This window comes from Salvia miltiorrhiza, chromosome 5 (assembly GCF_028751815.1).
Source record: "Salvia miltiorrhiza cultivar Shanhuang (shh) chromosome 5, IMPLAD_Smil_shh, whole genome shotgun sequence".
NCBI classification, from domain to species: domain Eukaryota; kingdom Viridiplantae; phylum Streptophyta; class Magnoliopsida; order Lamiales; family Lamiaceae; genus Salvia; species Salvia miltiorrhiza.
This window is the reverse complement of record NC_080391.1, coordinates 25,771,970-25,844,058: the sequence shown is the minus strand read 5'-3', so window position 1 is coordinate 25,844,058 and position 72,089 is coordinate 25,771,970. Positions and strand designations below refer to the sequence as shown.

At 39.7% G+C, this 72,089-nt stretch overlaps 4 protein-coding genes and 1 non-coding gene across 6 annotated transcripts; 3 read left to right on the top strand and 2 right to left on the bottom strand.

Moving 5' to 3' along the window:
• The first annotated feature begins 5,339 nt into the window (after positions 1–5,339).
• Positions 5,340–6,857, top strand: LOC131025715 (uncharacterized). The gene is made up of 2 exons (XM_057955507.1): positions 5,340–5,399; positions 5,652–6,857. The coding sequence occupies exons 1-2, from the start codon at positions 5,340–5,342 to the stop codon at positions 6,855–6,857; spliced, it is 1,266 nt and encodes a 421-aa protein (XP_057811490.1).
• A 2,187-nt stretch (positions 6,858–9,044) lies between these two features.
• Positions 9,045–9,680, top strand: LOC131025714 (uncharacterized). Its single transcript, XM_057955506.1, has one exon. The coding sequence runs from the start codon at positions 9,045–9,047 to the stop codon at positions 9,678–9,680; it is 636 nt and encodes a 211-aa protein (XP_057811489.1).
• A 9,609-nt stretch (positions 9,681–19,289) lies between these two features.
• Positions 19,290–19,396, bottom strand: LOC130987290 (small nucleolar RNA R71). The gene has a single exon (XR_009089679.1). It is a non-coding gene; the product is annotated as a small nucleolar RNA R71 (small nucleolar RNA).
• A 6,306-nt stretch (positions 19,397–25,702) lies between these two features.
• LOC131024261 (probable WRKY transcription factor 48) lies at positions 25,703–27,326 on the bottom strand. Its single transcript, XM_057953783.1, has 3 exons — positions 26,832–27,326; positions 26,515–26,658; positions 25,703–26,343 (listed from the first exon to the last, which is right to left on the bottom strand). Exons 1-3 carry the CDS (start codon positions 27,185–27,187, stop codon positions 25,929–25,931), a joined length of 915 nt encoding a protein of 304 aa, XP_057809766.1. The 5' UTR covers positions 27,188–27,326; the 3' UTR covers positions 25,703–25,928.
• A 28,682-nt stretch (positions 27,327–56,008) lies between these two features.
• LOC131024260 (uncharacterized) lies at positions 56,009–58,291 on the top strand. Of its 2 annotated transcripts, XM_057953781.1 has the most exons (3): positions 56,011–57,018; positions 57,148–57,530; positions 57,618–58,291. In XM_057953781.1, the coding sequence occupies exons 2-3, from the start codon at positions 57,156–57,158 to the stop codon at positions 58,035–58,037; spliced, it is 795 nt and encodes a 264-aa protein (XP_057809764.1). In that variant the 5' UTR covers positions 56,011–57,018; positions 57,148–57,155; the 3' UTR covers positions 58,038–58,291. The 2 variants fall into 2 exon arrangements, with proteins under 2 accessions (XP_057809765.1, XP_057809764.1); XM_057953782.1 differs by having other exon boundaries at positions 56,009–57,530.
• The last annotated feature ends 13,798 nt before the right edge of the window (positions 58,292–72,089 follow it).

Genomic DNA, 72,089 nt, shown 5'->3' with positions numbered 1-72,089 from the left:
AGAAGCTCTTGGCACCTTGAAACTCTTGTTTTTACTTTTAGTATTCAATTAAGTTCGCCGTGTGTGGCATCCAAAACAATTTACATTTTCGTGCTTTTCCATATTCCGTTGTGTTTCTACTTTTGAACAAGTTCGAAGGCTTGAAGCCTAGGTACTATTTATCTATTTCAGCATTTCTTTTCGTTCTTTAATGTGTTTAATCCTTTTTGTATTTATGAATTGCGTTATGTGTGAGTAATTCCCTTGGTGAGGTTTTAGGGGTGGAAATAATTGTTGTTGACATGTAAACATTCGTGAGGCACTTGTTCTTTCGATTGAATCTCGTGGTTCCGGAAGGATCTGTTCGAAACCATGGACAGTAGGGGCCTAACGGGTGATCTTCGTTCGGTAAAACGCTATCCATGTTAAGCAAAGGCCAGGGTATACCAAGGTACAACAATCGGTATGCCCAAGACCGAGTAGCTGAGCAGCGTCAACAAAAGGCGTTGTAGATCCAGAAGGTGGGGAAAGGGTTGATGGGATACACTGCCCTTCCTCAGTCTTGGGCTTCTCTAGAGACTATCCATCAACTGTGATGAGGCATAAAGCCATGGTTATCAAACGAGGAAAGCAATCTCGGCGCCGTAGCATGTCTATGACTGGTCGGCTGACAAAGCCAGAAATAGTTGAGTCCAGGAGGCATGTGTCACTAAAAGCGTGGAGTTGGGGACCTCGGGAGAGAAGGTTGATGAAGGTCATACTTGGTGAGTAACGGGTATGACTACTATCTACGGAGAAGTGAAGCACTGCCTTGTGACCGGGGATTGTGTGATCTTCGGACCAAGTGACCACAATGAGAATCAACCATCCTATATGTGAAGTATAACCCATTGAAACGCCCCAATGTCTTTGGGCCACGCCTTGGGCTTGTATGGATCGTAGACGGATCATCAGTGTGCTTATGACCGAAACGAATGTTAACAACAGTTATGACCTAACCGAATAACCTCACCCCTTTGTTATTATTGATCTTGTTTATTTCTTGTGCAGAGTATACAGATTGAGAATTGTGACACCTCAGTTTGTCGTAGGAGAACAAAGTGGTTCCTCACTCCCTGTGGGATTCGACCCTACACTTACCGCTAAGGCTAAGTTCTTATTGCGAGAAGTAGGAGCGTGTATTGTCTGTACTGGGCATACACAGGTATTTTGTCCGCACCGCACGACGGGTGTGTGTCAATCACTCGCTCATACCCTATATTTCCTATCAGTTGTCCGATTAGTAGTGTAACGATGACTTTTCGTAAGCTCCATGCTAAGCTTTTGTGTTGCCTATTTAGTAAGATATTTGTCGCTACCTTAAGCAGCCGCATATCTCTCATTGAGCCAATACTCGCCCATCGGCCTAATTATCTATATCATCGAGCGTATAGGAAGGTTTCTGGTGTACAATAAATGTGCATTAAAAGTCTCAACCATATTGGATGTAAGAAAACTGTAACAGTTTACTTGATACTGTGATGGAGCCTACTTCTCGTGTCCAACACGCATCAACTTATTGTACGCCTCGAGCTTCAAGCGCAACATCAAAGACATAGCACGTGTAAACTCAGAGTGCTTGTAGGCATATGCATCCTTGCTGTATAGCTCAACAACAGCTGTCCCATAAACCTTTAATCTTGTTCAACAAATGGTAGTAGCAATTACCGTGTGTAGCAACTAATAACTTGCTCTTAATTTCTAATTGTTCTTCATTGTAACAGTGTGTTCAATTAGTTGGAGAAAAACCCATTTCTTATCCTTCCACACATTGTAAAAGATAGGTGTAGAAGTAAGGAAGAAGTTAACTAGTAAGCTTCAAGTACGAAGTCTGAAAGTTGACGAATTAAAGGATGCTACCGAAAAATAGTGTACGAAATTGCAACTGTGAAAATTACATTGAATGGTCACATCCGCCTAACCTGTATGATCATTTGATGTAAGTAACTGGCCAAGCTGAACTTGCAACTAAAAAAATAAGAAATCCAAAGTTAAGGGATTCTGCATTTTTCACTCTACACAAATCATTCAACACAGTTCACTCTGCCGAGGGAGAACTCAAAGTGAAAACATAGATTCAAGAGGCAAGTTCATGCAGAATATTCATCAAGTTATCTTCGTCATGAATTCAACAGATCAGCCAATGAAACAACCTTCTCATTCAAACCAACTTCAACTCTATTTTATTTCAGCTTTAAAAATCACATCAAGTTAAGTCTCATTTCATATTAATGCACAACGATCTCCTCCCTATAACATTACCAACTTTCGCATATAAAGCAACAATATTGATAATAACAAATTACTTAAGATGTTTAATATGTATAAATATATTTTATGTACATAATGTGTGATGCGTCTTCGACTTTTGGGCCATTTGGCCCTATTTTTTCCCTTTATTTGTGTCAGTTCAGGTCGTACCGGGGAAAAATAATATTGTGGAGGAAAGAAGGTCCAGTAAGTGGCAGAATGAAGAAATGTGGTCGGAATGGGCATTACCAGCCCAGATTGCATATGTAATGTTTACCAGCAAGGAGCTGAGGCATAGTACCCCTCAGTATCTTATCTGAGATGTGGGAATCCCGAAGTGTACCACCTAGTATGAGCAGAACCGAAGAAGCAATCCGTTCGACTACTACCGGGAGAAGCAGCCAGCCAAAGCCAGATATGGAAAGTAAATCAAGGAGATTCGATCAATGATCGCGAAAGGGAATGGACAGGCCTGGAAGGATCGAGAAACTGGAGAGTTGACTCAATTTGCAGCTGGAAGAAAGACTTCAATCAGATCTTCAATCAAATCATTAATCAAGCAAGGAGCTAAAAAAGGAAAGAAGATCAAGATAAAGATATGGAGGCTGGCGCAGCTAGGGTTAGCCCTCCACCCTTTTGCAGTATTTAAGAAGAAGGAGAACTAGCGGGAAATGACTTTTGCTCGACTTTTAGCACTACATCTATTTCCATTTTTATCATTGTGTTCCACAAACAATTTCATTTTGAGTTTGCCTTAGTTTATTAAACACTTTATCATTCAAGTATTTTTCCATCGCAAGGCCGACGGTCTCGGGCATTTTGATCTGGGTACTTTATTATTTACTATCTATTACTACTTTGCATTTTATTTTATATCATGATGTCATTTCAATTTGTGTTCGTGTATTTCATTATGTGCGAGTAGTCTCTTTGGCGAGATTTGAGTGAAGAAAATGACTGTTGTCGATATGTAAACCATTCATGAGGTATTTATGCTTTCAGTTGAGTCTAGTAGTTCCAGAGGGATTTGTGCCGAATCATGGACTATAGGGGCCTAACAGGTGATCTCCGTTCGGTAAAAAGGCTATCCATGTCAAGAAAAGGCCAGGCATACCAGGGAGTGATAACCGGTATGCCCACGACCGAGTAGCTGAGCAGCATCAAAAAAAGGAGTTGTAGATCCGAAAGATAAGGAAAGGATTGATGGGATACACTTTCTTTCCTTAGTCTTGGGATTCTCTAACAACTACCCACCAACTGTTACGAGGCATAAAGCCATGGTTATCGATCGAGGAAAGCGCCAACGCATCCGTAGGTATATCAAATGATTGGTTGGACGCAGTTTTGAAAATGAATAGCCCAAGAGATATACCTTTCGAAGGTTCGGAACCGGGGACCTCAGGAGAGAAGGTTGGTAAGGGTCATACTTAGTGGATAATGGGTATGACCACTACCTAAGGAGAAGTGAAGCACTGCCCTGTGACTGGAAAGCGTGTGACCTTCGGACCAAGTGACTACAAGGGGACTCAACCATCCCAAGTGTAAAGTGTAATCTCTTGAAACTCCCCAATATATTTGGGCCACGCCTTGAGATTATATGGAGCATGGACGGATCTTTAATATGCCTATGACCGAAACCTATATCAACAAAAGTCAGGACCTAACTCAAATCTTACCCCTTGTTATATTTGATCTTTGTCTAGTTTAATTGTGTAGGTAGAAACATGTTGCGAATTGTGACACCTCAATTTGTACGCTGAGAACAAAGTGGATCCTCACTCCTCGTGGGATTGGACCTTATATTTACTACTAAGACTAGCCAGTTAGTTGTGGGCATAGGAGTGTGTATTGCCCGTTTGGGGCATACATAGGTATTTTGATCGTACCATACGATGGGTGCGTGTCAAAATTGGTGCCATTACCAGAGAGTGACGCGCAACAATTTTGTTCTCTTCTCATTCCATTTTTCGCTACTGGTGTATGCATGGAACTCATCGAGCAGCAAGAGCATTGGTGTTCGATCCTGATATTAATAGAACTGAAAGACAAATGCGCACAGTAGCATGGATAGCGAGACGCGAAGCTATGGCAGAGCCAGAGTAGGTGCAGACCCTCAAACAGTTGGCATACCCAACTAATCTCAATCTGAGGCCCAACAGGATTACTCTACCAGTCAACCCGTTTGCACCTTGTCAGTATGACTTGAAACCCTCACTGATCCAGGTCTTACCGAAGTTCAATGGTTATACAGGAGATGATCCACACACTCATCTCCAAGATTTTAAAATGACGATCATACACCAATCGAGTGACGAGCAACATAAGTACATCAAAATGATACTTTTCCCTTTTTCCTTGGTGGACAGAGCAAGAAGAAGCTATACGACCTACCCGAAGGAAGTGTCACTACATGGGCACAGATGCAACAGGTTTTCTTGGAAGAATTCTTCTCAGCATCAAGAGTGGAGCGGATGAGATGGGATATCCGCAATATAAAGCAAGATGGGCTAGAATCCTTCTATGAATACTGGACGCGATTCAAATGGATGCTGAGCAATTGTCCTCATCACCAAATTTCTCTGAAGGATCAAGTGGAAAGCTTCGTAAAGAGCATGCGGAGGAATGATCGCAGTCTGGTCCTAGCAGTCTGTGATGGGCCATTGGTGAGCAAAACTCAGTTGGAAATTTTCCAACACTTGGGCACCATGGCAGAAGAATCACGTGAAGAAGGGCACGAAAGGAACTTGAAACTGCCAACAAAAAGCGAAGAGAAGGAAGAGATGTCCAAGCTGGAGAAAACCATGGAGAAGAACATGAAGGAACTCAAAGAACTTCTTACGGGATTGACTATACCGGAGCAGGATCGCCAATGTGGTCTATGCGATGTTACCGATCACCAATCTGCAAATTACCCTAATTTTGGGGAAGACATTGTTGATGTTAATGCTATGGGAGGACAATATGGAAATCAACGCAAGTATGATCCGTTCTCAAACACCTATAACCCTGGATGGAGGGATCATTCTAATTTCAGGTGGAAGCAAGATGGTCAACAACAGCAATAGAACAATATGGGTGTACCAGGACAATGTCAACAGTATAACCAGAACCAACAGCAACAACAGTACCAGGTAGGACCGCAACAGCAGCAAAACTACCAACCTCAACAACAACATATGTACCAACCACCGCACAGGCGAGCACCGTGGGAGGAAGCCAATGAGAATATGGCTAAGAAAAGTGAAATTTTTTGAAATGAGCTTCGTGCTGGGTTGAACCAGACTAATCAGTAGATCAGTCATTTGGCTAAAGCGGTGGCCAAACTAGAAGAGAAAATCGAAAAACTCCCACCACATGCAATTAATCCCAGAGAACATGCTCAGGTTATCCTTACTGAGTTCACTGGTGGAGAAGAAAATGAGGCTGAACTCCTTGCTGAAGTAGAAGCCTTGAAGGGAAAGATGAAAGAATATGGTAAAGGTCCAACTGCTGAACATATCAGTGGTATAGTGCAAAATGAAGCACCTTACCCAGGACGACTGAGACAGAGGGCCAAAGAAAAGGAGGCCAGTGAAATGATGAAGATGTTTCAGAAGGTGGAACTGAGCATACCGTTGCTCGATGCCGTTAGACAAATTTCAAAGTATTCCAAGTTCCTGAAGGACCTTTGTTCAAGAAAGGTAAAGATAGAAGAAGAAGTCCGATATGTGATGGGCGAAAGTGTATTGGCAGTGATCCAACGGAAGCTATCCCCAAAACGGAAGGATCCAGGGATGTTCACCATTCCGTGCAATACTGGAGAAACCAACATGGATAAAGTAATGATGGACTTGGGAGCCTCTATAAATGTGATGCAACTGGCCGTTTATGAAAGATTAGACATTGGAGAATTGAGAAATACCCGTGTGGTCATACAGTTAGCTGATTGGTCCAATGCTTACCCAGAAGGTGTGGTGGAAGATGTACTGATTAAGGTGGGGGATTTGATCTTTCCCGTTGATTTCTATGTATTGGATACCGGACCAGAGACTGGGGAGAATGCTATATTGCTTGGAAGGCCATTCATGATGATCGCGGGGACTAAGATTGACATGAAAATCGGAGTTCTCACATGTGAATTCGATGGAGTTCTAGAGGAGTTCAACATTTATGAAACCATGAAGAGAAAACAACAAGTAAAAACAGTGGATATGATAGATGCATTTGAACCACTTGTACAAGAACAAGGAATCGAATTTGAGTCAGGAGATACGCTAGAAAAAGTAATCCAGTATGGTCTAACCGATCGAGCTGCATCGCATATGGAGGATGAGGCCATGAAGGAAGCCATTATGGGGCTCTACTCTCTCAAAGAGAGTACCCTGGAAGTTAAATTTGAAGTAGACCAGAAAATTAAAGACATTATCCACGAAGTCTATTCAGTTGGAGGATCAGCAGAAGGTAAACCGAAGTTACTGGCTCAATATGGGCAGAACGAGAAGCTTTTACCTTCTATTATGAAAGTACCCATTTTTGAACTCAAGCAATTACCTAAGCACTTGCAATATGCTTACTTGGGCCCCGACGACACGTTACCAGTGCAAATCTAACTCTCGTTCGGGAAGAATATTTGGTAAGAGTCTTATGGGAGAACATGGAAGCCATCGGTTGGTCCTTGGCTGATATCAAAGGAATTAGTCCAATGGAATGCATGCACCACATCTATCTGGAGGAAGGAGCAAAACCTATTCGAGATTCACAAAGAAAGATGAACCCAGTTATAAATGAGGTGGTACTCAAGGAGCTCCTAAAACTTTTGGAGTTGGGAATCATCTACCTCATCTCCGATAGTCAATGGGTCAGTCCCATCCATGTCGTACCGAAGAAGTCTGGGATATAGGTTGTAGAGAATGACCAAGGAGAGCTTGTTCCAACTCGACTGCAGACTGGATGGAGGGTTTACATAGACTACAAGAGGCTGAACATGATCATACGCAAGGATCATTTCCCATTACCGTTCATCATCAAATGCTTGAGTGCCTAACTGGTAATGCCCATTACTGTTTCCTAGATGGGTATTCTGAATATATGCAAATTTTTGTGGCTCATGAAGATCAAGAGAAAACCACTTTCACGTGTGTGTTTGGAACATTTGCCTATCGAAGAATGTCATATGGTTTGTGCAACGCACTGGGAACCTTTCAACGGTGTATAATGAGCATCTTCTCCGACTTGCTTGAAAATTGTATTGAAGTTTTCATGGATGACTTCACCGTATACGGAGATTTATTCGACACTTGTCTCAATCATCTAGAGCTGGTGTTGAAGAGGTGTGTGGAAAAGAGTCTAGTTCTTAACTATGAGAAATGCCATTTTATGGTAAAATAAGGAATTATGGTGGGTCACGTGATCTCTGAGAGGGGAATCTAAGTGGATAAGGTGAAAATTGATTCCATCGCAAAGCTGCCCTACCCAACAACAGTAAAGCACATACGGGCGTTCCTCGGTCATGCTAGATTCTACCGGTGGTTTATCAAAGATTTCGCTAAGATTGCTCAACCCATGACCAGGCTGTTACAGCAAGATGTTCCATTTGAGTTCGACGATGATTGCAAGGAGGCATTCGCCATTTTATGGAACAAGCTTGTATCAGCCCCTATTATTCAACCACCGGTGTGGGATCTACCATTCGAGATTATGTGCGATGCCAACAATCATGCCGTTGGAGTAGTACTGGGGCAGAAGGAGGGGAAAGAAAGTTGCATAATCTATTACGCCTCCAAGACTTTGAACCCAACACAGTGCAGTTACACCACCACCGAGAAATAACTCTTGATAGTTCTTTTTGCCATAGAAAAATTCTGTTACTATCTTTTGGGAACGAAAGCAATTGTCATACGGACCATGTCGCCTTGAGATATTTGATGGCCAAAAAAGAGTCGAAACCTCGACTAATCAGATGGATTTTGTTGCTGCAAGAGTTCAACATTGAGATAAGAGATAAGAAGAGAGCTGCCAATTTAGTTGCAGATCATTTAAGCCTACTACAACTGGAAGAAGATGACGGTATACCCATTACCGACACCTTCCCTAATGAGAAGCTGTATTATGTATCCTCTCATACAAAGAAAGAGACTCTGTATACCCTTGCCACCCGAGAACCTTGGTACGCGGACATAGCCAACTACTTGATCACAAAAGAATTACCCCCAGGGAGGTCAAAGCTTGAACAACAAAGATTGATTTCACAAGCTCGGTCTTACTATTAGAAGGATCCGTACTTGTGGAAGATCGGGATAGATCAGGTCATACGGAGGTGCATTCCAGAGGATGAGCACGCCCAAATCCTAGACATGTGTCATGGAACAGCTTCCAGTGGACATTTTGGATAAAAACGCACAGCTCACAGAATTTTGGAAAGTGGATTTTACTGGCCGACAATATTTGCTGATACTAGAAAATGGGTACAGAGCTGCCCGAAGTGCCAGATGACTGGAGGTATTACCGCAAGAGATGAGATGCCACAAGTGCCAATCATGTCGGTGGAAATTTTTGACGTGTGGGGAATTGACTTCATAGGACCTTTCCCAAAGTAAAAAAACTACGAATACATCTTGGTGGCAATCAATTACGTATCAAAGTGGATTGAAGCCAAGACAACCACTAACAATGATGCCCATACCATTGCAAAATTTTTGAAGGAGCAAGTGATTGAAAGGTTCAGTTTACCTAAGATTTTGATCAGTGACCAAGGTTCACACTTCTGTAATGTCACCATAAGAGCCCTGATTAAGAAAATGGGGATAAAATACAAAGTAAACACCGCCTATCACGCACAAGAAAATGGGCACGTGGAGATATCCAACAGGGAGATAAAGAGCATTATGAAAAAAGTTGTACATCAAAACAGGAAGGATTGGAGTAATCATCTGGCAGACGCGTTATGGGCATACTGGACTGCTTTTAAAACTCATATTAGCATGTCTCCTTTTAGGTTGCTTTATGGAAAAAGATGTCATCTACCAGTAGAGATCGAACACAAGGCATACTGGGCAATCAAGCAAATAAATCTCAGTATGCGCCTGGCTGGAGAGGAACGGAAATTGCAGATGAGTGAGTTAGAAGAGCTCCGATCGGAGTCATACAACAATGCTGTCCTCTATAAGGAGAGAACCAAGAGAATCCATGATGCTAAGATCAGAAAAAAGAAATTTTGGGTAGGACAAAAAGTCCTACTGTTCAATTCACGTTTCAAAATGATGGTTGAAAACCTTCGTTCAAAATGGTCCGGACCATTCATGGTAAAGGAGATTTTTTCGAATGGAAGTGATACATTCATGGTGAATGGGCACCGTTCGAGGCCTTACCAAGAGTATGTTGAGTTTGAGAAAGGAAAGAAGGAGTGCCATCTCCTTGATCCTATTTATGAATGAAGAGAAGAGAGGAGTCGAGCTCAAGACAGGAAACAAGAGCGCTGACTGGGAGGCAACCCAGAGCTTTTTTTCGGTATGGTGTTTACCGAAGTTTCTTATATTTAAGTTTGTTTATTTTTGTTTGTTCTGGAGCACTAACTTGCAAGAAAGATGAACAGAGTAATATTTGAGGATGGAGGCCCAGTGGAGAATCCAAACCCACTTTGCGGTGAAAAGTGTGTAGGTGGAGGCCCGGGATTTTGAATTTGGCCCATTATGCGGTGCAAAGTGTGTAGGTGGAGGTTTGGGCATTTGAATTTTGGAGTAGGGCTTACCGAGGAGCTGACATAAGGCGTGTCAGCGTGGCAGACTGCGGCGATTAGACGGGAACCCTTCGATTTCTATAGAAATTTGAAATTCAAATTTCTGTAATGATTTTTTTCCTTTGAAATCAGATTTCCTCAAAGCCACGATCTCTCCCCCACTAAACCATAACCTACCAAAACTGCTACACACGATCTCCACCACCTCAAATCCTAAATTCTGTAACCGCCGATCACCACCACATAAAAATAACCTTGTTCCCTTGCTACCTTACCAAACCATAAATTTCCCGCAATCTTCAAACACCAAACTTTCTGAAAAAGCACGATGGCCAAAACCATGGAAGGAGCTGCTTCCGGAAGTGCCCAACCTCCGGCAAAGAAAAGAACCACCAAACCACCAACCCCAACAAAGCCACGCTTTCGGTGTCGTTGGCCATGAGGGCTTGGCTCTCATCATCTGAGCTGGTGGAGTTGAAGGCGGATGATTATGATGCATATTCGAAAGATCCTGCATTGTCAGCAACCATCGCTTTCTTCTTCGCATATTTGCGTTCTCTTCTGGCTTTCATCTCCTTGCGCTCAGACTGCGACACTTCAGGGCATTCAGATCGATAGTGCCCTTTCTTCTTGCATCCATAGCATTCCACATCTTTTAGATCAACAGCGGTCGACTTTCTTTCACCGCTTCTGTCAGTGGAATATCTGGACTTGCTTTCTCTTTCTTTTCCTTTGCAGTGCTGCTTGTGGAACTTCCTGTACTTGCGGAACTTAGATTCCATCTTGTTGAATCTTTCAGTCAATAGAGCATATTGACTGAAGAAGTCTTCTGGCTTGAGTTCCGCTGGTTCCTTTGACTGCTTCTTATTTTCTTTTGCTGATACTTTCAGCGCTGCTCCTTTTGAGGTTGATGGACCATCTTCGTTTGATCCTCCAGCCTTCTTTGTTTCAAGATTTCTCTGAATGTCGAACTCATTCGCCATGAGGTCAGCGAAAAGCTTGTTCGTTGGGAGCCTATTGAATCCTGGCTTGTTCTGATGAGCGACTGAGTAGATCTGCCAATCTCCTCGCGGAAGTGCTCCTAGAATCTTTAGATTGATCTCTCGTTGAGTGTACTTGTTCTTCGATATGGATTGAACTTCGTTCAGGATCTGGTTGAATCTGAGTTCTATCTCGTGAATAGATTCATTTTTGAGCATGGGGAAGGAGTCAAATTTTTGACAAGCTATTGATAACTTATTCTTCTTTATCTCCTCGGATCCGATGCATATTCCCTCAAGAATGTCCCACATCTCCTTTGCAGTTCTGCACTTGATGATCTAGGTGACGTGCTTGTGCCGAAGATGATGCTTTTGGCGAGGTTGTCGAAGATGATGCTTTTGGCGAGGTTGTCGAGCTCATCTTGCTTCCTTTCTTCTGTGGTGAAGTCAGCCTTTGATTTGATCTGGACTTCATCAAAAGGATCTCTAGATGGGTCTAGAGGAACCTTTTTGATCACCTCTGTGATGATGATGGGTCCTCTGGTGATGACTTCCCACACTCGGCAATGTTGGGCGGTGAGGAATCTTTCAAGTCGAAACTTCCATATGTCGTATTTTTTAATACTAAACATAGGTAGTGAGGATACTCTGCTGTGGTTAGTTTCCATTGAAAAGAGAAAATAGAAAACAACAGATAAGAAAAGCAGTAAGCACTTTTTGAAAAAGAAAGTTTTTCGAGACCTTTAAGGAAAAGGATCTAGTTCTGTAGAACCTAATCAAAGCAAAATTGTTCTTGCGAACAACCTGCTCTGATACCAATTGTTAAGTCCGGAGGGTCTCGAATAGGTGTATGGGGGGAGGGGAAAATACACCTATAGGCTATTTTTGTCGATCAATGAATCAAAATGAAACTTCAAACACAAACTGACTCAACCTGTTTACTGAAAAGAGTTTTGACCAAAACATGGTTGACGACTGATACTGAATACTCTTCAGTAAGGAGTTATCAGTTAAGTCAAAGACTTTAACTAATACACGTAAAGCTTCAGTCGTGTTTGATAAACAGAGATATGTTATGAATCTTACTTACTATCAGAAGATAGATCAGTTAGACTGATAACACACACAGTGGAAAACTTTTATTTCGTAATAGCCTGTGAGTTAAGCACGTTGTCAGTCGATAGGTTTCTCTTTGCAATTAATTAGTTTTCAGTTCAAGACGATAAGAGCGCAAGTAAGAATGTAAGAACTGAAAGCTGTAAATAACACAAAGATTTTTACGTGGTTCGAAAAACACTTCCTACATCCACAGTCGGTTGATCAGACCAATAATTTCACTGGGTAAGTGCTTACGAGTGCACTATAAACCAATGCTCGTGCTTACGGGTGCACAACAAACCTGAACATGTGCTTGCGGGTGCGGGTGCAAACAACCGAGACGACTGAAGATCCTATCTTCAGTACCAACACACCTTGTTGGATTTCTTGCTCCTAGTGCACACTGAGCTCTAGGACCCCACAGAGATAGAACACCTTTCTGAACTCCTTTTCGACACAAACACTTAATTCGGTTGGTTGAAGAGAGGTTTTAAAACTTGCCAACTAAACCACAAAGAACAAGTTATTTGCAGTCAGTTTTACCTAGGCTTTGGATATACAATATTTGTCTAAGGTCTAAGAGAATGTATGTAATTATCAGTGACTGATTTTTGGCTTTGTGATTCTCTTATTCGACTCAAACTTTGGAGAGGCTTGGTTAGCTGAGTAACAATTTCGGCAGCGTTTCAGCTTATGTTGTTGAATCGGTGAAGATTGAAGTGATCCTCGAGCGTTATTTATTGGAGACGTCTTGAATAGATCCGTTGGTGGAGATGGTCTTCAAGATTTCTTCCGTTAGAGAGTAATTTGAACTTGAGCTGAGGCTTCAATCTTCGAGGTTCCTTATTTGGTGAGAACGGCTACTTTGAAGAGCAGGAGATGCGATATCTCTGAAAAGGTAATCACCAAAAGGAATGGCCTCTGCGGAAAAAGGATGATCCTGAGATCTCTGCATTTAATGCGGCTGTATTTCTGGAGTGCGTGGCTTCTTTTGAACGTTGGAGGTTCAGTCCGAGGAAGAATGTTTAACTGATACTTGACTATAGTATCAGTCCGCTGAATCTACGTGGCACGCATTAAGTAATCAGTCGAAACTGATCCTTCGACTGATACTTCAGTCAGTATCTTCAGTCTTCAGTCTTCAGTCCTTCGTTCTTCAGTCTTCAGTCTTCAGAACAACAACTAAACTAGAAAAAGAACTCTAACACTTGAGTTCGAATAGTTCTAGTCTATTACAATTGAAACATATTGATTTTGGTATCATCAAAACTATGATTATGATATTTCATTAAGTTTCCAACAGATAAGTTGGTTATAGGAAGCTATTTTTCATGAGCTATTTGGAGTTAATTTATTCTCTTGAGACTTGAATGTGATAGGAAATTTACCAATCTACTTTCATAATTGTTCGTTAGAGAAGATTATGAATATGGTTGTGATCTTTCATTAGGAATAGATTAAATTGGTAATTAAATGAATAAGTTAAATACATTAGTTTAATTAATGTAAATACATCCATAGGATCAGTATTTTTATTATCTGATTTATTTCTTTGATTTTATTTTGCATTAGTTGAGTCTAATTTTAGATTTTCATCATATTTCTTGTTCTTCTGCCTGGATATTGAATTAGTATTTCTTGTTCAGTATGTTTTCGCTTGTCAGTCCCTATGGATATGATACTCTACTTACTATTTTTGCTACAATTATACAGTGTTGATTGAAATTTTGTTGCTACACAAATAGTGATCAGTGTAGTTGGTTGCGAGAAGAGAGGGAGATGAGGAGAGTCGTCGGTGTTGACAGTTGTGGCGGCCTGACTGCGCACCCGTCTTTGTAGACTCTCCATGTAAAGAAATTTGTATTTTTCCTATGCCCACAGCTAGGTTCCGCTAGCGGTAAGTACATGGTCGATCCCAAGAGAAGTTGGTGTGTTCTTTTCTCTTGTCACGGTCACAATCAATCGCTTTGGTCAGAGCGCTAGAAACAAAAGACTTTGCCCAGAAATGAGAAACTGAAATAAAACAAAGAAAAACATCAAAAATAAAAATAACCTGGTCTAGGCACAATCTCGTTAAGTTTAGGCAAAGACATCGCTCATAGGTTCAAGGATATTTGTTGTGATCATGTATCATTGGTTATGAGCCGTTTGATTAGTGAGATGTGCCCCTATTGTCACGGTGTCACATGCACAAGCTCTCTCAGCCCTCATCCGCGCCCTTCATGTTGGGTAGAAGTTTACTCCCTTCCACAATCTGCCCTGGTAGATTCCCTGCATCAAACTGTAGTTGTGTGGGTATGCCTAGAACGCATTACCGAATTGCAGACCAAAATGGTCACAGGCATGCCCAGAGGCATACTACCAGTACCACCCACATTAGTCACACTATAAGGAGTAGGATTTCTCCAAACTTTTACCCGCGTACTATTTGCAACTTGACTTAGTCCAGAACATTATCGGCCTAATAAAGCTCCGAGTTTGCCCAAGTTATTTCGAATCATGCCTAATGCTTCGGTAACACACATGCACAACTACTTTGCCTAGATACGAATTAATTACCTCATACTCAATTTCAATTTAGCCCATACCAGGAAGGAAAACTTAACTAGACATGAAAGTAAATAAAGGCAAAGAGAAAAATAGAAAATAACATACTTGGATAAATGATATAAGGTCAATATGGAAAGCATCTCTGCCCAAAATCAACTTTGGGCATAGCAAATAAAAACAAGAAAGTACAAACTAAACTAAGCTAACTACCCAAACTACTCTAATGACTACATTGTGATGATTGTAAAGTGTTCAAAGTGATAAAGATGATGTAGATGTTGCAGCTGTTCTTCTGGGGGTAGAGGTGTGAATCTTTATATAGAGAATGGTAGTGGTCCTTGGGCCAGGTCCATGGAAACTAGGGTTTCTAGGCGCAACAACTAGGGTTTCTGGGCATGACAGTTAGGGTTTCTGGGCGCAACCAAGATTGCTGAGATTTATTTCTTTATGTGCTTAGCCCAATCAGATATGCATCCCATACTTTGGCAAGTAAATCCCACGGATCTCCCTATAAAAGGTAAGTCAATATCCGCCTTCTTCTTTCCTTATGTTGATGGGTGCACGCTTTGCCCTTGTACACCAGGTTTTGCCCCGAAGTCAACATCATATTTCTGCTTAGTTTTTTCTCGAACTCTGACTTGTCGCTTTGCCCCTAAACACTAGTTTTTGCCGCTTTGCCCTTGAATACCAGCTTTTTGCTTAAAGTCTGCATCAAGCCTCTGCTCAAAGTTTGGCTCGACGCTTTGCCCTGGATTTCGCACGGTACTTGGTGGCAAAAGGATTATGACTGTTGTGTCCATAAATAATCTCAAATCCTTGCCTCTTTTGTGAAATGTAGTCTGCTTTACCCAAGATTCTGTCCACCTACCCTATTGCCCGAAATGTGTCCTCCCAAACATAAAAGACACAAAACACACTAAAATAAGACTCGATCTAGACCTAAACGAAGCAAAAAAAGAGCACAAAAAGTAAGCTCGTCACGACCACTGGCTATCATCGCCAAGAATCGAAGGAGAAGGGTGTCTAAATTTGAGGATCTAGGGTTTCGTGGTGAGAAGAGAGAGATTAGGGTCTAGGGTTTCAAGCGGTGGCGGCGGCCTCACTACTGCTGTTTTGAGTTGGAGATAGACGAGAGGGAGGGCGGCAGCGGTGGTCGTGGTTTCTCTCGCAGTTGCTGCGATGGAGAGAGACGATCAGTGAGTTGTTCTGTCAATGGAGAGAAAGAGAGCGGAATGGAGAAGGATTGATGGTAGGATGACATGGTTTAGTGAGAAAGAATGAGATGTGTTATGTGTGTGTTTAGTTGTGCGTCAGTGTGTGTGTTCTGAAATATCAGCGTGAGAAAGAGAGTGTGCTGATGAGGGTTCACGATGAGATAAATCAGAGAATGGCCGAGTTGTTTCAGTGCTCAGTGTAGGAATTTTAAGAGAAAGGGAATTAGGCTTACTTGAGTAGTGGGCCTTTTAATTAATTCAGTTGGGTTGAGTATTAGTATGTCATTATAAGCTGGACTTAAACTGAACTTATAAGTTGAGAAATGTTAAGCTGAAAATTGATAAGCTAATTCATCATCCAGTTGGTTTTAATAAGTCGAGATGAAATTTTATAAACTTTTTTATGAACTGAATTTCAGCAAGCTGAATTCATAAGTTGATCTATCAGCTGAAAAATCATAAGCTGATCGAAAAACTGATAAAAATGAATGACTTCAGCCGAGCTCCTGATTTTGTAAGCTGACTTCAACTGGGCTGGTTTTATATAAGCTAAAAGATTTAAGTTAAATTATTAATTATTAAGACATATATGATTTAAGTATAATTACTTATTATATTAGTTACACATGAAATTAGTTTACATTTTGCATTATGCATTTTGCAAATAAAATCATTCATATTCTGAATTGGTTTTCATAAATTCAATTATCAAAGAAAAGTCGAGCAAGAATATTGTTGGTGTCCTTAGCTGAGAATTTTAGTTTTCAATATAAATTCGGCGTGATGAATCAAGAATCAATAGCACTCCACTATGATTTAAGAGTAGTTTTACGAGACCTATTAAGAACAGAATTTTCTGTAGGCTTCTGGACCAAGAGGATTAGCACTAGTTTTTCAAGATGAGTCACATTTGAACTTCAGGCTTTACCTATCCAGGTGGACTTATTTTTCAAATGTATTATTGAATTATATAAGCTCTAAATGTTTCATGAAATGCAAAATTGTTTATCCAATAAAATATTTTGTGCACTTTGTTATGTTTAAGGCTCGCAAATAAATTGATTGAGGTTCTCTTATCTAACACATTGTTAGATAATTGTATACACTTGTTAGCTGACTCGGTGGTGATTTATGCTTAATTTACTCTATTTTTGAGGGTTTATACGTGCGTGTTTAAAGATAATCTTCTGAAATTTGGTGCGTTTATGGTGTATTTTATGCTTTGCAGGAGATTTAGGCTCTCGAGATGGAAGAATGCAGTTTTGGATGAATTTGGATGAATCTGGCGTTTTCCAGAGGAACCGACATCTCCAGAGCAGAGAAATCACCATTGCACTGGAGTCAGAGGAATCAAGTCTCCAGTGCAGAGGAATCGCCAGAGAAATCACTTCGCCAGAGAAATCAACATGTCAGAGAAGTCGCTAGTCAGAGAAGTCAAGTCCTCAATTTCAGAGGAGTCACCATTCCTCTGAAGAAAGCCAGAGCTGAAGAAGACCAGAGCGGAAGACATTCCGCTGGTGACCCATTCCGCTGACGAAGTACCAGAGATATCACCCATTCCTCTGGCGAATGCCAGAGAGATCATCATTCCGCTGGCAAACCATTTCTCTGGCGAGGTCAGAGAAATCATCTAATCCTCTGGCGTGACCCGTTACTCTGGTGACATCCATTCCTCTGGCGAGAACTGCGAATTTAGCACGAGTAGGAGTATTTTCCGGAGCGCACATCCAGCTGGAGAGTTGCCTTATTTTACACGATTCTATTACCATTAGAATTCTACTTTGCATGGCAACTTCCATGGTGATCCGAAGGAAATTTGAAATCTATAAATAGGTCTTCTTTTGACCTATTCAAGCAGCACCAAAACACCCGAACCCAAGCATTCATACTTTAGTTTTTAGCTTTAGATTTTTATTGCTTTTCAGTTTTCAAGGCTTGGATCGAGATTGAAGATTCAAGCCGCTACTTCAGTTTTTATTCGGTTTTTATATAATTCGTTTTTACAATTGCGTTCTTTTAATCATGTTTATGTTTTATTTCAGTATGTCTGGCTAGTTTCCTTTAGCTGATTCTAGGGTTTGTAAATAGTTGATTGAATTTATGTGATTTATTTGTTAATACCTTTGTGCCTTCCAGTTTATGATTCATAATTCCTGGTGCTTAATTTCTTGTGAATTATTTGGCCAATAGTTTGCATGTTTAGCTATTCGGTTTGAGACCTAGCGGAGATAACTGTTTAGCGGATTCAGGAATGTATGATATGATTTTAACCTTGAGACCTAGCGGAGATAGGTGGATCATAGGGAGCTATTCTTAGGAACTTTTGGGAGTTAGTAGATTTTCTTGAGACCTAACGGAGATAGATAATTTACTAATCTACGATCGTTGCTGCTCTAGCGAGAGTGATTGATTAATTAAGTGATCTCTCATCATAACTGGATTAAACTGGTACATAGGATTAATAGATTAATTGCGCAGATTTAGTTAATGAATTTACTACCCTAGGATCAGTTGTCTTTTATATTTGATTTTTTTTTCTACGTGTTTTTATTTATTGCTATTTGCGTTTAGTGTTAATCAATCCTCTTTATTTTCGTTTGCCTGAATATTACTAGAGTCTATTTAGGATTACTTAGAGTGATTCGCTATAATAGTCCCTGTGGATACGATACTCGGTTACTTGTTATTTGCTACAATTACATCGTGTTAGTTGCGATTTTTGTTGCTATAATAATAGTGATCAACTTTTTGGCGCCGTTGCCGGGGACTATTTAGAATTTACTTTAATATTTCTGATTAGACTTAAGCATTATTTCAGGCGTTATAAGTTTTTATTTTATTTTTATTTTTTGAATTTCTGTTTCTGATTTTTGTTTGTTGTCTCAGGCGTGTATGATCACGAGATCCAAAGGAAAAGAACATCTAGTACCTTTGAACTTGGAAATCGAAAAGCAATACAAAAGAGACAACCGCGAAAAGAAGAAGCAAGCAATGGCAGAGCAACAGAATAACATGGACCTTGAAACTCTTGTGCGAGCCGTGACACACCTTCAGAGGCAGCTAGGCGAAGAGAGAGAGCGCAACCGGGCTCCTCCACCAGAGCCACCACTGAATCACATGTATCAGCCTCGAGTTGATCAATTCCAAAGAGGCAGCTGGGGACCAACTGTGCAGGCTAACACGTTCGAGCTGAAGCCGAGATTGATAAACATGGTGCAAGCTGAACAGTTTAGTGGAATGGCTGATGAAAATCCGCATGTTCACATCACTCAGTTTCTAGATATCTGTGACACTATTAAGCAGAATGGAGTGCCACCTGATGCCATCAGAATGAAGATGTTTGGATTCTCTCTCAGAGACAGAGCAAAGGAGTGGTTCAAGAGTTTGGACAGATGTGCTATTACTGGATGGGAGGATTTGTGTAGAGCTTTCCTGGCAAAATACTTTCCTGCTTCTAAAGCTCAGAAAATCATTGCAGAGATTTCTCACTTTCCCCAGCTAGGAGATGAGACCATTCATGATGCCTGGGAAAGATTTCGTGAGCTGCTCAGGAACTGCCCACAACATGGTTTCACGGAAGATCAGCAAATCATTCACTTTTATAATGGTTTGACTGGTCTGACAAAAAGTATGGTGGATGCTACTGCAGGTGGATGTCTTCTACATAGAAATACAAAGGAGGCTTATCGTGTGATAGAAGAGATGGCCTCCAACAGTTATCAATGGCCGAATGACAGAAATTCCACGAGAAGGATTGCAGCTGTGAATGAGGAGAGAGATGATTTTAAGGAGAAATATGAAGCTCTTCAAAAGCAGTATGAGTTGGAGAGAAAGGCACTGCTAGCTAAAATTCCTCAGCAGCCGAGTTTACCTGATGTGTCGCAGCTAGAAGATGCTAATTATGTCCAGCGGCAGTACCAATTCAATAGACCAAACTATCAAGGACATCAGGGCGGCAATCCACCGTATCATCCAAATAATAGTAATCATCCAAATTTTTCCTATTCAAATCCCAACAATGCTTTGCAGCCTCCACCTGGATTTTCTGTTTCTAGTGGGGGAGTCATCAATGAGCCAAAGAAAGATTCAATGGAGGAAATGATGAAGCAAGTATTGGTGAAGGTCACCGGGATGGAGGCAAACTCGGCAAACTTGGAAACCAAAATGTTCAGCATGGAGCAAAATGTGTCAGCACTGTCCAAGCAAGTGCAGATATTGGAGACTCAAGTTGGTCAGATGGCCAACCAAGCAGCTGCGCAGAACAAGCCAAGCCAATTTCCTAGCAACACTCAGTTCAATCCGAAGAGCCAATATCAACAACCTCAGCAAAATCAGCAATGTCATTCCATCCGGGTGGTTGATAATTCAGTTGAGGATGAAGAAAAGCGGGATCATACAGAGCAGATGAATCACTATTCCTCTGCAGAACAGCGGGACGGCAAGGATGGCAAGGAAAAAAATGTAGAGATTATGGAGGATGATGACCTGGAGACGATTGTGTGCGATTCGCCACCTACTTCTAAGGTATCGTCGAATACCTCTGCTGTTAAGAAGCCTATTCCTACTCCTACGTTTCCCAGGCCAGAGTACAAGCCTGTAGCACCTTTCCCTCTTCCATCCCCGAGGCTAAGATTAGATGAGCAAAGCTCCAAATTTTTGGAGACATTTAAGAAGTTGGCTGTGAATATTCCTTCCGTGGAGATCTTGAGAAAATAAGCCAAATGAGGTGCAAATTGTGAAGGCTGTGATGGAAGAGTGCATTCAATGAATTTGAGGAGGTGCTCGCAGTGAAGGAGTATCAGTTGGCTCCAAAGAGAGAAGATCCGGGCAGCTTCAATATTCCTGTGAAGATTGGAAAGTCATTGTTTGAAAAAGTAATGTGTGACACCGGAGCAAGCATAAATGTCATGCCTCTCAAAGTGTATAGGAAGTTGCAGCTGGGGGATTTGAAGCCAACTAACAAGACAATTCAGCTTATTGATAAGTCTTGCTCTACACCTCTAGGAGTTGCGGAAGATGTGCTTGTGAAGGTGAGTGATTTTTTCTTCCCAGTCGACTTTGTAGTGTTGGATATTCCGGAGGATCCAAAGATGCCTTTGCTGTTAGGGAGACCTTTCCTTGCCACATGTGGAGCAAAGCTAGATATGCAAAGGGGGATGATGACATTGGGAGCCTATGGGGAAACTGTGATTTTCAAGAAACCTCCACCAAAGGAAGTTCCCCAGAATGAAGTGGTTAATTTGGCTGACAGCTTTCTAGCAAAGTCGGAGGATGAAGAAGTTGAGAAAAATGAGCTGCCCAAGGATGAAGCCAAGAAAAAGACTCCAAAACCAAAAGAAGTTCTGACTTTTGAGATGTGTCTGTTTTTGGAGCATGATGGGGGGTCTTTGAAAACCCATACCCCCAAGAAGAAGAAAGTGAAATTCCGGATTTTTCGGAACAAGAATGAGAAGGCGACAATGCTTGTGGAGGATGTTCGAGCCAAGAGAAGTGTTTTGGTGGAGAGGGCACCCAAGAGTAGAAAAGCTTTCCAATGGTTAGAATGTTGTTTCCGACCTCCATGAGTTTTTGAGGTATCGTCGAGCTCTAGACGTTAAATTAAGCACTTGTTGGGAGGTAACCCAATTGTTTTTCTTTGTTTTGTTTTCTTTTCTTTCTGTTTCGTTTTGCTTCGTTTTGTTTCTTTTTGTTTTGTTGTTTTGTTCGAGTTTTTAGTACTGTGTTGAGCTTGGAAGTTGCCAGAACTCGCGCTTTGTTCATGCCACCGCCAGAGGAACATGTGTTTCTCTGCCAGATTGCTGGAGGTCTTCATGTCCAGCGCAGCCACTCGCTTCGCTGCCCCGTTAAGCGCTGCTCTGCCAGCGATACACTCACTTCGCTGCCCTGTCCAGCGCAGCCACTCTCTACTCTGCCCAAGGCCACAAACCTCCCTTTTCACCGCCTCTCACGATGGTTCAGCTTTGCATTGCCGATAATCAGGGACGTTTTCTACACTCTTCGTATTTCTTTTATGCCCTGAGGACATGGCATGTTTTAAGTGTGGGGGGGTGTTTAGTTGCTTATATTTTTCAAAATTTGGGTGAGATCAATTTTTCTATGCTTAGTTTTTGGCCTCGAATCTAGCTAATTTTTATGAATTTGTGGAAGAGAAGATGGTTTTCAATGTGCATTTTGGGTTTGTGAATGAATGGAGGATATTCTTGTTTTACTTTTGATATATATTTCTTGTTTGTGCAAAGAATTATGAGTTTTGTTGCAACACTTTTGTAAGTTAGTAAAACGTGATTTGTCCGGTAGATGCTAGAAGGAGTGTTGTCATTGTGATTGCCTACGATCGTATCTTATCTGTGAAATGTGAAAAATGTTGGACGAATTGCCAACTTCAAAATTGCCAGCTCTGAAACATCTGGCCTGTTCTAAAAACGTGATAGCTCTGAGTCTCTGCTCCTCTAGTTTAACTATGAGCATGGGAAACCACGTGAAAAGACTTTGGATTACATCCAAATGGTTTTATTTCATGAATTATGGCTCAACTGTCGAAATCTCAAGCACACAAAGTGTGAAAAATTGATGATATTGATTATAAAGGCGATCACATTAGGGAATTCACTTCTAGCGGAGAATTGGGTCTGATCGAATTACTTGCATTACTCTTTTGTTGCTTCTTAAACTTTGAGTTACTTGCATGACCGAGAGATGTATGTTGATTGTAAAGTTTTGAATTGACTTTGTGAATGATTGAATGGGAATGAACATTGTTGAAATCAATCTCTTCCTAGGATTCATATAGATTTTGCTTGAGGACAAGCAAAAGGCTAAGTGTGGGGGAGTTGATTTATGCTTAATTTACTCTATTTTTGAGGGTTTATACGTGCGTGTTTAAAGATAATCTTCTGGAATTTGGTGCGTTTATGGTGTATTTTATGCTTTGCAGGAGATTTAGGCTCTCGAGATGGAAGAATACAGTTTTGGATGAATTTGGATGAATCTGGCGTTTTCCAGAGGAACCGACATCTCCAGAGCAGAGAAATCACCATTGCACTGGAGTCAGATGAATCAAGTCTCCAGTGCAGAGGAATCGCCAGAGAAATCACTTCGCCAGAGAAATCAACATGTCAGAGAAGTCGCTAGTCAGAGAAGTCAAGTCCTCAATTTCAGAGGAGTCACCATTCCTCTGAAGAAAGCCAGAGCTGAAGAAGACCAGAGCGGAAGACATTCCGCTGGTGACCCATTCCTCTGGCGAATGCCAGAGAGATCATCATTCCGCTGGCAAACCATTTCTCTGGCGAGGTCAGAGAAATCATCTAATCCTCTGGCGTGACCCGTTACTCTGGTGACATCCATTCCTCTGGCGAGAACTGCGAATTTAGCACGAGTAGGAGTATTTTCCGGAGCGCGCATCCAGCTGGAGAGTTGCCTTATTTTACACGATTCTATTACCATTAGAATTCTACTTTGCATGGCAACTTCCATGGTGATCCGAAGGAAATTTGAAATCTATAAATAGGTCTTCTTTTGACCTATTCAAGCAGCACCAAAACACCCGAACCCAAGCATTCATACTTTAGTTTTTAGCTTTAGATTTTTATTGCTTTTCAGTTTTCAAGGCTTGGATCAAGATTGAAGATTCAAGCCGCTACTTCAGTTTTTATTCGGTTTTTATATAATTCGTTTTTACAATTGCGTTCTTTTAATCATGTTTATGTTTTATTTCAGTATGTCTGGCTAGTTTCCTTTAGCTGATTCTAGGGTTTGTAAATAGTTGATTGAATTTATGTGATTTATTTGTTAATACATTTGTGCCTTCCAGTTTATGATTCATAATTCCTGGTGCTTAATTTCTTGTGAATTATTTGGCCAATAGTTTGCATGTTTAGCTATTCGGTTTGAGACCTAGCGGAGATAACTGTTTAGCGGATTCAGGAATGTATGATATGATTTTAACCTTGAGACCTAACGGAGATAGGTGGATCATAGGGAGCTATTCTTAGGAACTTTTGGGAGTTAGTAGATTTTCTTGAGACCTAACGGAGATAGATAATTTACTAATCTACGATCGTTGCTGCTCTAGCGAGAGTGATTGATTAATTAAGTGATCTCTCATCATAACTGGATTAAACTGGTACATAGGATTAATAGATTAATTGCGTAGATTTAGTTAATGAATTTACTACCCTAGGATCAGTTGTCTTTTATATTTGATTTTTTTTTTCTACGTGTTTTTATTTATTGCTATTTGCGTTTAGTGTTAATCAATCCTCTTTATTTTCGTTTGCCTGAATATTACTAGAGTCTATTTAGGATTACTTAGAGTGATTCGCTATAATAGTCCCTGTGGATACGATACTCGGTTACTTGTTATTTGCTACAATTACATCGTGTTAGTTGCGATTTTTGTTGCTATAATAATAGTGATCAGGTGAGTTGATCTCCATCGGGCACTAACCATAGGTGTTATAAAGGTGCTTGGTTGGATGTGTTTTGGAGCATGTGTTATGTATGGTCTACCTGGGTAGCGTCCCGAGGTCAAATTGAACTTGTCTGGGTTATGCCCTCAGGTCAAAAAGTGGGATGGAGTGATCCAATAATAGCTAAAGGTCCGAGATCACACAACGAATAACAGAGTGTGACAATAGCGCGCTAATAAACTGAAATTCTTTAACATGCTTAGAAATACTTTTATTTTAAAACCTTCTAAGTTATGTCATGAATGATTGGATAAATTGATCTTACAAAAATGTGAAATGTTTTAAAAGTTGCATGCCAACTAAGTACATTAGTATTTAGCCCAAATAATTTTTAGGTTGATTGATTGGTATTAACGGGGCAGAGCTGAGGTTAGGATTCAATTCTGTATTTTGACTTTTGCTGTAGCACTAGCTCTTATCTTGTCTTACATTTATAAAACTTAAGGCTCTATATATGTTGTATTTTGGACGAAACCCTTTTGTCGAGCTTAGACTCTCATCTTTCAAGTATTATGTTAAGGAATATTAATTGGTTATCAGAAGTATGAAACCAAACTTGTGATCCTAAAGTTTAGCTATGTTGTTGATTGACGAGCATCATTTGGTGTCTTTTTTTCTTCATTTAAAGGGGTGATGCCCCGACTTATTGTCTTATTATTTGGACTAAGCAAGATTTTTTCATTGTTCATTTCTATGAGTTGGTCGCATCAGAATTATAGTTACTCCTTCAAGAATTAGGATGTAACGCGTCGAGTGTTGTCAGACTTGATCCATGAGCTCGACTCATTTATTATTAAATCGAGCTTCAAATAAAATTTTTTTAGCTGAATCTCGAATAGTTTGCGCTTAGCTATGTTAAATTACAATCCTTAGCGAAAAGTAGTATAGTGAATGAAGCTATGACCGTCAAGTAAATGGATCATATAAAAAGCAAAAGATAAAACAAATTTCCACACATTTAATGAACTTCAACAAAATAGATCAATTAATGTATCTTAATTTTCTTGCAATTTTTTGCACCGGCGCTAAAATTCTAAACTGATTGCAATGAATTCACACGATTTTTCACATTCCAAAATTCCCACATCATTTATTTGAGTCTTCATTTCCAAGACTATTATCAATTTCAACTCTCGTGCTTATTCTCATGAGCAAATTAATTAATCTCCACAATTAATGTCACAATTTTACAAAACCTAACCCTAAGTTCTTGGGTGTAAATGTAATTCATATACAAAAGGACAAGAATGGGCTCGCTTGCTCTCAACATATGTATGCACACAAGATATTCTCCATTCACAAATGGTGCTTCGTACGTCCCATCCTCGAAGATGAATACGTGTAAATGATATTGTCCATACAATACACATTTTATGAATATATATATAATTTTAGTTACGATAACCATACTTAATTAAAAATATAATCTTTATGTAACATATAGATTAAATACAAGAACGAACAAAAGAACTAAGGCCTCCTAGTGAAATTTAATTTACATGATCAATAGAGCTATGAAATGGGATTCATACATAAAAGAAACCCCCAAAATTTTCAAATCTAGTTAGTTACTAAATATATATGAGAATTAAAATTAAACATACTATCAATTAAACTAACTTAAAAACCTTAATCTCTACTCCCCTTTTGGCTCCTTCAACATCTCAGATGGCAGCATGTCTTGAAGAAGACCATGATCTCTAGTTGCCGCCGCCGCCGACGAAAATGGAGGAGGAACCCTAGAATTAGCATTAGTACTCAAAGGTGGTGGGTGCAGTGTCAAGTTTGTAAAATAGGGCCGTTGTTGTTGGAGTGGCCGCGGATAGTCAAGGATTTGAGGCATGTCGAATAGGGACGACGAAGCGCCACCGTGGAAGGCGGAGGCTTCGATCGGAATGACGCCGAAGCCAGCGGCGGCGCCACGCGGCGTGATGGGACAGGAATGCGTGTGCGTGCCTTCGTAGGTCGTGACAACAATTGATGGATCGTCTGAAGATCTCTCCACTCTCTTTTTCACACCACATGCTGGACTAGTGCAACGATAGTAGCTCCTACAAAACACACACACACACTATGAAAATAAGTTTTTTTTTTTTTTATTCGATCAGAGTATAATTTTGTTAATAAATGTAAAGACGACCTGCTTTTCTTAACCACCATCCCTATGGAAGAAAAATTGACTTAATTGATTATTAATTAATAAGAAAAGTGTAAACATATACCTGGGAAAAGGGCTGTTTTTCACAGCTTTTTGGCCGTACTTTCTCCATCGATAGCCATCGTCCAAATGATCGATCTCACTCTTTGTCATGAAAGCAAATCTTGGATCTCTTTGCCTTTTCTGATTCTTCTTCTTTAGTTTCAATCTAAACGAAAAAAAAATAACCCCATTTAAACCCCCACAAACTTTTCAACATTAATTAAGAAAGAAAAAAGGCATAAAAAGATGAAAAAAACAAAGACAAGAAACACAAACATAATCACACATCAAATCATGAGATCCATGAGAGAGAGAGAGAGGGGTTTTTTTAGTTCTTACTGTTTCCTAGACTTATTTGCTTCTTCTTGTTCTTCCTCATCATTCTTTTTCCGATCGGCCTCGGTGGAGGAGGAGGAGATGGAGGAGGCGTTGGGCGTGGCGGGGTTGGTGAGCACCTCCGGCGGCGGTTCAGAGACCATATTGTGCAGCAAATCGTCGAATGCAGAAGAAGGGCAGCTGAAGTCTTGAACGTCCATGAATCCCAACGAGCAGTTTTTCTGAAGAAGATGATCAGCTTCTGCTTCTGCATATGATATGTCGAATAAGCTGCCGCTGCTGATTTCTTGATTAATCATCATGCTTTGATTGTTGGATGATGCTTTTGCTGCAGCCTCTTTCCTCTTTTCCTCTTCCATGGGTCTTCGTCAAGCCCATAGGTTCTTCTTCATTTGATGAGAGAGAGAGAGAGATTTGAAGAAGTGTGAATGAAGAGAGTTTGAGAAATTACTTTTCTTTTTCTCAATCTCTCTTTTTGTGGGGTGGTGTTTGGATTACAGCTTGGCCCCGCGTTAATTTCTTTTGTCTATATCCTATCCGATTATTCTTTTTAAGAACTAAAATACATTTCTTTTTTTGTAATTTCTTTATATTAATTATTCTTATAACTTCCACAAAAGTTCCATACTATATATCCCAATTCCCATGTCAATATTTGGTTTAATTCCCAAAACTGGTCAAATATAAATTACGACATAAAATATTGAATTAAAACTAAAGCGTATAATTATATGTATAATTTTTTTTTCTAATAGTGAGATAATGACACCGTCGGTAAAAAGCGCTTATCAAATTTTGCTTATTTGATTGTTTCTTGATCAAATAAGAGTTCGACTTTTCTATTACATTTTAACTATATACTATTAATTTGATATTTCAATTCGTGAATACACGCTAAATAGCATGAAGATGAAAAAGAAATACTAATAATATGCATCATTGACAAAACAATTAAACACGAAATGGAGGACCACATTGATTGTGGTTAAAATGTTTGAATTCCAAATCTTAAAAACATCATGTAGGTTGTGAGAATCGCACAAGAATAATTCTAATATCGCGGGTCTTTAATTTGTAGTTTACTAAGTACTCCCTTTATCTCATTAAAAATGACTTATATTCTATTTTGAACCGTCTTATTATAAGTGACTTGTTTTTATAAATGGAAAAATTTAACCTTTAAAAATATGTAGGTCCTACCACTTTCAATTAATTTATAATTTCTTTTTAATTTTTGTACTGAAAAGTTTTGAACCATCTATAATGGGAGGGAAGGGAATATAACATAATAATGAAGCATACTGACGAGAGACTTTCGAATAACGGTGATGGATTATACATGTAAAAGAGTAAAGCAATAAATTAAGAATGTAAGAGAGCGATGAGAGAGATAAAGGGAAGGTAAATAGAGTTGACTGGGAAATGCCGGTGGACAGTTGGTACGGAATGCAGTAGATGGGGGACTGTTGCGTGCCGGCAATTAATGCTATAGGGCCGAGTTCGAACAATTTGTCGACCTTTCCATACCATTGCGGTTGACCGGCAACCGGTTTAGGTGGGAAAAAACGAAATAAACTCGTAAATGTTACTCCATGTCTGATGATGTATAAACCCAAATATTATCGTTAAGAATTTTATCGATTTAGATTTTTAACGATGATTAGTTATTAATTTAGGTATATAATAGATTCTTCACCTAGTAACTTCATTTTTCTCGTTCTCCAATTCTTTCCAAGACCACATCGACCTTTTTGCATACTTTAATTTGTATTTAATTAGGTGGTACACTTCATTTAATGCCTATAAATGATACTTCATTAATCTAGTTGATGTAACTCGTTGATTCTTCAATTTTTAGCAAGAAGTTGATCGAGATTGTGACTCGAGAACTAATTATAAACGCTTGCTAAATATGATTTTTAGCATTTTTTTTAGACAAGTAATTTTTATTTTTATTTTATCATTGATTTTCAAGAGTTCTATCAATTATTCGACTGTATAGCTAATCATTTAGCTAGATTACTAAAAGGTAGAATTATATTTGTACGTAGTTGTTAATCATTTTTTCGCCATCATGTTTTCCAAAGGTATATATCGGAACTTTCTTCTACATGCCTAAATCCTCAATAATAGTTTTCTTTTTTACTTTCTTGAGTATGGGCCCTTCATCTTTTAAAGATTTGTGCATTTGTGTGCGTATTTTAATTAGTTGAATGGTCTACACAACCAATTTTTAAATCTATGAATCACACTTTATTATTATTATTATTATTATTATTATTATTATTATTATTATTATTATTATTATTATTACTCCCTCCGTTTCGTTGAAGTTGAGGCGTTTCTTTTGAGCACGAAATTTAAGGAGCTATTGTTTAATTATTTAAATATGTTTGTAAATTTGTGATTAAGTAATTATCTATATAATTAGTTATTTTAAATTATTTTTAAATTTAAAATTTAAATTAATTAATTTAAGTTTTTATTTTTAATTTAGAAATAATTAAAAGATACCCCCAAACCGTCTTCCTCCCCCGCCCCTCCAAATCTCAGCGACCTTAGCGTCGCTGTCGGTCTTCCTCCCTCCCCCCACCCAAATCTTGAAGTTAGCATCGTCACCAGTCTTCTTCTCGCCTCTGTCAAGCAACCGTTGGTAGGGCGAGCGACGGACGGCAGTGCCGACATCCGAAAACCTTCGAAACCCCAAATCCAGGAAATCCCAAATTGAGAAAAACCAAGAAAAAGATGAAGAAAATTTGAGAAAAATCACCACCCCATATTTCCGCCGAATCCTCATTGGCGCTGCCCTCCAGCCTGGCTTTTCCCTTAGTCGCGACGACCGTGTCCACGAGAAAGATGAAGAAAAGTTTTTAGGGATTTCACTTTTAGGGGTCGATTTGGAATGAAGAAAGTGAGGCAGCAGGGTGAGGGGTCTATAAATGATAGCTATGGTGTTAGGGCATCGAGGATGTCGCCAGAAAAAGAAGGAATAGGCGGCTGTAGTTCGAAGCCCTAAATCTGCGACTTGCTGGAAAACAAAGAAAGGAGGTGGCGAGTCTGCAGCCCTTGGAGTGGGTGTTGCGGCCAAAATCAGAGAGATTTAGATGGAGAAAGATGTAGAGGGAGTTAGGGGGTGCCAGCAGTAGTTGAAGGCACCGCCGTCGAGGCGGCGACAACATAGGAGTTGAGAGGGAGAGAGTGTGCGGCCATGCGTGAAAGAGTGTGTGTGTGTGTATGTGGAAGAGAGAATAATGAGTTTAAGAAAGAGAGTGAAAATGCGTTTAAGAAAAAATAAGGGTGTAATTTAGTAGCTTTGATTAAGGTCTTAATTTCTCTATTTTTTTCTAAAAAGGAAAACGACTCAACTTCGTTGGGCCGCCCACAAAAGGAATACGACTCAATTTCGTTGGGATGAAGGAAGTATTATTATTATTAGAAGTAAATCTGAATTTAATTTTAGAATTATGAATTATATATATTTAACCTTAATAATGTATATTGTTGTTACTTAAAAAAAGAATACTTTATCCGCTCCCCAAATAACTTTCTAACTTTCTTTTTTTGATTGTCCCTCAATTACTTTCTTTTCTATTTTAGGACATTACTCCACCACTAATAATACCTCATTTACTCTTACCTTTCACATTTTCATCACTTTCAATACTAATTAATTATAACATTTTTTCACTATTTCTAATACACTCAACAATCTAGTTTTTTTTTCCCAAACACAGGACAGAGAATCTATTAGGATTCATATTCCATGAAATTTTTCAAGAATAACATTCCCAATTAACATTATTTTCCTACCGAACAAATATGCCCACAAAGTAACTATACTTAACGTATAACGAATAAATCAATAAAATCTACGAATAAATCAATATAACTCATGAATAGCTGTATCGAATTAATATGGTGAACATCTCGCCTTTTATAGGATTCGAACCCAAACGAAAATGACTATTCATGTGTTACATTGATTTATTGATAAAAATAATTGATTTATTCGCACTTATTATCAATTTTCAAAACATTAACATTCTCAACCGAACCCTCTCTCTCTCTCTCTCTCTTTATATATATATATATATATATATATATATATATATATATATATATATATATATATGTATATATGTAGGGGAGAGCTAGAATAAAAATACTCTTGAGTGTATAAAATATAAATGATTTTCAGCCCTTAGATCATCAAGATCTACGGTTGATTCGTAACCCTGTTGGATGAATTCGTGGTCCAGGGTTCGAATCCCAAAGGTAACAAAAATTTATTTTTCGCAATTCGTAACTCTGTTGGATAAATTCATACGTGTTCTACATAAAATTCGTACATTAAGAAACATTTATATTTTATACACTTAAGAGTATTTTTATTCTAGCCCACCCCTATATAGATCTATATATAGGGTTGAGTTCAACAGAGAATTATCTTTTTATTCATCATGAACAAATCTATATATTTTACGAACATATCAACATAAGTAATGAACAGACGTATTTAGTAAAAATAGAGAAAAATTCGCCACCAGCAGGATTCGAACCCGGGACAAATTTTTGTTCATGCGGTATATTGATTTGTTCATCAAAATTATAGATCTGTTCGTTTTTGTTTTACGATTTCTCTATTCTCTAAATATTTAGCATTCTTTGTTGAACCATTCTATATATATATATATATATATATATATATATATATATATATATAGGGGAGGGCTAGAATAAAAACACTGTTAAGTGTATAAAATATAAATGATTTTTAGCCCTTAGATCATCAAGATCTACGGTTGATTCGTAACCCTTTTGGATGAATTCGTGGTCCTGGGTTCGAATCCCAAAGGTAGCAAAAATTTATTTTTCATAATTCGTAACGAGGCATTTGCAAAAATGCCCTTTTCTTATAAACACTTGTAAAAATGCCCTTTTTCACTTATGAAAAAGGGCATTTTTACAAGTGTTTATAAGAAAAAGGGCATTTTTGCCTATTAACACATTCGTAATCATGTTGGATGAATTCGTAACCCTGTTGGATAAAATTCGTACATTAAAAAACGTTTATATTTATATTTTAAGAAGTGTTTTTACTGTAGCCCTCCCCTATATATATATATATATATATATATATATATATATATATATATATAGGGGCTAAAATAAGTACACTTCTTAAGATATAAAATAAGAATCATTTTCAGCCCTTAGATCATTATAATCTACGATTGATTCATCATCATGTTGGATGAATTCATGGTCTTGAGTTCGAATCCCAAAGGTAGCAAAAATTTATTTTTCGCAATTCATACCTTTATACTGCAAATTCATACGTGTTCTATATAAAATTTATACATTTTCCTAGTTCTTATTTCTTATTGACAAATATTTAAAGAAGCGAGAAACAATCTCATCCATTGATCATCATCAATCAAACGGTCCAGAATTAAGAATAAATCTCGTGTCCAGATTTTGATGAACATATCAATAATTGTAATTAACATGTTATATTTTTTTTATGAATGGACGTATTTGTTGAAAAAATGTATTTGTTAAAATTTCGCACTCTAGGATTTGATCCCCAAACGTCCCCAAATATTTCAATAAAATTATTGTTATGTTCTTATAAAACTATTGACATGTTCAGCGTTCCTAACTTTCAGAAAAAAAAATTAATTTCTCCATATAACCTAACTATATATATATATATATATATATATATATATATATATATATATAGGGAGAGGTTCAAATAAGAACCACTAAATAAAATAAGAACGGAGAACCATTTTCAACCTTTTGATCATTAAGGTCTACGGTGGATGAATGTAAGGCCTGGGTTCGAATCCTAAAGAGAGCAAACTTTTTAATTTTTTTCGGGTGCAGTAAATTTAGCAGCGAATGCATTAATTTCTATAGTGGATGCAGTAATTTTAATGGTTCTCAAGTTCTTACAAAAATTGTAGTTCTCACTAGAACCAGGGCTACGGTAAAAACAACTCTTAAAATAAAAAATGTGAACCAGCAAATATGTATAAATTTTATGCAGAACACGTATGAATTTGTTGTATAAAGGTATGAATTGCGAAAAATAAATTTTTTGCTACCTATGAGATTCGAACTCATTAATTCATCCAACAATGTGATAAATCAACCGTAGATCTTGATGATCTAAGGGCTGAAAATAGTTCCTATTTTATATGATAAGATGTGTTTTTATTTTAGACCACCCCTATATATATATATATATATATATATAGGGAGAGGTTCAAGAAAGAACCATAAATAAAAGAAGACCGGAGAACCATTTTCAGCCATTCGATCATCAAGATCTACGGTGGATGCATCATCTTGTTGGATGAATGCAGATCCTGGGTTCGAATCCTGAAGGGAGCATTTTTTTTAAATTTTTTTAGTGCATTAATTTTAACAGCGAATGCATTAATTTTTACAGTGGATGCATTAGATTTGATGGTTCTCCCGTTCTCACAAATAATGTAGTTCTCTCTAGAACCACACCCTATATATATATATATATATATATATATATATATATATAGGAGGAAGTTCGATTGGAAAATAAATGTTTGCAAAGAAATTAAGGAGAAACAATCTCAGCCATTGATCATGATCCATCGAATGGTCAATAATTAAGATTAAATTTCACATTCAAATTTGTTATGAACGTATCGGTAATTGTGTTGAACGTATCCAGGTTTCGAACCCCAAAAACCCCAAACGTTCAATAAAATTATTAATATATATATATATGTTCAACCGCATTAATATTGACATGTTCAATGTTTCTCCTTTACTTGTAGAACCCAACCCTATATATATATTCTTATACAAGCTCGATTGTCAATCAAATTAAGTTTGAATAAACATGCATTTATCCAATATATCATAAACCAAAAGCTCAATGAATATTGTCACTATATATTTAGTTTTAGCGAAGTATATATATAAATCTTAGTATAGTTTTAGATACGAATGGGTAGGGGCCCTTGTCGCCAAATCATAAATTCAACTGTTAAAGGGTTCTTGTCTTGATGAGGCCCCATCCTTGATGAGATTATACTAAACTACAATTCTTTTAAATATATATACATGTAGATGATTATTACAGCCCTTGGTTGATATTTATCACGAGACGATAAACTTGCATGTACTCTGTCAAGCTTAATTCATCACTCAAACTTAGGCAATTTTTTTTTATTATTAATTGTTAGTTATTTGGCTGTGAAAAAGGTCATGCAATTCATGCAGCATGGACTGTTTAGCAAATAAGAGAAGCTGGAGGAGTGAAGTGCAAAATATGCATATCTGTTGAAAGTGATGACATGGGAGCTGTTCTGCTCAGGCCGTTGGATCTGCTAGCCAACCTTCTACGGTTCAAATCAAGAGCTGCAGTTAGATTAGCTTACAACCTTTTACACTTTACATTTTGTATCTCTTATTAGTTACTTCTCAGCTCAGATAGGTTAGAGTTTTGCTGGTTGAAGAAGAGAAAGTTTGCGAGTGATTTTAGAGTGATTCTCATCGCGTTTTGAGAGATTGTTTTGCAGCTGTGATTGCTGTGATTTCATCAATAGACATCAAGAGTTCACCCTTCCGTGGATGCATGTAGGATCTTTAGATTCGAACCACGTAAATCTCCTTTGAATTTCTTATTGATTTCTTTAGTATTCTTGTTGTTTTGCTTGTTCGTGGATTGAGTGATTTGTGTTTTCTTCACATAAATTAATCATATTAAATTCAAAAATTTAAAAACCGCACAACGATAAACTCGAATTCATGACATCCGACTTTGAGAATTAATCACCTATCGCTAAACCAATACACGCACACAACTTAGACAATTCTTAATAGGTCATGTAGTCGAGTATATATTGAATTATTGTAAGTTTTTAATTCTATCATAAACTATCAATTGCGACCAATTAAAATCATGGACAAATATTTCAATTTTCAGTATTGAAAACAGAGTAAAATCGTCGCGAATTTAATGTCGATTTGACGTGGAAATATGCGTAAAAATCACATACTATATATTTATTTGTCACGTAACTCCAAAATGATAGTCTGCATGCCCTTTTTTGTGTTTTTAAGAAAAATTAAAATTGAGCTTAGGTAATATTAATAAAAATTCATTTTTACGCATGTATTTTCACGTCAAATCCAACTTAATTTTTAGGCATTGAAAAAATTGTCCGGTAATGAAATTGCATATATAATTTGTTTATACATTTATTAAAACAAAACATTAACGGTATATAGAGCTAAAAAAATGATGACATGACATATATATTTAAATATTCGATCTTCGACCTTCTTAGAGCATTTGTAGTGAAGAATCCATATGGGCTCTTAAAAATGGTTATAATAATTTAAGAGCTCCTTTCTCATAGTGGGGGAGCCTTCACCCGGACTTTTAAAATTTTCTTTTTATTTTATTTTTTATTTTCAATGTTATTTTTAATTAAATTTAATATTAAATTTAGCAACATAAATTTCATTAAAATAAAAATTTACCATTACATTGGTTGAATATTAAAATTATATTAACATAAAATTAAAATCCTAAATTAATGTAAACTAACAATAAAAATCTAAATTATTCCATTGCGATGTCTGACGTCCTCAACCTGCTTCAAGTGCAACTCGGCCAAATCGTCGGGATTCATTTGTGAGGTGTCCTTACCCATGATGATGCCATTAGCGAGGTCCTGTTGAGTTTGGGAGAAAATACACATGACTTTCTCCATGTTTTCTATCGCCTCGATAGCTTGCTTCTGCTCGACGGACGACTCTGCCTTCTTCTTGCCTTTGTCTTTCTTCGACTCCTTTTGACTTAGGGCCTCGTTGAGATGCTTGGCTCCCTAGAAATCGTCGTGTAGTGACCATTAGAGCTCTTTGAACATTTGGTGGAGTGGACATCATCGCCAATAGATGCAAATTTTTGACTTTCGTGGAGCACATTCCAAGCATGTGGATACTTGAACACACCATCATGCTCGGATGCGTACAATTCTTGCTCATCACTAAATGTCGGAGGTCCAATTCGCTCGGCACTTGTCGTAGATTGCCTCCCAAACCTTCACGTCCTTTTGGACACATTGGAAGTGCGACTTGATTTATTTCACGTCGCGTGGAATGGTGCCTTGGGGCCGTTGCGCGTTGTATTTGGTGACGATGGAGCCCCAATATACATCACCCTTTTGGTCGGCTCCGCATAAAAACTGCAGACGATCGTCGTCTCGGCCGGAGTGTAGCCACCTCTTTGTTTGGTGGTCGCCGACATGGCCGCTATCTCCTCCACCTCGGGCTTCGCCGCCGCTGCAAAGTTGGCGTTCAAATTAATTCCTTTAAAACCTGTCGTTGGAGCGGCGTTTAATTCTTAAGAGAATGGGGAGAATGCTCTGTCGGACGAACTTGGATTTCCCATAGAGGGATTTTGGGGTGGTTATTCCACCAATTTCCCTAATTATCATCCATTTTTTCTAACACAATTTAAATGAAAAAAAGATAAAATCAAATAGAAAGGAAGAAGAGGAAGATGAAGAAGAATATTGTATGAAATTGAATGAGAAGTAAAAAGGATATAAAAAATGCAAGAGAGTCGTTACCTTTCTTCAATTAAAAAAATAAAAAAAATCAATAGTTATTGACATTTTTTTTTCTTTTAATCTATGAAATATTGTGATTGGGCTGTGCATTGCACGCACCCAACCGAAAGGGAGTTTGAACCGAACGCGGAGGATGAAGTCAAGCGTGGGCTTTGGGGGCGTGGTATTGGTGGGGGGCTCGGCCGAGCCCAATGCGCACCGACTCTCGAGCCCCCTACTATGGATGTTTTATGTATAACTTAACCTCATAGTTTGAAATGTAAATTTAACGTACGATAGATGAAGAGTCCAATTCCTAGTTTTGTCATAAAACCATAATGTCACCACGTGCGTGTGTGTGTGTGTGTGTGGAGGGAGGTTCAAATGAGAACCAAGTTTTAAAATGAGTACGGAGAACTATCCTCAATCCTTGAATCATGAATATCAACGCGAGTCCCCCCACTATGGATGCTTTATGTATAACTTAACCTCATAGTTTGAAATGTAAATTTAACGTACTTAGATATCGAGTCCAATTCCTATTTTTGTCATAAAAACATAATGCCACCTCGCTCGTGCGCATGTGTGTAGGGGTGGAGCAAAATACTGAAAATTCGGTATACCGCACTTACCGTACCGAAAAAATACCAAAATTTTGATATACCGTAAATTTTCGTACGGTATTGTACCGTACCGAAAATTTTCAATACCGTACGAAAATTTTTGGTACGACAACAGTATCAATTTTCCTTATACTGCGGTATACCGATACCGCGGTATTTGCCGAAAAATCGGTATATACCGGTAGTATATACCAAAAAAACCAGTATACAGTCAGAATGAATTATATATATATATATATATATATATTTAATTAGTGGTAAGTTAGTAAAAATATTTTTTTCATAATTACTAAAAAATTAATGACAACTTATAAAATATATATTTATTAATAATTAAAAATATGTAAATAAATTGAATAAATATAAAATAAATTGCATCATGTTAATTTAACTAAAGGACTTTGAAAAGTATACAAGTATATTATATAACTATACGAGTATGAGCTACATATATATCTATATTTATATGTCTATATACTATAAGGGCCAGTTGGATAGCTATTTGAGATAAAGAGTGATAAATTATTAAATTGAGATTTATTAAAAAAGAAAAGGAAAAAACATCCATTGAAAGCACAAAAACGCAGACTAAAGGCACAAAACTTGAAAAGAGAAGGAAAAACTAAGTAACTTAATATTGAAACTAAGGATAAAGAGTGATAAATAAAATCTAGTTAAAATAATATGGATTGTGTGAAATTAGTAATGTAGTTTAGTGTTTGATAGATCAAGATTAAAATCTAGATAACTTGAATTAGTTGTTTGATAGATCAAGATTAAAATTTAGATTAAATAAGCAAAGGTAAAAAGTTACTATTTTAACCTCATATTAAATTAATTGTTAAATTTATTTTATTTTTTAAAAGGAAAAATCTAGAATTCGGCAGTCCTTATCTCCAACAATTCCAATCTCCTTCTTCCCCCGACCCACCTGCACACCGCGCCGCCCCTGCCTCCAGCCTCCCCCGGGCCCCAGTGCCGGCGTTCCTCCACAACCACAGCGTCGTCGTCGCCCATCCTTTCCCAACAAAGATCTAGAGTTTAGGCTCGATTTCTGCGTGAGATAGCAACCTTACCCACCACCTGCGCACCGCCCCGCCACCCCCTGCCTCCCCAACCACAGCGTCGTCGCCCCCTACCTGACCATTTTCAAAGGCGCCTCCGCCTCTTTCTCTTCCTTGGAAACTCCGGACTCGGCGGCAGCGGCGGCGACTTTTGGCCGTGGGATTCTGAGCGGACCATTTCATGTAAGTTCCACCTTGTTAGAAAATCACAGCAACAATGCCTCTTCCTCCTCCTTGGAAACTCCGGACCCTCCGATTTTGATTCAGAAACCAATTTCACAAAACCAATTCACACAAACCAAATTCACAATCCCCAGAAACCAAATTCACGAAACTAATTCACCAAATCAATTTCGCGAAACCAAATTCAATTCACAAAACCAATTCACACAAACCAAATTCACAATCCCCACCGGCCGTGGAAGCTAGAGACTAGAGAGAGAGAGAAGAGATGAGGGCTACAGGCTGGCGAATTCAGCGGAGGCGGTAGTATCGACGTCTTTCATCGATGGTCGTCGAGCAAGAATAGAGAGCAGAGAGGCGAGGGAGATGAAGGTGGGCGGTGATATCCGAAGTGGCGGGCTGCGGCGGCGCTGCTCGTTAGGAAGGCGGTGATCTCTGGAGAACAAAAATCTCCCACGGCGCCCACCCCTTCCCCCGCGCGCTGCCCTACCACCCCTGCCTCCAGCCTTATCCAAATTCGCTAGGAATCACTTTCGCCCAAATCATACGACAAGTTTTACCAGGAAGCAAGGATTTCAAGTTGAATTCAAAGGGTAAATTTGTAATCGTGAAAAATAATCAACATTACTGTAGAAGCGTGAAAACATAACTGGGGGTGGGCGTGAGTTGTAGTTTCTAAGGAGAACAGTAGATTTGATGCGGGCTTGAAGTTTTATGCGGGCCTAAGGTATTATTTATCACTCCTATCAAACTATGGAATTTATGTAGAAATACTAATTAACTCACCCAATAACTCCTATCAAACTGGGCCTAATTCTAATTCTAGAATAACTATATCTCTAGATAAGTTACATCCATGTTATATAAAATATTAACTAATAGTAGATAATAATAAGTCATATACATAAATTTTGAAAAGTAAATAAATTGAGTAAATATAAAACTCAACAATAATTACAAGATCTAGTATACCAGGTTATTGATGAAACTAGAATATCAATATATAGTCAATTATAATATATAACTATATAAGTGTGAGCTATATAGTTATATTATATATATGTAGACTATAACTATAATTCTAGACTAAGTTAATTTTAGGGATGTAAAGTAAACAAATTGAATTGAAGCGAATATTATTGGATTCGATTTATATTCGTAAAAATAATTGCATATATATTCCAAGGGTTACTCGTATATCTTTCAAATTTTATTTGCTATTCATATTCGATATGTACAAATATATGGTAAGGCATGAAACGATATATCAATAATTTCGGTATACCATAAGGTATGATATGCCGACTTTCGGTATGATATACCGCACTATCGGTACGACATCGACATGAGAAAAGTTCATACCAAACTTTGCGGTATGCCGATCTTCGGTATACCGAAAAGTACGGTACGACAACCGTATGAAAATTCTCATACCGCAATTTACGGTATGGTATATGGTATGACGGAAATTTTTTGGCATACCGTACCGGTCCACCCCTACGTGTGTGCAGAGAGAGGTTCAAATGAGAACCAAGTTTTAAAATGAGTACGGAGAACCATCCTCAATCCTTGAATTATGAATATCAACGGTGAATGTATCATTTTGATGGATGGATGCACCATCTGAGTTTAAATTTTAGAGGGAGCGAAATTTTTATTTTTTTTATTTTTTTAAAATATAATTAATTATATAGCGAATGCAGTAATTTTATACGCCAATGCTGCATTTTTCTAAATTCTCATTTTAAATTGTGATTTTCAGCGTAACCAATTCACGTGTGTGTGTGTTTTGTTTGTTTGATATATAGTACCCTACTTGTAATGATGGAACTCCAAACGTTATAATTGCACAGGAAAAGAACATATACATCCAAGACAAAATTATTGAATAGTGGATATTTCCTGAGCTCAAAAAGATTTTGAAATCATTCTCACACAAATAATTGTTGACGGTGGAAAGAACAACTACACTGCATTTTCATTTACAATTTTATGCACATTAATTTGTATCAACATAAATGAAATACATGAATGGTCTAATAGAGAGAAAATGAACAAATTAAAGAAACCCATCGGTAGAAAACAATTGAATTAATTAGATTTTGAAAAAATATCAATATTTTGTTACAACAACGTCACACTTTTTATTGGTTTTTAAAAAAACACGTCACACTTTTTATTTTTTAATATTTTGATATTTATTTATTCAACAATGTCACAATCTAAATTCGATCATAAAAAAAATCTACATGACACATCGCATCTGATTTGAAAATTTACGCTATATATGCTATAATGCTATATAGTACTCTCTCCGTCACAAACGAAATGTCCTGTTTTTCTTTTTGGGTTGTCCCAAACGAAATGTCCTGTTTTCTTTTTTGGCAATACACTCTCTCTATACTTAATATTTAAATAATTTCCATCAACCCACTTTATCTACTTTATACACATTTCTTAATCTCCGTGCCGAAAAGAAATATGACACTTCGTTTGGGACGGAGGGAGTATATATTTTCACCTCATACCCTTTGTGTCATTTGATTTTTTCATAATGCATAAAGTTGAATTTTGTGATATGATTGGAAAAACGAAAAATATAAAATTATTGGAAAAAAGTTCGAATTGTGAAATATAAGAATTTCCTCTGACTTTATGATTAGGGCTGTAAACAAACCAAGCCGCTCGCGAACTATTCGGAGCTCGGCTCGAAAAAAGCTCGTTCAAGTTCATTTAGAGAAGCTTGTAAAATAAACAAACCAAACTTGAGCTTAGTAGTATTCGGCTCGTTAGCTCGTGAACATGTTCGTCAAGTGATTCAGTTTGAAAAATATAAATTATTAGTAGACACAACTTATATTTATCCATTAAAATTAATAATAATTGTATTAAATCTCTAATTAATTTTGTTTGTTATAAGAAAATAATTAATATATTTATTATTTTGAATAAAATAATTTATTTTTAAAATAAAATAATCAATATTTTGAATATATATATAAATTTAGAAAGTTTGTATAGGCTCGATTAGGCTCGTGAGCCGCTCGCGAGCCTCAAAGTATTCGGTAAGTAAAGTTCGGGATTCGATTCGATACTAAACAAACCAAACTTGAGCACATCACTATTCGGTTCGGCTCGGTTCGATTACACCCCTATTTATGATCACAAGCAAACTTAGAATCCTGCGCTACGTGTAGAATATGGTTCCACAAATTCATTTAAAGCAGCATAGATAAATTATAATGCCATGATTTATGCATCTCTTAGTTAAAAAAGGGTAAAATTTTCCTGCAATCAATTTTATTATAGTACTCCCTCCGTCCACGAATTAAAGCCCTACTTGCACTTAAATTTTTGTCCACCAATTAAAGCCATATTGTGCTTTTTGTACCTTTTTACTTTTCTCCTTTTCCTATATTTACTACCATTTGCCACTAATGGACCCACCTTACAACAACTTTATCATTTTTATATTCTATATTTATTACACTTTATCACTAGTGGACCCACCACACAATACCTTTAACACTTTAGTCAACTACTTTATCACTTTAGTCAACTACCCTTATATTTCCTCCACAACACCTTTTTTAGCTTTCTTAGTCTCCGTGCCCACCCTCAAATGGGGCTTTAATTCGTGGACGGAGGGAGTATTTTTTTTCCCCCAATGAAATGGGCTTATATGAAGCCGCGATGCACGGACCCAGGTCTCCATAGCCACCACCTACAATTTATGTCGGAAGAAGGTATAACTTCCAAAGAACCAGTGTACAACCCTTCAATGCATGCTGCGTTTGTCAAATCATGGGATTTAAAAATTATTTTCAATCTTAATTCTTTATTGGCGAATCTGGGTGTTTGGTCACATGCGATTTCAACGCGGTTTCAGTTTTATATAAATGTACGCTTCCTTTGGTTACACGCTTTTATTTTATTTTATACTATTTTAATTATTATTTCGTTATTTTTACTTACCAGTAGTATTTGTTTTTACCTCATCTGAAATGAATAATGCGGTGACTTTTAATCATAGTCCCACACGCAATATTTAATTTGGGTGACTTCGAAGAATGCGATTCTCAGTCCCATAATTTACTAAATCTATTTTTTTTTTTTGATCGGGCAAAGTCATGTTAGATGTTAGTAGTTAGTTCCCCATCCACTCCAAGAACCACCTTATCTCTCCATTCACCAAACTCCACCTTATATCTCCAATCACCAATTCGTTCCCAAGAGGGATCGAACCCGGGTCACTTCACTTAAGTGAGGACCCGGTGGCCAGTGGGCTAAGCCCCCTGGTTTAATTTACTAAATCTATTGTATCTTATTCTTAATTTGTTAAATTTTAATTATTTTTTAATATTTTAATATAATTTTAAAATAATTAATTAAGGTTAACTTATTTAGGGTTTATAATTATTTGAATTAATAATTGATTTTTTGGGTTAAATTAATTCAAAATTAGGACACATAATTTTTTTCTAATTTTTAATTTTTAATGATAAATATTAATTAAAGTTTATTATATAATAATATTTTTTATTTTTATAACAAATAACTACTCCCTCCGTCCCACTAAAAGTGGTTTGTATTATATTTTGGGCTATCCATTATAAGTGACATATTTCCATAAATGAAAAATTTTAACCCTTAGAAAAGGTGTAGGCCCTACCACTTTCAACTCATTTACACTTTCTCTTTAATTCTTGTATCGAAAAGTTTTGAGCCACTTATAATGTGACGGATATAAAATAGACAAAATAAAAGTGCGACACAGTATTACACAGTAAACTGTGAGACAAAGGATCTCATCCGAACTTCAAGTAGAGTCATTTTAAATATTTTCTCATGATTAAAGGATTTTTATAGATTTAAAATTTGAATGCTAGCTTCCGATTTTACGTCTTGGGTTGAAATGTCAATGTTACGGTAATCATCATATTAGTGCTAGTAAAATCGCACGTATATGCCAATCCTTTTATCATTTTGTATGAAATAAAACAAATATTAGGAATTTATTAGAAAATAAATCCTACATTTGTAGATTAAAATATATATTGAATGTTAACAATAAATGATAATAAAATAATAATAATTAAAAAAAGAATTGAAAATTTAGAATTAATACTATTTGGAAGACACATTAAGTTGATTTTGTATTGAATCTCACATCGAAAAATGTATGTTTCTCTACAATGTGAAGTGCAATATAAAAAAGAAGCTACATCAGCGTTTGCTGATTATTTTTTTGGCGATATTTTTTTAATCCAACAACACGAACTTAGTGTTCGTCTGATTTTTCCCACGAGTAACAATTCCGATCAAAGCAAAACCAACCTGACTTCCACATAGCATATTATCGTCTACACGGCGCACGCGTGTCAACACTATGGACTAAGGACAAAACGATATTGTATCCTAACTAAAAATGATGTTGTTTTCCATAGAATTGAAATGATCGCACTTGCATTATTCATTTAAAACAACAGCGTTTAGAAGAAGTAAAAGTTGTGTCGTTTTGATAATAAGCCGATTCAGCACTAAGTTCGTGTTTTTGAATTATTTTTTAAAAAGGTTTGCGGGAAAAATCAGAAAACGGCTGAAAGTTCCTGTATTTACACGCAAATAACCTAAAAATAAAATACTCACAACCCACAAAATAAAATGGTGAAAAATGGGTGAGTGGAGAGAGGTGAGGAAGCGAGGGGTAGGTCGTCCCTTTTCCGAGAGCTTTCCGGCGAGGCATCAAAATTACCCAAACCCTAGGAAACCAAACCATCTTTATGTGAGCAGAGATGCTAAACCAGGGTGTCATCACAATGGTTCTAATGGAAGAGGGAGTAAGAAGGATGTTACTGAAAATTTGACCACTTTCTTTTTCAATAACATTCCTGAACATTGTAGCATCGACTTCCTTCGAAGGAAGTTTGGGACAGTTCTCAAGCCGGTGGATCTTTTTTGCCCAAGGAAAAGAGACGTTAAAGGTAAACAATTTGGCTTTGTGAGATTCGAAAAGGTGGTCGACCAGGAAGCTTTGCTAGAGGAACTCAACAAGCTTTGGATTGGGAGTTACAAGGTTAGAGTTTTCAAACCAAGATTTGTTAGGAAGCCAAAGTTTACAAAAACGTCATTTGATTTCGGAAAACAAAAAGAGGAGCAGTGGAAGGAACAGAAGAAGTTGGTCATAACGGATTCCAAGAGGAAGGCGGGGACATCGTTTAAAGAGATCTTAACGGGAAGAAAAGACCACAATCTGATAGCCGGCGAAGACATACAGTATCAAACGACGAATCAGGAAAAGGAATGGCTTCATGGAGCCTTTTCAGCTTATATCAAAAATGATTTCTTGTGGGAAGAAATTGAAGATGAAATTAACGCCGAATGCGCCGGCAAGATGAAATTGAGAACGATGGGAGGGAACCTAGTTCTTCTTCACAGTTGCAGCGACACATCAACTGAGGAGACCCTGAAAGAGTTGGATGAATGGAGCTCGTTCTGGTTTCAGTGGACGCGACCGTGGAATTTTGTGGATGTTAATCTACATAGAATGGTGTGGACAAGGTGGAGCGGAGTACCCCTTCATGCATGGAGCCCCAGATTCTTCGATACGGTTTGCTCAAAATTTGGCTTGGTTCTTAAGATTCAAGAAGAGACTAAAGATAGAGTAAGATTAGACGTCGCGTTAGTACAAGTCTCTACTGGTTTGAAGTCGATTAACGGACTTTATAGCTGCAGAATCGATGGTGCGAGTTTTCTGATTCGTATTGATGAGTGTACTGAAAATCTTATCTCAAAACCGGAACGGGTCGATGATAGAGAGACGTCGGAATCAGAGACCGACTGGACGTGGGAAGAAAGTGGCATGGCACCGGCGGATGCTCTGATCGGAAGCGATGACGAGAAGCCGGACAAGGAGGCCGACGTTACAGTAACACAGGAGCGAGAAGCTTTGACTTCTCCACAATCTCACGCATGCGTTCCAATAATCGAAAAAGACAAACAGGAGATGGCTGCTGAGAGATTTCCTAAAGATTTACGCGGCGCTGAGAGATTCTCTAAAGATTTACGTGGTGCTGGGCGGTTGCTTTCTGAAAGTGAAGTAGGGCTGACTATTTCTTCAAGTGGGCCTAAAAGGATTGAGCCCACTAATTCCACTAATAATTCCACTTTCGGACAAAGCCTACAAGATGGGGTGGATGACAGTGCAAATGGGTCCCAATCTCCAAATAGGTGTCCTGCTTTTTCTGCCACTGATTCGACTAAACAGAAAAGAGGGAACAATATATTAGATATTGGTGGTGAAAATACTATCGAAGAAGCAGTTTTAGACACTTCTGCTTCGTCTCTTCTTCGATCATCTCCAGAGATACCGCATATAGGGCTATTGGGAGCACCGATTCTTACACCCACAGAAGGTAAACTGGATGAAGTAGAGGTGGGTCGTTGCTGCGAAGATGATAAAGATCGACAGGTGGAGAAATCAACGGCAGGTGAGGCCAGCGTTGGGAGTGGGTCTGAGGAATACTCATCTTTGGGTCGAGGCCTTCAAGACAATCAGAGTAAAAATCGGAGGAGTAGAAATATGAGAAGCAGCAGAAGCAAGAACAACTTTATGTCTTGCAATCATAATAAACAAAATCAGAAAAGGTTTTATAAGAAAGACGAAAGAAAAAAATGGGGAGAGTTTATAGCAGAGATTGATTCAACAAAAAGTTTCGACAGAAATGGAAAAGAGATCGTCGATAGAAATTCACCTAATCTTAAAGGGGGAAGGGCGAGTCTATGCGAAAATGAAGGAATGGAGATTTGGGATTTTGCAAAAAAATTGGGTTTTACTAGCAACCTCAATGAGGAAGAGATTGCACATCAGATAGGGTATCAAAGTGAGAAGATAGAAGCAATCAACGGTCTATGAGACGATAAAAGGGAATTATGAATCTGATATCATACAATATCAGAGGTCTGGGGAGTAAGGTGAAGTAGAGAGCAGTGGGAGATTTGATCAAGCTTCACAGAATTGATATGATTTGTCTTCAAGAAACTAAGATGGAAACTTTCCCCGAGAACATATGCAACGCATGGTGGGGAACAGATAACTACGAAATTGCTGTCAGAAATTCAGAAGGAAGATCAGGTGGCATTCTTAGTGCATGGAATAAAGAGGTCTTTGTGGCAACTAGCAAATGGGATACCAGAGGTGCTGTTATTGTCAATGGAATCTGGAAACAAGGTAATAATCGATGTTGTTTCATAAATGTTTATGCTCCTTTGGTTGGTCAGGAGAAAATGATTTTATGGGATATGATTAGTTCTGTTGTGAACCAAAATGTGGATGTCAGTGTTTGTGTTCTTGGTGATTTTAATTCTGTGAGACAGCCGAATGAAAGATGCGGTAGGGGGGCGGATTTTGGTTGTGCTGACATGAGGGCTTTTGACTCTTTCATTAGAGAGTGTGATTTGTCCGAAATCAGCTTACAGGGGAGGAAATTCACGTGGTATCAACCTAACGGAGCATGCAAAAGCAAATTGGACCGCTTCCTTGTTAATGATTGTTGGTTGTCAGTCTGGGAGTCAACGTTCGGTCGGGGGTTACAGAGATCTGTGTCGGATCACTGCCCAATCCTCCTTTCATCAAAGACTATTGACTGGGGACCGAAACCTTTCCGCTTTCTCAACGCGTGGACTTCTCACCCGGAATTTCTTCAGGTTGTGAAAAGAGTTTGGGAGGGGTGTTCTGATAATGGTTGGGGCTGCTTTGTGTTTAAGGAGAAACTTAAGAGGCTCAAATTAAAGCTGAAGGAATGGAATAAATCTTCTTTCGGGAACATTGATCACAGAATACAATCTCTGAAAGATGAACTACAGGAATTGGATGTCCTCGATGATACCTTTGGGTTGGATGAAGTTGAAGTGATGAGGAGAAACGAGATTAAAGCTCAGATCTTTCTTATCATCAAAAACAAAATTAGCGTGCTGAAACAGAAGGCAAATGTTAACTGGATCAAGGAAGGAGATGTCAATTCCTCTTTCTTCCATCGAGCTATTGTGGGACGACGAAAGAAAAATGAAATTGCAGGTCTTATGTTCGGAGACCAATGGATTGAAGATCCAACCTCGATTAAAAGTAGAGTTAAAGATTCTTTCGCATCCTTCTTCAAGAAGAAAGGGAGAGTGTTACCTGGTTTTCCACCTGATTTTGTCAACCGAAGACTGTCGGAGGAGGAAAGACAATGGCTTGTACGACCGTTTGGGGAAGAAGAAATCAAAGCAGCAATTTGGAAGTGTGAAGGAAATAAAAGCCCAAGTCCGGATGGATTCAACCTCACTTTTTGGAAAGAGTCTTGGGAGATTATCAAGGAAGATCTTCTGAGGGTGATGGGAGAATTCCATACCAATGGAAAAATCCCTCGCGGGTGCAACACGTCTTTTATGGTTCTCATTCCCAAAAAAGGAGAAGCTTGTTCGTTGTTGGACTATAGACCAATCTCATTGATCAGCAGTATGTACAAGGTTATCGCCAAGACTCTTACTGAAAGGATGAAAGGTGTTATGGATTCAATCATCGGTGAGAATCAAAGCGCTTTCATCAAAGGGAGGTTCATTCTTGACGGGGTAGTGATTCTGAATGAGATGATTGCTGAGGCGAAGAAAAGGGGCATCAGTAGAGTATTTATGAAAATCGACTTCGCCAAAGCATATGATTCTGTGGAGTGGGATTTCATCGACGTCATGCTAGAGCAGCTGAATTTTGATCCCCTGTGGAGGCGGTGGATCACAGGTTGCTTGTCTTCGGCAACGGCAAATGTCTTGATTAATGGTTCTCCATCTGGAGAGTTCTGCCTCGAACGGGGACTACGTCAAGGAGATCCGATGTCTCCGTTTCTCTTCCTTATAGCTGCTGAAGGCCTTCATCTTCTCATCGAACGTGCTGTCAATCAGCAGTTACTCCATCCTGCCGTGATTGGTAAAGAGGAAGTAAGAATCTCTCATCTCCAGTATGCAGACGATACAATTTTGGTCTTCAATGAGAAGGAAGAGAATGTGATCGTAGCGAAGAGAATTCTCAAGTTTTTTCAGTTCCTTTCCGGTCTTGCTGTTAACTTCAATAAATGCAGTTTGGTGGGTCATAGGATGGGGGAGGAAAGTATTTCAAGGATGGCGGATATCCTTCAATGCAAGATTGGAAACTGGCCCTTCAAATACCTTGGAATTAAAGTTGGGGCCTGTTGTAGAAGCGTGGTGGACTGGAAATTCCTGGAGGAAAAAATTAAAAAGAAAGTGATCGGATGGAAGAATCGAAAGCTATCCTTGGCAGGGCGAATTACCTTGGTGAAGGCGGTTTTACAGGCGATTCCTATCTACCAATTGTCCTTTTCGTACATTCCTAAGACAACAGCAAAGGTGATCAATTCTATCTGTGGTAAGTTTCTGTGGGGGGGGGGGGGAATGGGGACTCAAAAGCAATCTCGTGGGTGAAATGGAGTGATCTTTGTGCCAAAAAAGATGACGGCGGTTTGGGCTTTAGGAATTTAGAAAGTTTCAACAGGGTGTTGGTGTTGAAATGGATTTGGAGGTATCTTGGGGGAAAGGAGTTGCTGTGGGCAAGAATTGTGAGATCGATTCATGGTGACTTGGAGTGGGGAGAGAAGGGTATGATGTGTGCGGGAGTTAGAAACGGAAAAGGAGGATGGTGGCCGAATATTGTGATTACGGGGGGGGAACATAGTGGTGGGTGGTTTTGGGATAATCTGTCTAGAGATGTCGGTAATGGTCATAATACTCAATTCTGGTCGGATAGGTGGGTAGGCGATAAACCTTTGCGGTTTGTTTGCCCGAGGCTTTTTCGCTTGAGCATTAATGAAAAAGCAGTTATCCGGGATTATGGGAGATGGGAGGACGGGAAATGGATATGGGATCTTAAGTGGAAGAGGGAATTGTTCGGGAGAGACCTTGGGGAGCTAAACATTCTGCTATCGAATATTTCTTCCTTCTCTCTGAATGCAGGAATGACGGACGGCTGGAAATGGAAGGCAACTACACACGGAGTCTTCTCTACGAAGTCGGCTTATGACATCCTGATGGAAAGCGCGGCCAATAGATCCATGTCGAACATTGCAAAAAAAGTTACTTACAAGGTGTGGAAGGTTCCAGCAACTCACAAGTCTAAGGTTACTGCTTGGAGGCTTCTTCAAAATAGACTTCCGACTTGTGACGAACTATTGAAGAGGAATATTCCGATGAGTATCGAGGAGAGTTTCCGCTGTTCGTGCGTGGCAAATCTGGAGACAGCAAATCACTTGTTTCTCCTTTGCCCCAAAGCGGGGATGGTTTGGGATGAGATCCAGATTTGGCTCGGGATTAGTACGGTCCGGCCTCAAGGTATTATCCATCATTTCCTTTCTTTTTCCAATTTGGGCGGCGGGAAGAAGAGATGTTTGTTCCTTAAAGCATTGTGGATGTGCACTATTTGGCTTCTCTGAAAAGGAAGGAACGAAGGTCGGTTTGAAGGCAAGGTTTGGGAGATTCATCCTTTGGTTCAAGAGATTAAAACTCGACTTTGGAGTTGGAATAAAGCATTTAAAATTATTGAGCTTGATGTGAGCCTCAATGTGTGGTGCTCGTGTGTTTTGTCTATGATGTAGCTTGTCATCTGTGACCTATGATCTTTGGTACCTCTGGTACCCATTTAATATATTCACTTTTTCTGACCAAAAAAAAAAAGTTGATTTTATATTTAATCTCACATTGAAAAATATATAGGTTTCTCTCCACTGTATAGTACACTATTAATAGTGAAGCTACATTTTAGTTAAAATTAAAATTAAAAACTTAAGTTTGACATGATTTTTATAAAAAAAAATCAATTATAAATAATATATTTTTTTAATGGTACGTGTGATACATACACTTTCTCTCTCCCTCATGCACCGGACACGCAATTGCGAGTTCGCTTCGCACCGGCAGGGCGCGACAATGGTAGGGGGCTCGCGCGAGCGAGCTCGCGCCCGCTTCATGAGCCCCGTTGGAGATACTCTAATCATATGTGATTTTTTTAACTTCAGATTTTATATTTTTAATAATTTAAATTCCAAATTTATATATTTTTCTTTCATGTCTTCTGTTGATAGCAACTATATATCTTTTAGAACTCTAGTAATGATAATATATCATTTATTTAAATTAGTTATTTTATGTTAACTAGCATTTGCACTTGTGCAATGCACGCGAAATATCTTTATATTTCTATATTTATATATTAATCGATATCAACTTAATTATCATATTTATAAATATAATAAAAAAATTAATTTTAACTAAATATATTTGAGCTGAATATTGAAAAAAATAAAATAATTAAAGAAGAATTTAAAATAATAAAATTTGATATTATGAAAATAAATAAATAATTAAAAACAGATATATTCAAAAGAAGATGAGAGAGAGAGAGAGAGAGAGAGAGAGAGAGAATTTTTTAAATTTTAATCTTTAAATAAATATAACTTTTACATTTCAAATTAAATATTTACATAAAATATATGATTAAAGCCCTTATCGTAATCTTTAATTTGATATGCATATTAAATAGTATTTTATAATTAGTCGAATTTCACAATTTTAGAAAAAAAAATAAAAAATAAGAAAATAAAGAAAAAGGATATAAAAAGAAAAAAAAATATAGTTTACAAATAAATCATCAATTTTATTAAAATTACAAAATTATCATTTAATTTGAAATCCATTTAATTGTGAAACTGATTTCAAATTAAAATTTGTCTTTTTAAATTTACAAGAAAATTAAGTGAGACTCATAATTATCGAATCAAATAAGTATAAAAAGAATATGAAAATATTATTCAATATATTATTTGTAATGGAATTATGTGAAAAAAACAAATGAGGTAATATTAGAGCATAAATTGTTTCATAAAAAAACCATGGTTAATAACCTGTCACAAATTGCATTGTTTAATATCTTGGGGTTGACACACATCTATTGTATCTAGAATGTCAACTTAAAAACAATTCATTGTTCGTAATTTTTTACCAATAAAAAATATCTCTCAGATATATATTTTTAATTGGTGTTATATTTCTCTTCTCCAATTTCTTGTAGATGTAGATTTTGGACACAAGTCTTTGTCGGGAATCCGGATGACGATTGACGGTGTTGGAAGTAATTTCATGGCAATATCCACAGTGGAGTAATACTCAATTTTTCTCGAAAATGCATAATTATTTGAGAATTATAGGAGTTTTAAAAAATTAATTAAGTGTGTTGTACGGTAAATAAATATAACATTTTTATTATAGTAATAAAATGATCACTACAAGAAATTATGAGTGAAATTAAGCGAAACTTACAGTAATACTAAATGAAGAATAATAAAATATTATTTAATGGATTATGTGGGTATACTTACTTAAAAAGAAAATTAATATACATTTCGGATATAAATAAAAAAATCTATAAATATACATTTCAGGAACAGATAGAATAATAATAATAATAATAATAATAATAATAATAATAATAATAATAATAATAATAATAATAATAATAATAATAATAATAATAATAATAATAATAATAATAATAATGAAGAGGAGGCGGCGGCGGCTTGTGTCCATTTTGACAATCGCATTTGATTTAATACGGTCGAGCTATATTTAAATTTGATCTCATAAATAGGGATGACAATTTACATGTGGGTAACAAATATCCACGAGTACCCAATCCTAATAAGTGCGAGTTTAAGGGGAATTTGATATCCACGGATAGCTTCGTAGTAATAATTCACTATCCATTTAGTTCGCGAGTATGAGTTTGGATATATACGATCCATACCTGTAGGGGGTGAATCCGACAATTACGGAAGTGACGTCAGTCACGTCAGGATCGACGGGCACTAGCAACCTGAGACCACAAGTAACGTTAGAGCCCTCCGAAGAGCACCGGTGGGGGTGTCGATGGAAGGGCCTCCGACGCTCAAGTCAGTGAATTGATATAAGTAATAACGTAAGTAACGTAATGACAATAATTAAACGATGGAGAAGAGAAAGAGAAAAGGTAGTAATAAGGGAGTTCTCCGGATGATCGGGATGAACCAGTAGTCGGAGGCAGAGCTAATGAGCAATACGGATCAAGGGGCGACGGGCGTCGGAGCTAGCGGGACTAGTCGGACGATCGGAACCCTCGAGTGTTGAGAGCGTGGAGGCGTAACGGAAGAGCGGGGAGAGCGGAAGATCAACAGAGTGAAAGGTCGTAAGTATGAGTATCAATCTCAGTGACGGCGTATCAAGGGGCGACGGTCGTTCGGGCTAGCGGGGCTAGTCGGACGATCGGAACCCTAGAAAGTTGTAAGCGTGGAGGCGGAACGGAAGAGCGGGGAGATCGGGAATGAGAGATCGTGTGCGAGTGCAAGAGTGGATATGAGTGATTGTCGATGTCTCCTTTCATTAGTGAGTTGATAGATATATATGTTGCGGACGTGCCGGGAGGCGGCTAGGGTTAGGGTTTTGCTAGAATTCCCGTTACCACCCTAGCAGTTCCGACTTCTTAGGAAACGTTCTCCCGCGACTCTCGTCTGACCTGACCACCAAGTAACTGGCACGTTTAGGGTTTTTTTTCTGCGGCGGTTTCACGTACCTCCCGAATATAGGTTAGGCTTTGGGCCTTGTGCTATGAGCGTGATATGAACCGTTTTATCCAGCTAGCCCGTTGGGCCTTATAATTTTTACTAATTGGACTATTACGAATAATGCCCACTACAGTTTGTCCCCCACTCTCTAGTCAGAATTGTTCTCGACTGGAGAGTAAAACTATTGAATAGCTTGATTCGCTGTCGGGGTGATCTGTAAATTCTCGAGTGGAGATTTTCCCGAATCTGTAATTTTGCGATAACATATTGATTCAGGGTATAATAAATGGTCCGCATGTATTTATTTCTCGATCTTGTAATTTGTTAGCTTTGTAATTATATGCAACTGTGCATATTAGCTTTGGGCTAGAATTTTTAATGGCCCGTGGACTATGTAAATTGGCTTCCTATTTTCGTGGGCCTGGAATTGAGTTGGGAGGGCATTCCTAATCGGCCCATTTGAATTTTAGGTTTTCACTTGACCACAAATGAAGGGGGCGCCGCTTATAGGTTAGGCTTATGAGAGGCGACTGCTATTGCTACTGCGGATGCTTCGACAGCGGCGGAGTTCGGCGCACGACGAGGCGGCGCGGCGGTTCGCGGAGGCGGTAGTTGTCAGCGGAGCTTTTTTACCACCTTTCTTTCCGATGTCTTATCCCGACTCGTTTAGCTTCTTCTTCTCAGGTCGGGCTCCTACTAGGGCGCCGGAGACCGAACCAGTTACTTTGGTCCAAGGCCAGGGGGAAGGACAGAGCAAAGGTCAGGTCCCGTTTTGTCCTGCTCACCAGGCCGTTTTCGTATGACTTCGTCGGAACGAGAAAGAGGGGAGACGCCTTGAAATGTCGTTGCCTTTAGGGGCAGCAGTGAGCCATGGTAGTTTCGGGAGAAGACGATGGTGACCGGAGAAATTGGCGGGCGTCCCTTGTCTGCTGGATCTGGCCGGAGATTCGAGGCCGACTCAAAGGTCGGACACAGCGATCTCCGTCGGATATCGGGTAGAGGCGACGATCGAGGCCCTGAGAGAGGATAAACGAATTTGTGTAAGTGCCGCTTATCAGGCTGTTTACAAAATGTAAGTGTGTCCGAGAGCTCTCCGATCCCTTTTTCAAATTCTTCTCTTCTCATTTCCTTTTATTCTCGTTTTTGTTGTAGATCTGACGAATTTGACCGGAGATGTGAGTGGCGGCCGGCTCTTTCCCGGCGATTCTCGGGCAGTTTTTGCGCGGTCCGACGGGACGAGAGGTGAAGGTGGCGCTGGTATGAGCTGCGGCGACGTAGGCTTCGCCGGATTCTGGAGATGACGGCGGCAGTTGTAGAATCGAGCGGATCTTTTTCTGCCTTCTTCTTCTTTTTTTTTTTTTTTTTTTTTAAATCTTCAATCTTTTGAAGATTATTGGAGAGTATTGCTCATTAGAGCTGGAGATAATCAGTGTAAAATTTCGTTGGATGAAGATGAATACCTAATGATATTATTTCTTGTTGATTTATTCAGTTCGCCGTATTTTTGTTATTTCTGGAGTTGAAACATATTTTTGTTATTTCTGAAGTTGAAACGTAGATTTGTTGGATGATAGGGTCGATAGGGTAGAGCCCTGAAAATGGGGATTTTTGATGCAGCAGGTTGATGGGGTCAAAATGCTTGAAAGAGTGTATTCAGTTTGTCCCCCATTCAATAGTTGAAATTCTTTCAACTATCGAGTGCAATTTATCTTGTAGAGACGTCTTTTGCGGTGCTTACGGCTCTTACGGCTCTTCCATAGTGAAAGAGAGTTGGAGGGTGTTGGGTCTTACGGCTCTTACGGCTCTTACATAGTGAAAGAGAGTTGGAGGGTATTGGGTCTTACGGCTCTTACGGCTCTTACATAGTGAAGGAGGGTTGGAGAGTATTGGATCTTACGGCTCTTACGGCTCTTGTATAGTGAAAGAGAGTTGGAGAGTATTGGGTCTTACGGCTCTTACGGCTCTTATATAGTGAAAGAGAGTTGGAGAGTATTGGGTCTTACGGCTCTTACGGCTCTTACATAGTGAAAGAGAGTTGAAAGGTGTTGGGTCTTACGGCTCTTCCATAGTGATGTAGAGTAGGTGTCGTCGGATCCTACGGGACCGACGGCTCTTTCATTGGGAAGCGAAGTGGGAGTCGTCGGGTTCTGCGGGACCGACGGCTCTTCCTATTGAAGCAAGGTGGGAGTCGTCGGGTTCGACGGGACCGACGGCTCTTCCATATTGAAGCAAGGTGGGAGTCGTCGGGTTCTACGGGACCGACGGCTCTTCTATATTGAAGCGAAGGTCGGCGTCGTCGGCTATTATGGGACCGACGGCTCCTCCACAATGAAGCAGGGTGGGAGTCGTCGGGTCTACGGGACCGGCGACTCTTATATAGTGAAGCGAAGTAGCAGGTGCTGTTTTTGCCAGTTAATGTACTATTTATATATTTGTGGATGTATGTCTTTTTATCAATTGTGGTGGAGCGAAAATTTTGAAGTCCGCCACCATGTCTTCATGTTTTTTACCCTTATATAGTGGGGAACTTGTCCCCCATTCTCCCACACCAAACAATAGAGATCTTTGGGAGCATTTGGAAAAGAAGTAGAGAGAAGATATTTGGAAGGCTTTCAGAGGTTGGTCTTTTTCTCTCAACCTTCTTCGAATGTTCTTTACATGTTCTAAGCATGGATACTCATAATCTTCGTCGTATTGTGCTTTTGAATGACTTCGATTATTCGTTTGTAGAAATAGTGTTTGATCCATGCAAGTAATTTTACATGCGTTCTTCTAAGTTTGTAGAATCATGTTTTTCATTTTTCTAAGTATAATTGGGTGCTTCGGGTTGATACGGTTGAACTCTTAGCGCGTAGATGACGCCCCTTGGAATGTTTATGTAGTCACTTCATATCTTCGGGGTGTTACGGGTGTCGGTCCTTTACATAAACTGCTTCTAGTACACATGTAGCTAAGCGGGTAGCTTGCGATCGGGCGAACCGGTCTATCGAACTTTATATTATTTATTTTTTGCAACTATGTCGTCGGGTGATCGGGGTAATACGTTTACTTGAACTTTTAGAATTTATCCTGTTCTAGGATATCTGCGTGCTATGTTGGGTAATCGGGGAGGTTCGGTTGGTTCATCGAGTAGGATGCAGCTCCCGTCTGATGATATAGACTATTGTGCTGACGAGAGCGCGGACATCCCGGATCGAGAGATTGAAGTTTGGCAGGGTGATCACGGTAGTTACGATGGTGGTAGTGGTTTTGGAGTTCACAGTGAAGGGCTCATTCCAGAGGCGGTGCCAGTAATGTCGTTCCTCTTTAACGATAATCCCGAGTCATTCTTCAAGGACACGCGGCAACTACACGTCCTTCGGAAGTCCTACAGTATTCCGAATCATGTCGCTCTTCATGCTCCGGGTAGGCAAATGCGAGCAAATTTCTATGCTCCAGGATGGGTGTGTTTGTATCAAGCACCGTTCGAACAGGGAATGCGGCTTCCTCTACCCCGCTTGGTTATTGATTTTTGCCATTATCATTGCCTTTCGCCCGGGCAACTTACGCCAAACTCTTGGCGGTTGTTATTGAGTTTACAGGTATTCAGTGAATTACATGGTTTCGACATCTCCATCGCCGATGTAAAGAGCACTTATAATCTTCTGAAAGTTCCAAAGGACAAAGGTCGTTACAAGTTATGTAGGAATAAAGGTTGTGAGCCTTTGATTACGGACATGGATGATGGTGAAAGGGCTTGGAAGAGTAAATATTTTTTCGTTGAATACGGTGCTTTGTGTATTCCGGAAGGGAAGAGAGTCCCTTCTGTTTGGTCTAATCCTAGTGAGTGTTAGAATTGGTGGAGTCTTTTATGCTTCTCATCCTCCTCTTTATGCTATTCTTTCTAACACTTTGATTATCTTTGTGTGCAGGTTGTTTGAAAACTATCCCTGTAGTGTTGGATTTGGTTGAACGGAACAACCGGTTTCTTCAATACCCTGCTCCGTATCGGAGTTGGAGGGTTATTCTTCACGATTTGAACATTAAGCAGTCGTCGATTTGGGCTCAAGTCCCTGCTCCTCCGGAAGGTACATTCATCCCTAAAACTCTTGCTGAAACTAGTGTCGTGGTAGGTCTCCGCTCTTTGGAAATTTTGCGGGTGAAACAGGCTTATAAAAATTTGGCTGAACTGACCCCGGAGCAACGAGTATATGCAGACGATTGGATGGCTGAATTGAAGTTTCACTATAATCCGAATGAGGTCGACACTGACGCCTTCGTGGCGAGACAACTGAAGAGGAAGAAGAAGAAGCAGGCATCAAGCTCGAGTGTGCCAACAGAGCTGCCTATTGCGACTGATGCACCGCGATCTGACGTCCTTTCCGGTCGCTCCTCGCGGAAACGGATTCCCACACCTGATGATGGTTGCTTATCCGATGGTTCTGTTCACGTAGTTCTACCTGCTGGTGCTTCGGTTCATACCGAGTACAACGCGCTGTCAGGTCAGCTCGAAAAGCTCTTACTTGAAGAGGATCGAGCTGTTTTGAACAACTATGGGGAGGATGAAGCCTATGACGTGTTCGCCTCTTCGGCCTTCGCGGTAATAAAACTTGTCTCTTGTTTTCATTTTTCCTTTGACATGTTATTCTTATTGACTAACTTGTGGTATTTTGATATCTTCTTGTAGCACTATCAGCATGCTATCTTTGTGAAGCAGGCTAGGCTTGAGTACAAACGGCAACTACAGGATGTTCGTGCTGCTAAGGCTAGGATAGAGAACGAGCTTGTGGAAGCTCAGAAGTTGGTCAAGCAAGGCCAGGCGGACCTGGAGTCCTTGGAAGCGTCTCTTCAGGCTCAATTGGCTTTGAAAGATGAGGAAATCAGTCGTCTGAAGGCTGAACTGGCGGAAATGGAGGAAAATCGGGAGCTAGAGCTTACCGATGCTTGCCATGAGGCTGTACTCAAGTCCCGGGCTGATATGAGTCAGCAGGTCTTGGACGGGTCTTACAAGACTTGGGACAACGCTGAGAACATTCGACAGTGGAAGGCGTATCAGGACAAGCTCTCCGGGGTGGCCACTCCAGACGACGTTGATGGCGACGCATGATATTGTCATTTCCTTAACTTTGCTTTGGTTGGGCGTATGTGCCCCTAATATCTTATGTGTAATTTAAGTATTCGTGCCTTTAGACTTTGTTAATTTTGCATAGGGTGTATGCATCCTTGGATTCTTATTAGTTTAAATCTATGCCATTGGGCTGGACTTAAACTTTTTATTGTAATCACGAGAATGATTTTTCCGGAGTGTCCGGATCGCCGGGGGGTTTGCCCCTTGGATCGGCTATATATGACTGTTTTATATTCGAGTGTTTGTATATTTTCTTTACCTATTCGGACTTAACTGTTGAACCAAGACAAGTAGATGTGATACGAGTCTCAGGGCTGCGTAGTTGAGCGCTTTTCGAGCGGGGCTGCGTTGGGCAATCGAGCACTGTCGGGTAGGGCCGAGCCGGACAATAATATTTTTCCCCTATGTTTTCCCCATTTAGACTTAGTTATTTAAACTTAAGGCTAAATTCAGGGCGTTCAGGGTAAGACGGGTGTGCGTCTTTGTCCTGCAAATTTTTCTCCCACATTTAGGCTTAGTTATTTAAACTTAAGGCTAAATTCGGGACGTTCGGGGTAAGACGGGTGTTCGTCATGTTCATGAAAATTTCTCTCCCCTATTTAGACTTAGTTATTTAAACTTAAGGCTAAATTCGGGACGTTCAGGGTAAGACGGGTGTGCGCCGTTGACCTGAAAATTTTTCTCCCCCATTTAGGCTTAGTTATTTAAACTTAAGGCTAAATTCGGGACGTTCGGGGTAAGACGGGTGTTCGTCATGTTCATGAAAATTTCTCTCCCCCATTTAGACTTAGTTATTTAAACTTAAGGCTAAATTCGGGACGTTCAGGGTAAGACGGGTGTTCGTCTTGTTAATGAAAATTTTGTCCCCCCATTTAGACTTTAGTTGTTTAAACTTAAGGCTAAATTCGGGACGTTCGGGTTGAGACGAGCGTTCGTCTTGTTAATGAAAATTTTGTCCCCCCGGGTGAGGAGGGGGTGGGGGGGCTGCGCTCCTTAGAGCTGCCTACATACCCATTTAAGGGATCAAGCCCGAATGTAGTTCTGACCTGCATGCAAAGGTCAGTAATCGTGTAGTAAATTGAGTTGATCTCGGAAGACCTTTTGAAATAAAGTAGAAGTGTAGGGATCAAGCGTGATACTGTTTGAGATGGATGGCGTTCCAACTGTTGTTGATGTCACGTCCGTCTGTCGATTGCAACTTGTATGCTCCATGTCCAACCACTTTGGTGATCAGATATGGTCCTTCCCAATTTGGGGCTAATTTGCCCGCACCTATTTCCTTGGTGTTCTGGAACACCTTTCGTAACACCCAGTCACCCGGCTTGAACGTGCGGGTACGGATATGCTTATTGTAGTGCCTGGCGATGCTTTGTTGATACGATGCTAATCGGATATTGGCTGTGTTCCGTTTCTCGTCGAGGAGATCTAACTCGTGGCACATAGCTTCTTGATTCTCGTTGTTTGTCGTGAGCTCATATCTGGCGGTGGGTACTTCGTTTTCTGTTGGGATTACTGCCTCCATCCCATAGGCAAGGGAAAACGGAGTTTCCCCTGTCGATGTTCTTGTAGTTGTTCGGTAGGACCATAATACGCCTGGTAGCTCATCTGCCCATTTGCCTTTGGCCTTCTCTAGCCGTTTCTTCAGGGTGTTCATGATGGTTTTGTTGGAAGACTCCGCTTGTCCGTTTGCCTGAGGATATCTTGGTGTTGAGAAGCTCAGCTTTATATTCCAGAACTTACAAAAGTCCTGAAAGTCCGCGCTGATGAATTGTGATCCGTTATCCGTGACAATCTCTTTGGGTACCCCATACCGGCAGATCACGTTCTTCCATATGAACCCCTTGACTTCTTTGTCGCGCACTTGGTGGAAAGACTCTGCTTCTATCCATTTGCTAAAATAATCTGTTACTGCCAACATATAAGCCTTCTGCCCGGGTGCGGTGGGCAGTTTGCCTACAATATCCATCCCCCATTTCATGAATGGCCATGGTGAAGTGATAGCGGTCAGGGGCTCCGGGGGCATGTGTGATATTTGGGCGAATCGTTGACATTTGTCGCACTTTCTAGCATAATCAGCTGCGTCAGTTTTCATGGTGGGCCAATAGTAACCGCTGGTTAATGCGCGGTGTGCGAGGCTTCTTCCTCCTGAGTGATTGCCACATTCACCTTCGTGTAACTCGGACAAGACGTATCTTGCTTCTGCAGGGTTAATGCATTTCAAGTATGGACCGGTAAATGAACGTTTATACAGTTTACCTCGGATGATGCAGAACCGTGCTGCTTGAGCTTTAAGCCGACGTGCTTCATTCCTATCCTTCGGGAGTATATCTCTCTCGAGATATTCCATTATGGGGGTGATCCATGTTTGTCCGACTGATACTGCAGTCACGTGTTCCTCGGCCTCGTCTCTTTGTATTGCTGGATATTGAAGGCAAGTGATAGTTATGGTTTTAGGTTGTGCAGTCTGAATTGCTGACCCTAGGTTGGCCAAAGCATCAGCATGGCTATTTTCCCCCCTTGGCACTTGATTGATGGTGAATTCTTCAAAGCACGACTGGAGTTCTTTCGTCTTGCCCAGGTAAGCCGTCATTTTCGTATCTTTGGCTTGAAATGTACCCTGCATCTGGTTAACTACAAGTTGAGAATCACTAAATACGTTAATGCGTTTTACCCCAATTTCTTTAGCTAGTCCGAGTCCAGCTATCATGGCTTCATATTCAGCCTCATTGTTGGTTGTTTTGAAATCACATCGGATTGACCGCTCAATGTTGTCTCCTCGTGGTGATGAGAGGACGACTCCAAGTCCACTCCCTCGTACGTTGCTGGATCCATCAACATACAGTTTCCAAGTTCCAGTTGTTTGGTCGGGTTCTTCCGTCAGATAGCATAACTCTTTGTCGGCCTGTATAGTAAGGTTAGGTGCAAAGTCAACAACAAAATCGGCTAATACCTGAGATTTAAGTGCGGTCCGTGGTTTGTATGTGATGTCGTATTCACTCAACTCCACTGCCCACTTTGTCAATCGACCGGATAGTTCTGGCTTATGTAGTATGGCCTTTAAGGGATACGTGGTGGCAACTATGATCGGATGACACTGGAAGTACGGACGTAACTTTCTTGCTGCGTGGACCAATGCGAGGGCCAACTTCTCTAGCTGGCTGTATCGGGTCTCTGCATCGAGTAGTGATTTGCTCACGTAGTAGATTGGCGATTGTTTCCCATCTTCCTCTCTGACCAGCACGGCACTGACGACTGTATCAGAGACGGCTAGATAGACCAACAAGGTCTCGTGGTCTTTCGGCTTTGCGAGTAAAGGTGGGCTGGTCAAGTATTGCTTGAGCTGCTTTAGCGCTTCCTCACATTCTTCTGTCCATTCAAACGTTCTTGACTTCCTCAAGGTGTTGAAGAAGAGGTGGCATTTTTCGGATGATCTTGAGATAAAGCGGCTTAATGCGGCTATCCTTCCTGTTAATTTCTGAACGTCCTTCACGCAAGTGGGGGAAGGAATTCCCTGGATTGACTCAATCTGAGCCGGATTTGCCTCTATTCCCCGCTCAGTAACCATGTAACCTAAGAATTTCCCTGCATTGACACCAAAAGAGCATTTAGTAGGATTTAGCTTCATATTGTATTTTCTAAGAATTTCAAACGTCTCCCTCAAGTGATCAATGTGGTCCTTCGCGTGGATGGACTTGACCAACATGTCGTCAATGTAGACTTCCATTGTTTGCCCCAACAAACTTGCAAACATCCGATTGACCAGGCGCTGATAGGTTGCTCCCGCGTTCTTCAACCCGAATGGCATATACTTGTAGCAATATAATGCTACATTGGTCATGAAGGCCGTCTTTTCCTCGTCGTCAGGGTGCATCCGTATCTGATGGTATCCCGAATATGCGTCCATGAAACTCATCAGTTCATGGCCTGCTGTCGCATCCACTAGCATGTCGATGTGTGGCAGTGGGAACGAGTCTTTTGGGCACGCCTTGTTGAGGTCAGAGAAATCAATGCATACCCGCCACTTGTTATTCTTTTTCTTGACTACCACTACATTTGCGAGCCATTCAGGATAGTGGACTTCCCGGATCAGTCCATTCTTAAGGAGCTTCGTGACTTCATCATTTACTACTTGATTCCTTTCTGGCGCAAATTTTCTCCGTTTCTGCTTTCTCGGCGGGTAATCCGGGGCGACCTGCAACCTGTGAACAATAATCTTAGGGTCAATCCCCGTCATGTCCTCATGGGACCAAGCGAAACAATCGTAATAATCAGATAGGAAGTTGATAAGCTTCTCTCTGAGCTCTGGTTCGAGTTGTGCTCCAATCCGGACTTTGTGGTCTGGAAAGTTAGCATTAATTTGAACTTCATCTATCTCCACCATCTCCTCCTCGATCAGGCTGCGTGGTCTCTTCGTTCGTGCAGCTCGATTATAGTGCTCCGCCTGTTGATTCATGTCTTGAGTGCACTGCAGAGTATCATTCGCCTTCGAATGGGACGGAGCTTCTTGCTGTAATTGCTATAAGGACGGGCTTTTCGCTTTCATAGTTGTTTGGTAGCACGCCCTGGAGTCCTTCTGCTCTCCCTTGATCTCCTTAACTCCCCACTTGGTTGGGAATCGTATGACTTGATGATAGGTGGATGGTACTGCTTCCATTCCGTGGATCCATGGACGACCAAGGATGACGTTGTATGCTGACGGGGCGTCTACCACGAGAAACCTAGTGGAAAGGTTGACTCCTTCTGCGTAGACGGGAAGATCGATCTCCCCTACAGTAGTCGTACTCTCGCCACTGAAGCCGACGAGTACGGCAGCTTTCTTGATTAGTTTGGACTCGTCTAAACCCATCTCCCTGTATGCACTGTAAAACAGAATATTGGCAGAGCTACCATTGTCTATTAGTACACGCTTTGTTAAACAGTTAGCAATGTAAATGGAAATAACTAAAGCATCATGATGAGGGTGTAGAAGCTTGTCTGATTCGGAGGTTGCAAAGCTGATCAGTTGAGTAGGGTCTGTTGTTCCCGCTTTTCCTGAAGGCGGAACCCCGAATTTGCTTGATCTAGCCTGTCTGGTATGCCTCTTTGCGGCTGAGTGAGTGACTCCGCTGACCTCGGAACCTCCGGATATCACGTTTACAGTTCTCTCATGATGTGGCGGGTCCGGCGGGCTGTCATCTCTGTGTTTCTCTTGTCTATCCCTCGCCTGCTGCAGGGTCTGCTTGCCTTTGTCAGTCAAGTAATTGGTGAGGTGCCCTTTTTTCAATAAGTTCGCCACTTCCAGTCTGAGCGCGATGCATTCGTCCGTGCGGTAACCGTGGTCACTGTGGAAGTCACACCATTTTGATCTATCTCTTTGGTCGGGTGGGGCTCTCATTTTCTCCGGCCAACTAACTTTATCGCCAAGGTTCATCAGAGCTGTTACCGCCTCTACGGGTGAAATAGATAGGAGGTATTCTGGGAGTTTTGCTCTTTCACGCGGGCGCGTACTTGGTGCTCGATCATAGTCTCCTCTCCCTTTGTTTTCTCTGTGAGATGGCGTGTAAGGCTCACTTCGTCTGTCGCGATTGTCACGACCGGATCTCCTGTCAACCCTGTAATCTCTTTCGGGTCTCTCTGGCGGAAAGACTCTTTGCATGTTGTACTGGTCCTCTTCCCATTTGATTTGAGCCCAAGCCTGGATCAACACGTCTTCCATTGTTTTGCACGGATACTTGGTAAGTGTCTTGTACAAGTCTGACCCTGGTAGAAGGCCCTTACGGAAGGCCGTGACAGCGGTTTGTTCGCTGCAGTTGGTGATTGACACTTTCTCTTTGTTGAAGCGTCCGATGTAGTCCCGAAGAGGTTCACCATGCCTTTGGACAATAACGTACAGGTCTTCTGAGATTTTCTCTAGTTTCCTGCTGCTTGCATACTGTTGAACAAAAACATCCGTTAGTTGAGCAAAAGATCTAATTGAATTATTAGGAAGGTTCGTATACCACTGGAGGGCCGGTCCTATTAGGCTAGAACCGAACCCCTTACACATGCATGCCTCCCTCATGTCACGAGGGATAGCCACGGTAAACATTCTCTGGCGGTATTGAGCTATATGGTCGTCTGGATCGGATGCACCGTCAAACATCTTCATATGTGGAAAGTTAAACTTTCTGGGCATTTCCACCAAGGCTATCTCATCCACGAACGGAGAGTCAGCGAAGCAATTCTCTGCACTCTTCTTGATCGGGGCGGGGACTCCTGGGATTCGTTGGATGATGGCTTCCATGTCTGCCAATCTTCTGGCCAGTACGGGGTCCATACTCTGTTGGATGCCCCGCATGCCGTGTCGGCCCTGTTCGACTAGAGGTGGTTGATCTGGCGTTTTGCCATTCTCACTGACTGGAATCGCTCGCCTCTGTCCCTCTAGTTGACCTGTTGGGGCGTCACACATGAGAGCATCTTCGTGTGGTCGTATCGGCACTACGTGACCACGGGCGACATCGGTCCGGTCGGTCGGGGTGGACTGGCCCATTCCCCCAGTCGCTAAGTTGGGTTGTGTGAGGGCACCTGTGACGTTTGTCCCGGTTGCTCCGGGCGTCCGATCTAGGGTGCGCGTTTCACCTGCATTCACAAGAAGGGTATCCAGGTCAGGGTGGATAGTCTCCGATCTATTGTTCCTTACCGATGATGAAGGGTCATCTGGGTTGATCTCAGTTCCATGGGGTGTGAGCGGGATATCCTCTATATCCACCATGGAGTTGATAGGAACTCGGAATCGGTTAGCAAGGGGTGTTTGGATTTGAGGAGGCGTCTGGATCTGGGCAAAAGCATTCAGCCGGGCGAGTAGCTCCGCATTCTGTTTTTCCAACAAGAGCCTACTCTCCCGTTCTTTCGCAATTTGGTCAGCCAAAGCGGAAATTCGGGCATTCACTTCCACTTGGGCGAGCAACTCCGATTGGGTCGAACCCAGTTGGTCTGTGACGTTGTTCGAATCGTGAGCATCGTTCGGAGCACTCATGGTGTAGCTTTTGATTGCTAGGGCCCCACGGTGGGCGCCAAATTGTAGGGGGTGAATCCGACAATTACGGAAGTGACGTCAGTCACGTCAGGATCGACGGGCACTAGCAACCTGAGACCACAAGTAACGTTAGAGCCCTCCGAAGAGCACCGGTGGGGGTGTCGATGGAAGGGCCTCCGACGCTCAAGTCAGTGAATTGATATAAGTAATAACGTAAGTAACGTAATGACAATAATTAAACGATGGAGAAGAGAAAGAGAAAAGGTAGTAATAAGGGAGTTCTCCGGATGATCGGGATGAACCAGTAGTCGGAGGCAGAGCTAATGAGCAATACGGATCAAGGGGCGATGGGCGTCGGAGCTAGCGGGACTAGTCGGACGATCGGAACCCTCGAGTGTTGAGAGCGTGGAGGCGTAACGGAAGAGCGGGGAGAGCGGAAGATCAACAGAGTGAAAGGTCGTAAGTATGAGTATCAATCTCAGTGACGGCGTATCAAGGGGCGACGGTCGTTCGGGCTAGCGGGGCTAGTCGGACGATCGGAACCCTAGAAAGTTGTAAGCGTGGAGGCGGAACGGAAGAGCGGGGAGATCGGGAATGAGAGATCGTGTGCGAGTGCAAGAGTGGATATGAGTGATTGTCGATGCCTCCTTTCATTAGTGAGTTGATAGATATATATGTTGCGGACGTGCCGGGAGGCGGCTAGGGTTAGGGTTTTGCTAGAATTCCCGTTACCACCCTAGCAGTTTCGACTTCTTAGGAAACGTTCTCCCGCGACTCTCGTCTGACCTGACCACCAAGTAACTGCCACGTTTAGGGTTTTTTTTCTGCGGCGATTTCACGTACCTCCCGAATATAGGTTAGGCTTTGGGCCTTGTGCTATGAGCGTGATATGAACCGTTTTATCCAGCTAGCCCGTTGGGCCTTATAATTTTTACTAATTGGACTATTACGAATAATGCCCACTACAATACCCGCGAAATCGGTTTATCCGCGAAAAATATCCGCGAAAATACCCCTGAAATACCCACAAAATATCCACAAAATATTAACTTTGGATTTAAACTTTGTCATTTGTGGATTTGAACATGAATGATAGATGTGGATTTGAACTATGTAATTTGTGATGAATTTTTTTTGTATTAAATTTATTATTAATTTATGTTTAAATTTTGTTTCGTGAGTATCCGATGGATAGCGGGTGGCGGGTATCCGACGGATAGCGGGTGGCAGGTATTCGACGGATAGCGAGTGACGGGTATCCAACTGATAACAGGTTAGTGGATACTTAATGGGTAGCGGGTGGCGAGTTTGAATAGCACTTGATATCCAATTTCGTGGTTAAAATTACTATCCATTTAATTCGCATATACGGGTTTAGATAGTCACTATATGTGCCCGTCGTACCCGATTGTCATCCCCGCACACAAATGATCTTTCTCTCTACACATATACACTTAGGGGGGTGTATTCGTTGTGGATTTTCACAGACTTTTAAAAGTCCATGGAATTTAATGGAATTTAAATTCCATGGAATTCACATAGATTCCAGACGACTTTCAAATAATTTGTGGTTGGATTTCACCTCGATTTTCACTGATTTTCGAAGACTTTACGGGATAATTTTGGAATTGAATTCCATAAAACCAGCACCCGCGGAGAGCCAGCGCCTGCTAGAAGAGACCCAGCGTCCGTGGAGTCCCAGCACCCGCTGAAAACCCAGCGACCGCTGAGTTCCAGCGAGTGCTGGAAACCCAGCGACCGCGCTATGGTATAGTTTTGGAGTCTGCTTCTGTGGAATCTCCTGCGGAGATATGACCTGCACTAGAGATGTCCCAATGGCCAGGCCAGGAATCTTTGCATTCAGCACGAAGTTGAACAAGGAGTTCTTGCGTGCTCTCAGCAAATATCCACACATGTACAGCTCGATGATAGTCACCATCTCTGTTAACATCAACAAATCTCAACTGAAATCACTTGGAATCATTCATTTTCAATTTATCATGCGAAATTCAAGTAGACCTCTAATTCTCAGATATATTAACAACAATAAAACCCTTTAGCTTGTAGAACATGCTCGACGCCAATTCGTGGAGAAAAGTAGGGGGAGAAAAAGACATAATCCCGTATAGCAAAACTACCAAAAATCAGTGAATTATAGAAAGTTGATAGAACCAGCACGTTTCTTGTCACAGCGCCCGCGCACACCCAGCGCTGGCTGGCTTCTTGCCCGCGGGCGCTGGAACTCAGCGCTCGCTTAAAACTTCATGAATTTCAATTCTCGTGGTTCTTGGCCGGATTTCGTCGTGTGTATTTTTTGGATGAAATTCATGAAAGTCATTCCGGATTTTAAGTCAATGGAATAACAAATACACCTAGATTTGTATGGATTTTAAAAAGTCTTCAACGAATACAACCAGATTTATATGGACTTTTAAAAGTCTTGAACGAATACACTCAGATTTTTGCAGACTTTTAAAAGTCTTGAACGAATACACCCAAACTTTTAAAATTCATAGAAATCCATCAAATTCCAAAACGAATACACCCCCCTTAGTCTCGATTTGCTAAGTGTCTTTTGAATTAGTGAAGCAAATTCGCTTTAGCTCTTATCATACTATTTTACGCAATTAATTCTTTTAAGTTTTCTTAAGGAATTATCGGTTTTTTGTTTGTCTTTTTAGTACCCGTAAAAATTCCTACAATAACATTTAATAAAAATTTAAAGTAGTGTCACTTAAAAATAAAGATTAACTATACGTATGTGAATACATAGAGTATATCTAAATTGTTTTTGTTAATCAACGCTATTTTTTGATCAATTAATACAGAAATTTACATTTTTTGAGTTTTGGCCCAGAATTAAAATTTTGGCAACACCAAATTTTTATTGTGTGATAGTTTTATATAAGCAAAATATGATGAAGAAGAAAATGAGCGTTGAGAAATTTTTTGATTTTGAAGATGTCAAAATCTAATGATAATACCTTAATGATAATCAAACTAGCTGATAGATAAGGAAGTTCTTAGTTAGAGCGCATTATGCTGAAATCTAAGTTCATAAGAAAAGATTTACAGAACTACTATGAAGAAGTCAAAGGCTGCTATAAGACTCAATTGAAGAGATCATCCCAACTGGCGAAGAAGATTCTGCTGAAGATAGAGTCCCAACTGAAGACAGAGTTCTAGCTAAAGTGAAGATCCAAAAGAACCAACTGACAAAGAAGACTCAACAGAATCAGAAGACTTAGCAGATGTGCAGATCCAATTAAGTACTAATCAAAAGCAGTTGACCAAGCATTCCAGCTGACTTCCAATTCACTAATAGTGGATCACACACTAATCATCCGTACTTGACAGACTACAAAAAGAAATTCGAAGTTGCAGAGTTCGTCGAACAATGTTGTAAGACTCAACACTGACATTTCAAATGCAGTCCAATGGGAAGATTTCAACGGACAATAGACCGAAATTGAAGAAAGCTCTTTCCGACGACTCTATTATATTCCTTTTTATAAATGCAAATAGAATGTCACAATACACATGAGCGTTACGACATTGATGTGCACTTATTTCTTAAAACCATTCTTAGACAAACAACAATCGTCGTAGAAGAATTTATTCTTCATTGTAAAATTTCAAGTTTATACTTGTGAATCTATATTTTAAGTTTCTATATTAGGCAGTTCTTCATTGTAAACACTCTGATACTATATCCGAATACACTGAAATATATACCCAACTGTTCTTCATTGTAACCGTGTGTTCACTTAGTTGGAGACCCCATCTATACCTCCACCCATTGTAAACAATAGGTGTCGAAGTTAGGAGAAGTCCGGTAAGTAAGCTACGTGTGAGTAGTCTGAAAGTTGGCAGAAAAACGGGAGCTACTGGGAAATAGCATACAAAGGCAATCCGCGTAAATTGTCACTTATGGTCACGGTCGCGTAACCCATGGATCAACTTAACATAACTAGGTGATTTGTTGACTTGCAACCATAAATCAAGAAATCCTAAAGTAAAGTGGATTCCTCTTTTCAATAGGGTCGTGAATGTAGGAACGGTTGGCTCTGAACCACGTTAAATCTTTGTGTACTTTACTTTACGCCCTACTTAACGCAATCTTATATGTCGTACACAATCATACATTTCAACAGCATTATCTTCATCAGACATAGTGAGTTTATTCTTTAGAGCTTTGTTTTGAACCAAACCCTTACCAAACTCATAAGAATTTTGATAAAGCGAGTTATTTATACTACCATATCCCACACACACTTTAGTTGCTAGTGTGAACAAGGTTATTTAGATTTTAGTCATACTACTTGATAGTTGATCTGAATCAACCACAACTGACTCATTATCAATTGGACCTGTTCATTAAACATAACTTTCATCAAGAATGAAAAAACTGTAATTGGTATATTATCTCTCCCCATACATCAATATGCACTCGCTCGGGATTTACAATAAGACTCCTCATAGGTCAAAAATCAGTGTAAGAACCTTTCAACATTATTATTCTGGACACATTATTTACTTTTCTTCTTCATCATAGCTTACTCGTTGATTTATGTTTAATTGTTCTAATTTTAGGGGTTTGCATGTGCATATTTTAAGTTAAATCTTCTGGAAATTAGTGCATTTTATGGTGTGTTTTATGCTTTGCAGGAGACTTAGGTTTTATAGATGAAAGAGTGTAATTTTGGAGATTTTGGATGAGAAAGGCGTATTCTGGCGCACTCTGGTGTTTAGAGCTGAAAAGCCCGCGCCAGAGCCGAAAAGCCCATTGCAGAGCAGAGCAGAGAAGCTCGTCAGAGCAGAGCTGTGAGGATAGCTCTATAGCAGAGCTGAGCTGACTTGCAGAGTCAGAGCTGAAGTCTCCAGAGCTGAACTTCCCTATGCAGAGCTAAAATCTCTAGAGCAGAACAAACGTGTCAGAGCAGAGCTAAATCGTCAGAGCTAAACTCGACAGAGCTGAAATACGCGCCAGAGTAAACATGATAGAGCAGAGCTAAAGATTGACAGAGCAGAGTTAAGGATCGACAGAGTCAACTTTACAGAGCTGAACTATGCAGAGCAGACTTTCAGCTCTGCACTTTTCAGAGCTCGCTATGCCAGAGCTGACTTTCAGCTCTGCACTTTCCTTTCCAGAGCCGAGTTTCCAGAGTTAGCTGATTTCTCGCCAGAGTAGAGATAACTTGCAGAGCACGATTTTGATGGACTTACCTTCTCTTACACGACTCTATTTCCTTTAGAGTCCAACTTTACATGGCAAGTTTGATGTGATCAAGATTGAATTGAAGTCTATAAATAGGGCCTTGTTATTCATTGTAAAATATCAATTCCTTTTGCCCTAAGCTTCGTTCCACCTTGAGAGAGTTATTCTTCCGCAAGGCAACCAAGACTTAGGCGTTTTTATTGCTTTCTTATTTTCTTCTAGTTTTCGAATTTTATTGTTCTAAGTTAGGTTTCGATTTAGTTTTTAGTTTCTTCTTGGATTGTGATTGAGTGACACGATTGCACGTTCAAGACGTTTACGGTATTTCGTATTTAATTCAATTTATTTTGTTTAATCATGTTCATGCTTTACCTTTACGTTTATGCTTTCTTTTCAATTATGCAATTTAAATTATGCACTTTAGTTTCACGCCTCGATTAGAAGGTTTTTAATTTACAAGTCTTTAAATTCTTAAGTTTAGATTTATTTTAAGTTGTTTAAATCTTGCCTAGGGTTTTCATAGTTTCTTGCCTAGATTAATTTACAAGTTTAATTTTACTTTTCAAGTTGAGTTTAATTTACGAGTTCTAGTTTTTAAATCAAACGTTTACTGCTTTCTTGCGATACAATTAGAAGCCCTTAAAGATCTTCCTTGAGAGATGACACTGGGTCAACTTACCATCACTAGGATGTCCTTGTTCTATTGCAAGTCAACTTAGAGGTGTTTCTAGTTGAGTCACTCGTATAAAAATGTCAAACAATAAAATTTCGATGTATACCTATGATTAAATGTGTTTGAAATTACGATTTGAACCAAAATTTAAAAGGTTCAAAATTTATGTATTAATTTATCAAAAATATAATATTAATTAAGAATTAAAAATTTAAATATATTTTAGAAACAATATACTCGCGTGGCCATTTTAAGGAAGGAAACACAATACTTAGCCACTTATTGAAAAAAACACAAAATATGACCATTTTTACATTTTAGGACTGTTTTGCCTTTAATTAGGGGCGGACCGGATTCGGCTTTGCGCACGGGTTAGGCACATATGACACTATTAGTGCCATATGTGCCAACTAAAAAAAAAAAAGTAAATTGGTACACTTGGCACTATTAGTGCCAATAGTGCCATGGACGAATAGTACTAGTGTCATTAGTGACATATACTTGTACTGATACACTGTCTTGTCTTATATAGATGAGTACAGTTATATGATGAACACTTCCCCGCAGGGTTTAGATTATCCGTTTAGGGTTTAGATTCCCCATTTAGGGTTTAGATTCTCCATTTAAGATGCTGCACGAATGGTACTTATGGCCATATTAGTGCCATATACTCTCTTTTATGGTCACTAGTACCATTCGTGCATGGCACTATTGGCATTAATAGTGCCAAAAAGTACCAATTTACTTAGATTTTTTTAGGTTGGTACTTTTGGCACTAATAGTGCCATATATGTCTATCCCGCGCGGAAACCTGAATCCGACCCAAATCTGGTTCACCCTAATTAAGGGCAAAACAGTCTTAGCACGTAATAAATGGCTAGATTTTCTATTTTTTCAATTAGTGGCCAAATATTGTGTTTCCTTCTTCAAAATGACTATTTCAAAAGCACAACCTATATTTTATGTATTTACATGCCATTAATCCTAAAAAATAATTAAAAATGGTGCAACTATAAATATAGAGATTAGGGATGCAGAAGTACATAAAAGAGAAATTTAATCTGATTTTTCTACATAATCAACTCATAGTTTGAGGTTATCTAACCCGCTTTTATAAGATATTTGAAGGCATTGAATAAATAAAAA

What these genes read in the sequence shown, in the direction of transcription:
- LOC131024260 (XM_057953782.1), top strand. Translation starts at nt 57,156, where the DNA reads ATGGCTGAATTGAAGTTTCACTATAATCCGAATGAGGTCGACACTGAC. An exon ending in TCGCCTCTTCGGCCTTCGCG is followed by an intron (nt 57,531 to 57,617) that starts GTAATAAAACTT and finishes ATCTTCTTGTAG; the next exon opens with CACTATCAGCATGCTATCTT.
- LOC131024261 (XM_057953783.1), bottom strand. Translation starts at nt 27,187, where the DNA reads ATGGAAGAGGAAAAGAGGAAAGAGGCTGCAGCAAAAGCATCATCCAAC. An exon ending in GCAAATAAGTCTAGGAAACA is followed by an intron (nt 26,659 to 26,831) that starts GTAAGAACTAAA and finishes TTTTTCGTTTAG; the next exon opens with ATTGAAACTAAAGAAGAAGA. An exon ending in AAAAACAGCCCTTTTCCCAG is followed by an intron (nt 26,344 to 26,514) that starts GTATATGTTTAC and finishes TGTGTTTTGTAG; the next exon opens with GAGCTACTATCGTTGCACTA.
- LOC131025714 (XM_057955506.1), top strand. Translation starts at nt 9,045, where the DNA reads ATGGGGATAAAATACAAAGTAAACACCGCCTATCACGCACAAGAAAAT.
- LOC131025715 (XM_057955507.1), top strand. Translation starts at nt 5,340, where the DNA reads ATGGGTGTACCAGGACAATGTCAACAGTATAACCAGAACCAACAGCAA. An exon ending in AACAGCAACAACAGTACCAG is followed by an intron (nt 5,400 to 5,651) that starts GTAGGACCGCAA and finishes GAACATGCTCAG; the next exon opens with GTTATCCTTACTGAGTTCAC.